This window comes from Marmota monax, unplaced genomic scaffold, assembly GCF_021218885.2.
Source record: "Marmota monax isolate L192 unplaced genomic scaffold, Marmota_monax_Labrador192_F-V1.1 WCK01_AAM20220418_F8-fsc00011, whole genome shotgun sequence".
Taxonomy (NCBI): Eukaryota; Metazoa; Chordata; class Mammalia; order Rodentia; family Sciuridae; genus Marmota; species Marmota monax.
The window spans coordinates 9,076,526-9,148,614 of NW_026693082.1; the positions used below are offsets into that span (position 1 = coordinate 9,076,526).

At 38.3% G+C, this 72,089-nt stretch overlaps 1 long non-coding RNA gene and 1 other non-coding gene across 2 annotated transcripts; both read right to left on the minus strand.

The window, feature by feature from the left end:
* Positions 1-17,597: 17,597 nt before the first annotated feature.
* On the minus strand, positions 17,598-17,670 carry Trnaa-ugc (transfer RNA alanine (anticodon UGC)). Its single transcript has one exon. It is a non-coding gene; the product is annotated as a tRNA-Ala (tRNA).
* Positions 17,671-24,783: 7,113 nt separating this feature from the next.
* LOC131424539 (uncharacterized) lies at positions 24,784-45,356 on the minus strand. The gene is made up of 3 exons (XR_009227789.1): positions 45,187-45,356; positions 39,806-39,968; positions 24,784-24,869 (listed from the first exon to the last, which is right to left on the minus strand). It is a non-coding gene; the product is annotated as an uncharacterized LOC131424539 (long non-coding RNA).
* Between the last annotated feature and the right edge of the window lie 26,733 nt (positions 45,357-72,089).

Genomic DNA, 72,089 nt, shown 5'->3' on the forward strand with positions numbered 1-72,089 from the left:
CAAATTACTAACATACGGGATGAAAAAGGCAACATCAGAACAGATACTACAGAAATACAGAAGATAATTAGGAATTATTTTGAAAACCTATATTCCAATAAAATAGAAGATAGTGAAGACATCAATAATTTCGTAAGTCAAATGATTTGCCCAGACTGAGTCACGAGGATACACACAATTTGAATAGACCAATATCAATGGATGAAATAGAAGAAGCAATCAAAAGACTACCAACCAAGAAAAGCCCAGGACCGGATGGGTATACAGCGGAGTTTTACAAAACCTTTAAAGAATAATTAATACCAATACTTTTCAAGTTATTTCAGGAAATAGAAAAAGAGGGAGCTCTTCCAAATTCATTCTATGAGGCCAACATCACCCTGATTCCGAAACCAGACAAAGACACCTCAAAGAAAGAAAACACAGACCAATATCCCTAATGAACCTAGATGCAAAAATCCTCAATAAAATTCTGGCGAATCGGATACACAAACACATCAAAAAAATTGTGCACCATGATCAAGTAGGATTCATCCCTGGGATGCAAGGATGGTTCAATATACGGCAATCAATAAATGTTATTCACCACATCAATAGACTTAAAGATAAGAACCATATGATCATCTCGATAGATGCTGAAAAAGCATTCGACAAAGTACAGCATCCCTTTATGTTCAAAACATTAGAAAAACTAGGGATAACAGGAACTTACCTCAACATTGTAAAAGCTATCTATGCTAAGCCTCAGGCTAGCATCATTCTGAATGGAGAAAAATTGAAGGCATTCCCTCTAAAATATGGAACAAGACAGGGATGCCCTCTATCACCACTTCTATTCAATATAGTTCTCGAAACACCGGCCAGAGCAATTAGACAGATGAAAGAAATTAAAGGCATAAAAATAGGAAAAGAAGAACTTAAATTATCACTCTTTGTGGTCGACATGATTCTATACCTAGAAGACCCAAAAGGGTCTACAAAAAAACTACTAGAACTAATAAATTAACTCAGCAAAGTGGCAGGATATAAAATCAACACGCATAAATCAAAGGCATTTCTGTATATCAGCGACAAAACTTCTGAAACGGAAATGAGGAAAAACACTTCATTCACAATATCCTCAAAAAAAATAAAATAAAATACTTGGGAATCAACCTAACAAAAGAGGTGAAAGATTTATACAATGAAAACTACAGAACCCTAAAGAGAGAAATAGAAGAAGATCTTAGAAGATGGAAAAATATACCCTGTTCTTGGATAGGCAGAACTAACATCATCAAAATGGCGATATTACCAAAAGTTCTCTATAGGTTTAATGCAATGCCAATCAAATTCCCAATGGCATTTCTTGTAGAAATAGATAAAGCAATCATGAAATTCATATGGAAAAATAAAAGACCCAGAATAGCAAAAGCAACTCTAAGCAGGAAGTGTGAATCAGGCAGTATAGCGATACCAGATTTCAAACTATATTACAGAGCAATAGTAACAAAAACAGCATGGTACTGGTACCAAAGCAGGCAGGTGGACCAATGGTATAGAATAGAGGACACAGAGACTAATCCACAAAGTTACAACTATCTTATATTTGATAAAGGGGCTAAAAGCATGCAATGGAAGAAGGATAGCATCTTCAACAAATTTTGTTGGGAAAACTGGAAATCCATATGCAACAAAATGAAACTGAATCCCCTTCTCTCGCCATGCACAAAAGTTAACTCAAAATGGATCAAGGAGCTTGATATCAAATCAGAGACTCTGCATCTGATAGAAGAAAAAGTTGGCTCCGATCTACATATTGTGGGGTCGGGCTCCAAATTCCTTAATAGGACACCCATAGCACAAGAGTTAATAACAAGAATCAACAAATGGGACTTACTTAAACTGAAAAGTTTTTTCTCAGCAAGAGAAACAATAAGGGAGGTAAATCGGGAGCCTACAGCATGGGAACAAATTTTTACTCCTCACACTTCAGATAGAGCCCTAATATCCAGAGTATACAAAGAACTCAAAAAATTAAGCAATAAGATAACAAATAACCCAATCAACAAATGGGCCAAGGACCTGAACAGACACTTCTCAGAGGAGGACATACAATCAATCAACAAGTACATGAAAAAATGCTCACCATCTCTAGCAGTCAGAGAAATGCAAATCAAAACCACCCTAAGATACCATTTCACTCCAGTATGATTGGCAGCCATTCTGAAGTCAAACAACAACAAATGCTGGCGAGGATGTGGGGAAAAGGGTACTCTTGTACATTGCTGGTGGGACTGCAAATTGGTGCGGCCAATTTGGAAAGCAGTATGGAGATTACTGGGAAAGCTGGGAGTGGAACCACCATTTGACCCAGCTATTGCCCTTCTCGGACTATTCCCTGAAGACCTTAAAAGAGCACACTACAGGGATACTGCCACATCAGTGTTCATAGCAGCACAATTCACAATAGCTAGATTGTGGAACCAACCCAGATGCCCTTCAATAGATGAATGGATAAAAAAATGTGGCATTTATACACCATGGAGTATTATGCTGCACTAAAAAATGACAAAATCATGGAATTTGCAGGGAAATGGATGGCGCTAGAGCAGATTATTCTAAGTGAAGCTAGCCAATCCCTAAAAAACAAATGCCAAATGTCTTCTTTGATATAATGAGAGCAACTAAGAACAGAGGAGGGAGGAAGAGCAGGAGGAAAAGATTAACATTAAACAGAGACATGAGGTGAGAGGGAAAGGGAGAGAAAAGGGAAATTGCATGGAAATGGAAGGAGACTCTCATTGTTATACAAAATTACATATAAAAGGTTGTGAGGGGAATGGGAAAAAAACAAGGAGAGAAATGAATTACAGTAGATGGGGTAGAGAGAGAAGATGGGAGGGGACTGGAGGGGGGATAGTAGAGGATAGGAAAGGTAGCAGAATACAACAGTTACTAGTATGGCATTATGTAAAAATGTGGATGTGTAACCGATGTGATTCTGCAATCTGTATTTGGGGTAAAATTGGGAGTTCATAACCCACTTGAATCTAATGTATGAAATACGATATGTCAAGTGCTTTGTAATGTTTTGAACAACCAATAAAAAAAACACAATACCTTTTAACTGGAACACTTTATTTGGTGGGCTTTTGCATTCTCTTTTTCTGTTTTACTTTTTTTTTTCTTTTTTTTTTTTTCTGATACCATAGAGTGGCCCCAGAAAGCACTTAACCACTGAGTTGCATCTTCAACTCTTTATATTTCTTTTTTTTTTTTTAAATTTGAGACAGGGCCTCACTAAGTTGCTTTGAACTTGGGATCCTCCTGCCTCAGCCTCCTGAATCTTTGGGATTGCAGGCATGTATCAACATGCCCACCTACTTGGATTCTATTATCATATTTTCCATATGACCAATCATCTATGGATGGTTGAGAACTCTGGCTTTGGTTATCATTTTGAATCACTCTGAAGACTGGCATAAATCAAATCTTTTGATTTCTTTCTATTTAGGACAATTGATACACTTTTCATTAAAATTTTAGATTTTTTTAAATGAAAGTCATATATGTAGATCTTAGGTCAGGTGCTGTCATACTTGAGCATGAAAATCTTACCAAACCTTTCTAGGCAAAATTTTACTTTAAGTATTATACTATTTTGTCATAAAACAAAAACCACATAAATATTCCTAGTTTCTCTTTCTCCTTCCCCCAGCTTCTTGAGTGTATGTGTGCAGTAAGGTGGGGGGGTCCTTCTGTTCATCTTGGTTTTCTGGGACAGACGGGCTCAAGAGATGTCCCTCCAGAGCTCTCTTCCTGCACTTTATCCCCCAGGGACACAGCAATGCACTGAAGAGGATACACTGTGACATGGGCTTCTACTGCTAAGAGAGAAGGGAAGGCACTGGCTGGATTACAGCACTTGATTCCCAAAGAAATCAACTCTGAGTATATCCAGGGTCACCAACTCAGGATTCTTGGCCACTGCCCAGAGCAATGAAAGATGAGTCCAAGAGCCCCTGTCTCTTACTTAACCAATACTTGATGACATCTGCATTACTCTTTAACCCTCTGAAACCATGGTAAAGTGTTTGAGCCATATTAGATGCCAAATACAAGCCTTTGTAAAAGATTTTTTAAAAAGTGTTTTTTTTTTCATATTTGAGCCCCTAAGCCTAAATTGTAATGCTTGGTCATTTTCACTAAACAAGCTATGCATAATTGTGTAAAGTCTATGTTTTTTTCATGAAGTATAGGTATAGACTAAAATTACATACACACATAACACACACTTTATATCATATATATGTATATATATATTTCATTCATATATATAAAATGTACACATTATATGTACATTATTTATATACATATTATACATGTCATATGCTATATTTTCCCTGGCAAGCTCATTGTGTATTGAATAATTTTAAAAAAGATAATTCTATCAGGTGTTGAATTTTTTTTTTTTCGGGGTGGTTTGTGTGTGTGTGTGTGTTTGTGTATTTGGTATTGGGGATTAAACCCAGGAACGCTTTACCACTGAGCTACATACCCAGTCCTTTTTATTTTTTATTTTAAGACAAGGTCTCGCCACATTGCAGAGGCTGGTCTTGAACTTGTAGTCCTCTTTCCTCAGCCTCCCAAGTTGCTGGGATTACTCTCAATGTAGCTTTTTGAATTAAGTACTGTAATAAAGATAAATTATCACAATATTCATCAAAGTGTACACATTGAACAAATATTTGCTGAATTTTAATTAGTACAAATACAGGTATTTATAATCTAAAATACATCCTGTGTGTGGGCTGGGGGTGCTGAGTATCAAACTCAGGGCCTCGCTCATGCAAAGCAATGCTCTGCCACGGAGCTACACCCCCAGCCTTTATAATCTAAAATACACCTAAAACATAATGTCCTTTAACATAAGGAACATCAAAGGTCTGCAAAGAGAAAAAGAAAACTGTTTACATGCTTTGATAATGTCCATGAATCATTTTTGCTTTATAGTTTATGCCATGAACATGTCAAATATGTATTTTAAAAAAAATTCAGTGGTTGTTTGTTCAAAGCTGTGAAAAATAAAATTGTAGACTCTTTACCGAATTTACTTTGGTTTGTCAGTTGATGCTGGGACTCAGAAGAAGAGGAAAACCTTATGAACTGTAAAGAAATAATTTTATTTGAACATAAAATATCAAAGTTGGTCACATGGAGGAGAAAATTGTGTTTTGTGAGGATTCTATGATTTATTTTAGTGACTCTTCTGGTTCCTAAATATGACCATAGCTCTTTTTCCTTTTTTATGTGTGGGGAGAGAGGAGTGGGTACTGGGGATTGAACCCAGGGGCGCTTTGCCACTGATTACATCCTCGGCCCTTTTTATTTTTTCATTTTGAGACAGGAACTTGCTAAATTAAGTTCTAAGTTGCTACACCTGGCCTCAAACTTGCTATCCTCCTGCCTCAGTTTCCACAGTTGCTGGGATTGCAGTGTACACCACTGTGCTGGTCAACCTTTGCTTTGTTTTCAGTATTTGTGTAAAATAAAACTACTGAATTTCTCAATAGGTTTAAGAAAATGTTCAGTAGCTTCTGTTAAATAAGAGTTAGAGGTAAAATAAAGGGTTTCCTTGCTATGAAGGCCAATATTGTACATTTCAGGGGGTGGGTTGGTGTCACTGTAATAGGTCATGCCAGAGATAAGCTGTGATGCCATCCTATCCACAAACGAAATCCCTGATGCTGTTGTTGCAGGTAGAATATTAGCCTCTGTCCAGGCGTGGTGGCTCACGCTTGTAATCCCAGCAGATTGGAAGGCTCAGGCAGGTGGATCCCCAGTTCAAAGCTAGCCTCAGCAATCAAGTGAGGCCCTAGGCAACTTAGTGAGACCCTATCTTTAAACAAAATACCAAAAAAAAAAAAAAGGTTGGTGATGTGAGCTCAGTGGTTAAGCCCCGTTGGGTTCAATCCCTGGTATTATATTAGCCTAGATTGCTCAATGTGTGATTGCCTTAAGTTTATCTTCTGCATACCTGATAAACATGGGTTTTGATCTCATTTCTGTCAGTTTATAGCCTGATACTTTAGGCAGGTGGTTTAATCTTGCTCAGATTCATTTTTCTAATCTGTAAAATGGGCATAATACTTGTATCACAGGTCTTTGTGAGAAGCAAATGAAAAGGCTCAAAGATTCCCTTGTGAAAGTGTATCTTAGTCCACTCAGGCTGCTGTAACAAAGCACCATAACTAGGAGGATCATAGACAAATACAAATCAATTTCTTACCATTCTAGAGGCTGAGAAGTCCAAGATCAAGGTATTAGCAGGGTAGTTATCTGGTGAGGGCTCTCTTCCTGCTACACAGACAGTGACTTCTTGCTGTGTTCTTAAATGACAGAAAGGGCAAGGAAGCTCTCTCAGGCACCTATTGCCCAGTTATGAGGGCTTCCCCCTCATGACCTGTTAGGATTCCAACATACGAATTCGGGGAGGATGCATTCATTCATCCATTGCAGAATGGCATCTTTAGGGAAGGGTTACAGGTATATCCCTGTGCTTTGGTATTAGGTTCAGGGGTAGCTTCTCTGCAACGAGAGAGTTAGAGGAGTGGGCTCAGTACTCAGTACTTAGGAAGTAGCAGGAGAGAGGACAGACTAGGCAAGAAGGGATGAGAACGAGACGTGTCTGCTGGATACTCTTCCTTAAGCCCCAGATAAATTCACTTAGCAGCAATTATTGGATCTTCCTGTGCAAAAAGGTTCCAAATAGGATCTTCTTACCATCTGTACCTATCCCACCAAAGTCAGGTAGCAATACAAATATTAGAGATTAAGAATTAGAGTAGCTATGTCTCAAACATGGCCCTACAGCAAAAGCAAAAATACTTCTCTATAAGGAGACAAATGCCAGAATTGCTTTGGGGCCACTGTGAGGACACTTAACTATAATTTATAGTTATATCTTGAATGGTGATGACTACTGCTCTAATTCTCTGTGCTGCCTGGCTGAATAACTTCAGAGAGAGCCTCGTTTCCTCCTTATTTGATGTTATTTCTATAGAATGTATCTCTACCTGGTGAGAGGTAATAACTTGATGGTACCTATGTTCTTTGCAACATGAAAGATCCCAGTGAGTACATGGCTATTGGATCCCTCCTCCAGGGCCTTTTTGCAATATAAGTTGTATTTAAATTCCCTAATAGGGAGCCAAGAAAAGGTGAGCAAAATGCACACAATCCTTCAGGTATGCCCATAATGCATTGATGCCCATAATCCAGCCACTCCTTCACTAAAAGAAGACCTGCAAGTATGCATACAAGGTTCCTCTGCACTTTGCTAAACTGGATAAAATCATCTTGCAGGTGGTTATTTTGCTTTGCTGTTTTGTTTTTGCATGGAGTTGCCTATCAGTCCACAGGAAGTCAACCTCAAGTGAGCCTGTGTCTTCCTCCTCTTCACCGTTTCAGCCTCTACCTTCCTCTCCCAGCCCTAAATATCTTCTAGTGCCTTCTTCTGAGATTCCCCAATGCACTGGGTGGTAGGGGGTGGGGGCTCTTTGGGGCTCCTCAGGTCCTAGGAGTCTTGGAGCCCAACTTTAGGTCCTCCAGGTTCTTCCCAAGGAAACCCACCAAGCAGGACTACTCTTCCCCACAGATACTGGTCACTTCTTGCATGTTATTAAGCTAGATCCCTTTGGCCCTGTTTGAGACATGACAGAGAGGACTAGAAAAGAAGGAGATTTTTTGCTACACGTGTATGAGAAGACATTACCATGGTTGTATTTTTCTAGGTCACAGTTAATATTCACCAACGAATTTCCTGTGAGCGGTTTATTCCTGTTATGCTGAGAGATGAACATTGTGTTTTAGTGTTTCCCTTTTTAATGTTTGGGGGAGCCTTTTTAATGTTTTCAATGTTTCATCCCATAAAGAAAAGAAGATGGAGACTCTGTGGCTTAGTGTTGCAGTTCCTCTAATGGCTTAACTCTGTAGATTTTAGCAGTCTTTGCTTTCTGCACCCTTGCCAGACACCCACAGAGGGACTGTCTGATTTGCAACATCTATAATGAACATGAATGGCAACTAGCAGCAGGCAGGCTAGTTGAGATTCCAGCACCACAATTAAAGTAAAAGGGCTTCACCGATATTCGTCATCACTCTGACAAGCAATCACTTCCGAGAAAGAACAAAACACCCAACCCATCGTCCTGATCACCCACAGCAATGGAGGTTCTGCGAGGCTGTTTGGCTCCTTGTCTAAGTTCTCCCAGTTCATAAGGGTCTAGTTTGCTCTCCCTGCTTTCCTTTCAAGGGCAGAGGATACAATTGGTAGCTTTGTGTAGTGCCCTACAAAACCAGGGAGCAGTGACCTACAGCCCCTGGGCTGGAACTGGAGCTTTTTAAACCGTAGGTAATAAGCCTTCTTAAGAAGGTAAGGAGAGAGAGGATTGAACTTTAGTTGTGATTCTCCCAGAGTATGTTTGTAAAAGCTCTCAGAGGCCACCATGTGAGGGTTTTATAGCAGCTAGAATTCACTGACTCAGAAAGTAAAATCCTTAGAACATTTTTTGTTGCTCCGAGGAGGCCACACAAGATGCAGGCCAGTTATGCTGCCCTTTTCTGAGAAATTCAGAGGACCTCAGCAAATCACCCTTCCTCACAAGCTGCAGGACGCTTCTCTTAGAAGTCCTTATGGGTCATGCGACTTGGTGGTGTGTGACTCTGCCAAAGAAATGAGCGAGACTACAGCTAGATCCTTCACCCTGAAACAAAATGAAAATGTCGGCCAGTGGCCTGAATGTCATGACATGAACCCTACGGGGGCATTTCTTGCTAGATGGTGGCTGGCCAACCCAATTATATTCTCTCCCTTAAGGAATCAGAATGTAGAACTGTAAATAAAGCAATACAGAAAGCAGATAGACAGCAAGAGGCACAGGAGGTGTAGTGTAGCAGGAGCCAGATGTCTCTGACACGTTGTTCAGTGGCCACTGTGAAATGACCTTCGGTCATCTCTTACAACTTTAAATGGTTTGCTTCATGATTCAAGGGGCCCAGGTTCATGCACTGACCCTATATTAAATGTTCACTTCTTGGTTAGTCAGGTAGGGGATGGGCCAGGCTGCCCCCAGGATTCTCTGCAATGGGAGTTGGCCCAGAGCTCCATTCATCATCACACACAAAGGAAGGGTACTCCAAAAGGAGATGGAGGAGCCATTGAAAGAGGGGATTGGGGCACCAGCAACTAGAAACATGACAGATGCTGGCTGCAGTTAACTCCCATCATGATCACTTACACTCTTGTCCCCAAACTTACATGAAATTTTTTTTAAAAAAATGCATTATCTCTATGATGCCACTGTCCTCACATTTCAGTAAACTGCTTACCCCTTCCTTATTCATTTAGATTCTTATGAATTCCTCAGCTCAGCACTGGCTGAGGGTCTCTGGCCACTCATTGACTCTTCATAGTTCACTCATTCAACCCCATCACAATATTCACCTGCCATTTCCGATGTTCAGTAGAAAGACAGATGAAAAGGAAAGATGAAGCAAGTCAGTTCAAAATACATAAATACATTTATTTACCATTAAGGAAGGGAGTATAGGTAGCAGATATAGTCCTTGTTTCTGAAATTATCATGAGTTAAATTCAGGACTTCTATCCTCCCTTGCTTTAGTCCTTACATTTGGCAAGAACCCCAGTTGGAAAGGTTCATTGATAATTAAAACATCAATTGAATTTCTAATGGAAGTTGGCTCCAGGTACCCAAGCAGTATTCTCAGCTTCCTAACTTGGTCGTATCCATTCTGTGATTCCTGGGAAAAGCATTCCTTGCTTAGGTACTAAAACACCAGACCAAGGGGTCCCAGATGTGCATGCTGACTAAAATACAGAAGGAGTCAGGAACCAAGACAGGTAAGCCAGCTCTGAGTCTGATAGAGTCATCAAACATGCCAGAAAGTAAGGAGTTAAAAAATGGACCTTTCTTCAAGGCTTTGTAGGTAGCATATTCATCTAGAGACAGGAGGTTAAGGAGTCAGCTCAGCCTTCTGAGACTATGCGGTCAGCAGAAATACCAAGAAGCTAGAGCTAGACAAGGCAAGGTCACCAGAATCAGATCCACTGAAACAGGACAATAGTGTGCCCTGTTCTGAAAATAATATTAGGGAATTTTCCCCAAATGATAAGAAGCAAATTTCAGGCAGAGAGAGGCAACCACATTCATACAATAGTCACTAAAGTAACCTACATTTACCTTTGCCCCATGGACTTAGTACAAAAGCACACCCCTGGGTACAGACTTAAGATGGCAATGAGACACATGTCATGTGAAGTGGCATGATGAAGAAAAGAACAGACCCAACTAAAACAACTCCTCTGCAAGTGAAGGCATCAAGAGTCTGGGTCTCTAGGTACCCTGTATAAAAACTGGAGTCACCCTGGTACTCCTAATTTCCATTTGCAGCCCTGCCTTATGCTGGATAATAAAAAAAAATAGTCTTGTATTTTTCTTAGTTGTGCCATTATCTGATTCTTCTGACAGAAAGCGAAAGAACCCACTGAGCCAGTGCAGAACTGCTTGAAAGAATAGTACATGCTTGCAAAAGGGCATACTTTGTTCTAAAAATATGAGTCTTCTGAGATAACCCTATGGAGGCCTTCCATAGACTACCCACAGCACACACACTTCAGACAACATTGGATCCGCCCGGTAATACAAGTTGAATATCATAGACTAGACCTACTCAGAACTTCCTCTTGCTCTAGTCTCAAAACAAACAGAGGTTTTGTGGTGGTGGTTGTTTTTCCAGAAGATTTCTTAAGTTCCAAATACAAATACAGTTTATATTGTTTCCAAAATCCAACTAAGACCACATAGCTTAGTTGGAAGAGAAAAGATGATGCTGATGCTCTTGGAACGCCCAGTTCCACTAGGAAATTCATCTCTTACCTATTGCAAAGTCATTTACAGTATTGAAGATGCTTGTTTTCAAAGTCCTGTTCAGCATGGTGTCATCAAAACGTTAGACTGAGAGAGCCAAAGTTCCGATTGATTTAACTGAAGTACAGAATTAGAAGGTTGACATATCCCTGACTTAAACCTCTGTCAAATGAAAGCCAACTTTTTTTGTTCCTTGATAACTGAGAACAAAAGAAATAAAAAGTATAAACAAAGATTAAAAAATTGCATATCTGGGGGCTGGGGCTGAGGCTCAGCGGTAGCGCACTTGCCTGGCATGTGTGAGGCACTGGGTTTGATTCTCAGCACCGCATATAAATAAATAAAATAAAGGTCTATCAACAACTAAAAAAAATATTTTTTGAAAATTGTGTATCTGGTGTTCACCAAACATGACCACATCTGCCAGGTCAGATCCAGTTGGAGGTATACTGTGTTCAGTGGTCCTCCCTCACACTGTAAGGGAAACCTATTTTGTACTATCCAGATAGATAATTAAATGAAAATAGGTGAAGATTCTATACCTTTGTTTCTTTTCAGTATTTGATGATATTCCTAAGCTCTGTGAATTTCTCAGGGTGTTGAATTCTTTTTTTTAACTACTTCAATAAACAATGCTAGCACCAAAGGAATTCCATTGGCCATTCTGAAAAAAATGTCCTTAATCAGGATCAAAGAGCCAAAGAGCTTACATATAAATAATAAAAAGACAAAGAATAATATTTAAAAAGGTCTTAGAGACAAAAAGGATATACAAATGACTCATAAGTACATGAAAAGATGTTCACCATCATTATTTATCAAGGAAATGCAAATACAAATCATAATGAGATAACACTTCTCGCCCTCACCAACTAGAATAGCTTCAACAACAAAAAATAGTTGATAACAGGTATTAGTGAGAAAGTGGCAAAATACACAACTGGTAAAATAAAATAGTGCAGTCACCATTGAATAATAGTCTGGAAGTTTCTCAAAAAGTTAAACATACCATTTGACACAAATCTACTCCTAGGGATATACCCCCAAATAATGAAAATGTACATTCACTCAAAACTTTTGACATAAATGTTTTTAGCAGTTTCATTCATAATAGCACAAGGTAGAAATAAACCATATATCTCTCAACTGATGGATAAATAGAATATACATGCACTAGAGTAGTACTTGGCCACGAAAAGGGATGCATTTCTGAACTTTGAAAACATTACACTAAGTGAAAGAGGTTAGATACAAAAGACCACTATTATGGCTTCATTCATATGAAATGGTCAGAATGGGCAAATCCAAAGGCAGAAAATAGACTAGGAGATTCTTACAGCTGGGACAATGGAGGGATTTGATATAATAGATAAAGGTATGGGCTTCTCTTAGAAGTGATAAAATGTGCAAAATTGTTTATGGTGATGGCAGCAACACTCTGCAGATACATTAAGATCATCGAACTGTATAATTTTAGTTGGTATATTATATCTCGATAAAGCTGTTTTTTTAAAAAAAAGAACCAATAACTAATTTTTTCTTCTTTTGTTATTAAAGGTGAACATTTAATTTATACACTAAGTGGAGGAATAATCACTGAAATTCCACTATGCTTTTCACAAAGCAAATTTAGTCAAACATTACTTATCACCTGCCATATACACTATTATAGTTTGTTTTTTTTTCACTGTTGTGACTAAAAGACACTATCAGAACAACTGTAGAGGAGGAAAAGTTTTATTTGAGGGCTTACAGATTCCAGGGTCTCTGTCTATATACAGCCAGCTCATTCATGGGGCTCCAGGTGAGGTTGAACACCACCGCAGAAGAGTATGGCAGAGGGAAACAGCTCACGCTATGATCAAGAAGCAGAGAGAAAGAGACCCCACTCTCCAGATACAAAATGTAGACCCCATAGCCACATCCCCAATGAACCACTTTCTCCAGCCACACCCCACAAGCCTTCAGTCACCACTCATTTAATCTCATCAGGGATTAATTAGCTGATTAGGTTAAGGCTCTAACCCGATCATTTCCCTTCTTGCATTGTCTCACACGTGAGCTTTTGGGGGACACCATATCTAACCATAACATATGCTTGAATGGGTACCAAACAGTGATTTTCTGGATCCTTTGAAATCAGTATTTATTCATAAACAATGCCCAGAGTTCCATGTTGTTTTAAGGTTTATCCCATTCCCCAGTATACATACTCCTTGGTTAACAAGGACATGCCTCCCTTTAGGGAAATCTCCATGGGAAAAGTGAAATGGTGAAGTCTGTTGAAACCACCATTCTTTACCCACTGAATTCAGTGGGTACCCCAGAACCTTCATGAAGGTATAAATGCAGGCAACCACTTCAACATCCTCTCTCATTTTCTGTTAAGCAGGGCTAGAGGTTTATTGAGTTTCTTCAGGACCTATCAATGTATAGTTTTCAAAAATGGTGAATTCTTTTGGGATATTTTTCTTATTTCCTTTCCATCAGGGACTCAAAGTACATATCTATTTAGACCACTTGAAGCAATTTCATAGGTCGCTGATGCATTATTCAGGACTTTTTTCTCTTTCCTTCTGTATTTTGTCTTGGATGGTTTCTACTGCTGGGTCTTCAAGTTCACTAATCTTTGCTTCTCTGCCTTTTATCTTATCCACTGCATTTAAAAAAAATCTCACATTTTAGCTTATATTATCTAGGAGGTTAATTTAATTCTTCCTTAAATATCTTAAGTGTCACTTACCTTTTTGAATATAGAAAGTTATAATGCATGTTCTAGTCTCCTATCTGATAATTGAAACCCTCAGTTCTCTAACCGTTTGATAGGTTTTTTTTTTCTCTCCTATGGATCATTTTAATTCTTTTAATTCCCCCAATTTTTTAATGGATCCAGACATTGTGACTTTTTACCATGTTAGTTTCTGGTTGTTTTTAATTTCTGATAAATATCACTGAGCTTTGACCTAGGACAGATTAATTTATTTTGAAATTATTTGATGCTGTTGGGTTTAGTTTTATTTTTTTTTAAATATTTGATGGAATTTACCAGGAAAGACATCTGGGCCTATTGTTTTCTTTTTGGAAAGATTTTAAGTTATGGATTCAATTTACTTATTATATGTATAAATATATGTATGGTATTCCTGTTATACATTTCTTTCTTTGTTTTTTTTGCATTCAAAAATTTTTAGTAAAAATTCAAAATATTCAGCTAAGAATTTTTGTCCTTTTTTAATTTTAAAAATTTATATTTCTATCTACATGGGGACAGGTTTTCACTCTCTCATTTCAAATGTAATATGCTGGTTTTTTTCCTCTCTTTTTCTAATTTTTTTTAGACATACGTGTCAGTAGAGTGCATTTTGACATATTATACATACATGAGGTGCACCCCATTATAATTTTGATCCCTTTCTTATGGTTGAACAAGATGTGGAGTTACAATGGTCCTGTATTCACATATGAACATAGGAAAGTTGTGTCTAATTCATTCTACTGTCACTCCTATTCCCATCTCCCCTCCCTTCCCTTCATTCCCCTATGTCTAATCCAATGAACTTCTAGACTTCCCTTTCCTACCCTCCCTTATTATGGGTTAGCATCCACATAGCAGAACATTTGGTCTTTGTTTATGGGACTGGCTTATTTCACCTGGCATGATATTTTCCACTTTCATCCATTTACTGGCAAATTCCATAATATATTTTTTATAGCTGAGTAATAATCTATTGTGTATATATATATATATATATATATATATATATATATATATATTCTATATGTATATATATATATATATCACATGTTCTTCATCCATTAATTTGTTGAAGAGTACCTATGTTGGTTCCATAGCTTGGCTATTGTAAATTGAGCTGCTATAAACATTGATAAGGCTATATCTCTATAGTATGATGATTTTAAGTACTGTGGGTATAAGCTGAGGAGTGGGATAGCTGGGTCATATGGTGATTCCATTCCAAGTTTTCTTTTTTTAATTTATTTTATTTTTTTAAATACATGACAGTGGAATGCATTACAATTCTTATTACACATAAATACCACAGTTTTTTCATATCTCTTTGTATATAAAGAAGGTTGACACCCAATTTGTGTCTTCATACATATACTTTGGATAATGATGTCCATCACATTCCACCATCCTTGCTAATCCCCTGGTCCCTCCCTTTCCCTCCTGCCCCTCTTCCCTATCTAGAATCACATTTCCTAAGATATATTAACTCTATACCCTCTCATCTTCTCCCCTCAACATTTCGTCCATTCCAAGTTTTCTAAGTAATCTCCATACTGCTTTCCAGAGTGATTGTACCAATTTGCAGTCCTACCAGCAATGTATGTATGAGCCTTTTTCCTCACATCCTCACCAACATTTGTTGTTACACATATTGTTGATAATTGCCATTCTGACTGGAGATAAATGGAATCTCAATGTAGTTTTAATTTGCATTTCTCCAATTGCTAGAGATGTTGAACATTTTTTCATGTACTTTTTTTTAACATTTGTATTTCCTCTTTTGTGCCTGTTCAATTCATTAATGCATTTATTGATTGGGTTATTTGAGAGGTTTTTTTTTTTGGTGTTTTTTATGTTTTTTTGCATATTCAGCATGCATTCATGTTTAAAATACTAGAAAAATCTAGGGATAGTAGGAACATACCTCATCATTGTAAAGGCTATATATGCTAAACCCAAGGCCAACATCATTCTAAATGGAGAAAAATTGGAAGCATTCCCTTTAAAATCTGGAACAAGACAGGGATGTCCTCTTTTACCACTTCTACTTAACATAGTCCTTGAAATCCTAATCACAGCAGTTAGAAAAAGAAAAGAAATTACAAGGAAATGAATGGGAAAAGAAGAGCTCAAACTATCCCTATTTGCTGACAACATGACTCTATATTTAGAAGACTCAAAAACCTTCACCAAAAAGATTCTTGCACTCATAGAGGAATTCAGCAAAGTAGCAGGATATAAAATTAGCACTCATAAATCAATTGTGTTACTATACATCAATGGCAAATAAGCTGAAAGAGAAATCAGGAAAATTATTTCATTCACAATAACATCAAAAAATAAAATACTTGGGAATTAATATAACAAAAGAGGTGAAAGACCTCTACAATGAAAACTACAAAACACAGAAGAAATCAAAGAAGATCTTAGAGATGGAAAGACTCCCCATGTTCTTGAATAGACAGAATCAATATTGTCAAAATGTCCATACTACCAAAAGTGCTATACAGATTTAATGTGATTCCTATTGAAATTCCAATGATGTTTTTCATAGAAATAGAAAAAGCAATTATGAAGAAAATTATGAAGAAAATAAGAAGCACTGTATAGTCTAAGGAATCTTTAGGGAGAAAAGTAATGCAGGAAGCATCATAATACTAGACCTTAAATTATACTACAGAGCTATAGTAACAAAAACAGCATGATATTGGCATAAAAATAGAATAAAAGACCAATGGAACAGATTAGAAGACAGAGAGACACACCACAGATACAGTTATCTCATACTAGACAAAGGTGCCATAAACATACATCAGAGAAAAGATAGCCTCTTCAACAAATAGTGCTGGGAAAACTGGAAATCCATATGTAGTAGATTGAAATTAAACCTCTATATTTCACCTTGCACAAACTTAAAGTGGATCAAGGACCATGGCATGAGAATAGAGACCCTGTGCATCCTAGAAGAAAAAGTAGGCCCAAATTTCCATCATATTTGCTCAGGAACAGGCTTCCTCAATAAAACTCCTAAAGCATAAGAAGTAAAACCAAGAATCAATAAATGGGATGGCATCAAACTAAAAAGCTTCTTCTCAGCAAAGGAAACAATCAAGAACATGAATCTAGAGTTTAAAGAATGGGAGAAAATCTTTACCACTTGCATCTCACCAGAGCATTAATTCCTGGATATGTGTTTCTTCTTTAATGAACTTTGATGTTCATATCGTTCAAGGAATTTATTCATTTAATCTAAGTTGTGGAATTTGCCGTAAGTTTTTCAGAATATTCCTGTTTTCTATTTATTTATATTATTTGTATCTGTAACACCTATAGTGATGCTACTTCTTTCATTCCAGATATTTTCACTTTATATGTCCTCCCTATTTCTTAAAGATGTTATTGTCTATTTGTTTGTTTTTGCAGTGCTGGGGATCAAACCTAGGGCACGTGTTAGGCAAGCACTCTACCATGGAGTTAAAGGCTCAGCCCCCTCCCTATTTCTTTCTTCATATGGCTAGATATTTATCAATTTTTTATTTTTTTTATTTTTTTTAAAGAGAGAGTGAGAGACAGAGAGAGAGAGAGAATTTTTTTTAATATTAATTTTTTAGTTTTCGGCGGACACAACATCTTTGTATGTGGTGCTGAGGATCGAACCTGGGCCGCACACATGCCAGGCGAGCGCGCTACCGCTTGAGCCACATCCCCAGCCCCTATCAATTTTATTAATGTTTTCCAAATGCTAATTTTTATTTCATTGATTTTGCTATGTTTTTAATGTCCTATTGCTTTGCTTGCTGTTATTATCTACATTATATCCTTCTTTCTGCTTGCTTTGAGAATAATTTGTTCTGATTTTTATAGGAAAAGCTTAAATCAATGATTTTAGAGCTTCTCTTTTTCTTTTTGTTTTTTGGCAGTACTGGGGATTGAACCCAGGGCTTTGTGCATGCAAGGCAAGCACTCTACCAACTGAGCTATATCCCCAGCCCTTAAGAGCTATATTCTAATATAACAATTACATGCTATAAAATTTTGTTTAAACACAGCTACATTCTACAAATTTTGATATTTTGTATTTCTATTTTTGTTCAGTTAAAATATTTTCTAATTTCTCACTTTCAAAAATTTGAATCAAACTATTTACAAAATATTCTGTTTAATTGCAAAATATTTTGAGATTTTCCATTTATGTTGTTATTTTTATATCTACTTGGAAGATTTTGATTTTTAAAATGCATTAAAACTTGTTTTATGAGAACATTTTTTTATTTTAATGGTTATGGTATGTGTACATGAAGACTGTATATTCTATTGTTGGCATAATCTAGATTTATGATAAATTAAACTTGATAGCTAGATTATTTAAGTCTTCTCTGTCTGATATTTTGCTCATTTGTCTCCCCAATTACTACATAATGAGTATAGAAATATCCAAATCAAAACATAAATTCTTCACATTTAATTTATATCACTTTTTGCTTTACCAAATTTTAAAGCTCTGTTGCAAGGTGTCTATTCATTAAATATTATTGGCTCTTCTTAATAAATCAATTCATTTAAAAGTCCTTTATTTCTGTTACAATCTTTGATCTGAATTTGTCTTATGCTAATTTATAACTCTAGCACTAGTTTTTAAAAAAATGTTTAATTTGTTTTAAGTAGTCATACATGACAATAGAATGCATTTATGCCCTTTGATATATCATACATAATGGGGTATAATTTCTCATTTTTCTGACTGTACGTGTTGTAGAATCACGTCACTCATGCAGTCATATAAATACATAAGGTAATAATATCTGTTTCATTCTACTATCCTTTCTCTTCCCTCCCCTCCCCTCTCTTCACTTTGCTCTAACTAATCTAAGGTAACTCTATTCTTCCTGCTTATTGTAAATTAGCATCCACATATCAGAGAAAACACTAGGCTTTTGGGTTTTGGGGATTGGCTTATTTCACTTAGCATAATATTCTCCAACTCCATCCATTTACCAGTAAATGCCATAATTTTATTCTTTAAAGCTGAGTAACATTCCATTGAATATACTTCATTTTCTTTACCCATTCATCTATTGAAGGACACTTAGGTTGGTTCCATATTTTAGCTATTGTGATTTGAACTGCTATAAACATTGACCAGGCTGAGTCTCTATAGTATGCTGCTTTTAAGACCTTTGGGTATAAACTGAGGAGTAGGATAGCTAGGTCAAATGGTAGTTTCATTCCAAATTTTCTGAGGAATCTCCATACTGCTTTCCATTAATGTTTAAACAATATATCTTTTATCATATTCTAAACTACTAGTGACTTCTAATGAATTTCTTATAAATAACATATATCTTGTAAATAATATCTAGTTAGATCTTTTTAAATGAGGCCTAAACAATCTTTACATTTCAATTTAAATTTTTGGCTCCTTTACATGTAATGCAAATCAATATAAATGGATTTAAAGCTGCAGTTTTGCTATTTGCTTTCTTGTTTGTTCCATCTTTTGGGGGGCTTACTTTTTTTTTAGTGTCTTCTCTTAAAGATAATTCAAAAGCTCTCTTAACTTAAAAAATCATTCCGTTGTATGTCTACTAATGATTCATCTACATTTCTTTGTTTCGTTATTTAGAGGTTCCTGTGAGGTTTATAATATACATTTTAACTCATTAGAGTACATTCAAAAACTATTATACTGCATAGTGTATAATTCAAGAATCTTTTTAAGAGTAAGTGTTCATCCCACCTCTGTGCTCTGTTTAGTTGTTGCCCTTCATTTCTCATGAAGACTCAAACTTTTACCTGAGGACGATTTTCTTTCAGGCTAAAGCCTTTCCTTTAACATTTCTCATAATGTAAGTTTGCTGATGATAAATTCTCTCATCTTTTGTTAGTTTAGGGAGGACTTGATTTAGCATTTATTTTTCAAAGGTATTTCTATTGCAGATAGATTTCTTGGTTGATAATGTCTTCCAATACTCAAAAAAATGCTACTACATTTTCCTTTTGGATAACATACTTTCTGGTGAGAAATTTATGTAAATCCTATCTTCATTTATCTATATAGAATGTCCCATGTTTTCTGGTTGCTTTAAGTATTTTTATCACAGTTCCTCAACAATTTGTTATATTGTGTCTTACTGTGATTTTCTTAATGTTTGCTTTGTCTGGTATTTATAAAGTTTATTAGATGATGGGATTATAATTTTCACTAATTTTTCATAAGTTTAACTCTCTCTCTTTCTCTCTCTCTCATGTGTTAGAATGAAAACATCTCCCAACACACTGTCTGTTATTTCTTTAATCTTTTTTTCACTGTTACTTCATTTTGAATACTTTCTGCTGCCTTCAGGCTTACTGATCTTTTCTTTTTAGTGTGTAATCTATTAATTTCTTCTAGTATATTTTAGCTTCTATATTTTAGCTTTAATCTCTAGAATTTCAAAATGGGTCTTCTGAAAATCTTCAACTTTTCACATTATCACATTTTTTATGTTTTCCTTTACCTACTTAAACAATTTCTAATAGGATATTTTACAGACTGCTAATTCTAGTATGCCCCTTGTTTCTTTCTGCTAATTTTTCCTCCTGAATGTAGATCATATTTCTTTCTTTTGTGCCTGATATTTTATCTGTGCTAGATATTGTGAAATTTATTGAGCATTGTGATGAATTCATTGTGTTCCTTTCAACAGTGTTGAATTTCTTGAATATAGTTTAAGTTACCTGCAAGTCAATTTCATTCTATCAAGGCTTGTTTTTAAGCTTTATTATGATGTGCCCAGAGGAACCTTTTTTCTCACTATAATTTCACGCACAGATAAGCATTTTTGTAAATATTAAAGGATATCTCCTATAGATCTCTACAGCTTTCCCTCTACATAGCTTTCTCCTCTCCAGTACACTACCATATAAACTTTAAGAATTTATTCTCCTTTTTAGTTCGAACCTCAGCCTCAATTCAGTGACAACATTGGGTTATGTTTTAATTGCTCTTTTTGCACTGTTAGCATGGAAATTTGACTGAAGCAACAGAAATTGCTATTCCCTTTCTTCATTTAATAAACATTCATTGAACAATCACTGTATGCCAGGCACTGCATGAGGCACTAAGTACAGCAAAGCAGAAAAATTCCCAGCCCCGTAAAACTTACATTGTAATGTTTTACAAGAGAAGAGAATATACTGGAAAAATACCTCTAGGAGACACAGAGAAAATATGGGATATTTAGGAAATGCAAAGAGTCAAGAAAATAAGCAGGAGCCAAGGTCATGCACAGGCACAAAATATGCCAAACATGGAACTCTTACTGAGATCAATAGGCCTCTACCCATTTCATGTTCTTGTATTATTTTCTCAAGCTTTGAAATTTTAGAAGAAACCATTTTATCTGACAAAAATCTCAGTCAGTTCTCCCCCTGCACTCCTACTGTGTCCTCAAAGGCAGGGAGAGGAAGGATAAAGATCCCATCATTTCTGCAGCAGAAATGAAGCATTATTTTTACAAAGGTGTCACATGATCAGAAATAGGATCATAGAGATTAGGAAGGAGAGAGAGGATAAGATGCTGAACAATGAGAATAATGACAAAAGCCCCCTACAGTTGCATAGGAGATTTGAGGTACACAGAAATGGCAGCAGGAAGGAAGCAAAAGAAGGTAAAAGCTGCCTTCTAGAGTCAGGGAAAGAAGAATAAAGTTCAGTTATTCTTTAGCAGAGACAAAGTGAGCATCGGGAGAGGAGAGGTGAGTTCTGAGCCACTGGAGTGAATGTGGTGTCACTGGCGTGGCTGCAGGCTAACTAGACCTACTGCTGTGTTTTGGACATCGGTGACTCCCGTTCTCACTACCCAGGACTGGGTTCATGGCAGATATGACACTTTTCTCTCCTTTTTTCTTATTCCCATATGCATTTGCAATGAACCCATCCTTAAACAGAGAAACTGGAGTGTGTCTGTTACCTGACATGGGAAAGGGCTAAAGAAATCCTCCTCTGCTAAATAAGAGGAAATTAGTCTGAGATCAGAAATGCTGCAAGTTTTCCAAACTGCATGGATGGCTTAGTCCCAGTGACTAGGAGATCCCCGTTTAATCTTACTGGGAATTTCACATCTTCCCAGCTTGGGTTTACTCTCCTTGGATTTTGATTTCAGGGATGTAACAGAAGGTAGCAATGATTTGACTATTGTTTCTGCATTGAATTCCCATCAGGTATGGCGCACCCAAAATATGTCAATGGGCATGGGATTTGTTGCTCTAATATTTAGAGTAATTAAGTGTCTAATCTAATTAAGTGATTTTTCAAAATGCATACAATTTTTGCCATTTCACTAGGATGAGCAGTGGAATTTCTCTCCAAAAAACCAATTCCCCCTTTAAGCACAATCAGCTGTGAATCAGGAGTCATGAAGTAGTGAGGACAATTAAAATCAATGACAATATTTAGTTTCCTGCCAAGAGCATCTTGCCCAGTTAACAGACTGCACTCAGATGCCTGTGGTGCACCAAGAACACCCTGGGCTAGCCGGCTGCTCAGCTGGGGGACGCACTAATTGCTTTTATTAATGAGGAGAGCTCCCTTTCCTCCACTGGTATTCCTTGAACTTCCTCGGGCTTGGTTGGTGAAGCATGACTTCTACAAGCCAAACTCCACTTACAGGAGTTCTGTACTCATCAAAATCAGCAGAGCATATTTTGCAAGCAGAAACAGGAAAGAAAAAAAAATTAGGTTTGAATTCCTAATAATTCTTTCAATGTAAATGTCTCAAGTTAGAAATATGACATTTTGGAGTACAAAATCAAGTTTTTATTAAATGAATTTAATACCATGTCTCCTGCAAGTTCTAAATGTTAGAACATAGTAGTTAGATACTAGGTTTGAAGAATGGTGGATTTGGAGTCCAAAGACCAGGACTCCTGTGCACTTGCTGAGAGGCACCCATCATTTCACTTGGTATTACTGAACTTTAGTCTCTTCTTTTTGAAAAGTAGATGTTCCAGGGTTATACTGTCTCAGAGTTCTGCAACTAAGATTAAATAAGACACTGCATTTGAGTAATCTATTAGGCAGTTCTAAGAGAATTGACTCTGAAATAGAAGGTGCTTGCCTATGTTCTCTGTGTTTATGCTACCAGAAATTCTATTACCCATCAGTGGGTATTGAGTACCATATGCCCACATCACACTGGCCAAGGGCTGTCAATCCCTGTGTCTGCTCAAGTCAGTGGCTTGTTAAACAGAAAGGCTAACACCTTTGCTAATCGAGCCATGGAAAGTTCAAAGGAGGATACTCATCTGTTCTTATTTCTATGATCTGCCATCCAAATGGAATGAATTATTTCAAGGGGGATTTTTGCCCTCGTAATATGTTCCTTCAAAATAATCTCCTCCCTCCCAATTTGAATAATAATGCAGGAAAAGAAAGCACTGTGTCGGAAACAATATTGCAGATACGTGATAAAGTGGACAAGGAGAATATAAAATGATAGAATGAAGAGGAGATGTTGATAATGGTAGATATAGGCAAGAAAATTGTGGGAGATTGCGGAAGGAATAAGTAGCAACAAAGGAAGTAGCATTCTAAGAGAGAGGTGCTAATTTAGCAAGGAAGATCAACAGACTTAAAATCAACTAGAAAACCATCTTGCCAAGAGATGATTTTGGATGACAAACCAATACCTAGATCTATGTTGATCCCTATGTGTGGAAAGAGGGATGGTCTACATATGATACCTCTGTAAGTATATTTATCTGATACTTTCATAATGTATTATTTATTCTACCAAGATCATGTTTATTACAGACTGTCTCATCTTGGAGTTCTTTATGCCCCTGTCTGTCTCCTTTACTCCAGAGTGGATGGTCATGGTCCAGAGCCAGGTTTTATTCCATTCTGTATTATCAGCAGCAACTAGAACAGTGTTTATCACACTCTAAAGGTTTAACAAAATTTTAGAGTAAATTGAATTATTTGGGGACTTTATTATCTCTCATATGTGTTTGTATGTGTTTTTTTTCCCAGAAAATTTCATCCTGAGTAAATGTCTCAAGTTAGAAATATGACAGTAATCCTCCAAATACCAGGAAGACAATTCTGATAATCTGTTTTCAACAATCCCTGGGAATAATTACCTGTGTATTCTTGATGGGGGCTTATCTTTCAAACTAAGAGAATAAGGACAGAAAGTGTGGGGTGTTTTTTGTTTTTGTTTTTGTTTTGGTACTAGGGATTGAACCCACGGTACTCAACCAGATCCCCAGCCTTGTTTTGTATTTCACTTAGAGATAGGAGCTCACTGAGTTTCTTAGCACCTCATACTTGCTGAGGCTTGCTTTAAACTTGTGATTCTCCTGTCTCAGCCTCCCAAATCACTGGGATTACAGGTGTGCTCCACTGTGCCCGGCTAAGCATGGGTTTTAAATTCAGGTGGTAATTATCCTTGCTGGAGAGAAGAACAGGTAGATGCATAGTGTTGTATATATCAAAGAACTACAATGCAGGCCACAACTCTTGCCCCTTAAAAATTTTTAAATCTATCTGTAGAAGAAGAAAAGATAACTGAAACAATGAAATGACTAGGAATATAAGCAAGTCACACACTTTCTCACATGATGGAGATACAATGAATGATAGAAAGGTAAGATTTTTCTCCATCACCAAACCATTCCAGCTTATCACTACCTACTCTTGTTAAGTTATCCTGAGGGAAGACTTTTAGTCCAAAGTTCCCTGATTAGTTTTTCTCTCCCTGTTTGTTTAAAAGTGTCCTTTAGCTTTGAGGTAAGATGATGTGGCAGAAGTTGGTAGGATGGTTAGCCTGCGTCACTGGGCTCCATCCACTGAGACACCTTTCAAAGACATTGGAGAGGCAGCCTTTGGAAGCCCGGCATGGTCTGTCTTAATGGAGAATATCATAGTTTCCTCATACAAATGATAAAACTGATTTTCTTCTTCTTACTCATTTGTGACAGTTCTTCCCTCATATTGTGAATGTGTGTAAAGGTCAGAGAGTGACTGTGAAAATGGTGACTTCAGACAGATGGGCTGAAGGTTGAAGACTGAGCATGTCTGACGCACTTGGCATTTCCACACACGCTGTCTGCACTTACTCTGGCTCCTCGGCCTGGAGGAGGTGCCTCTCCTACGTACCACTTTCAGTTCTCTTTGTCTTCATGGTGCTTTCTGTTCTCCAGAGCTAGAAGATATCAGGAATCAGTTTTTATTAAGGGGGGCAATAGTAAAGAAGGAAAAAAAATGAATTTCTGATTCTGTGAGGACAGAAAGCTGTCTATAGGAGGCACTGAATACTTTTAATGTTTTCTTCATTTTTCTAAATCCAAGTAAGGAAAGTAAAACACCTGAGAACGAAGGTTCAGAAAGTCACATCAAGCAAGGACTTCACCTATTTCACAATTTTGTAAGTCAGTTGGCTGTGTTCACATTTGAAGTTGCTTGTAGATTGTGCTTATGCCAGATCAAGCGACTGTCATTAGAGAGGTTAATATTGAAAGCTCATGGGGTATTTTGAAACAGTGGGAAAACTTGGAAGGAAAAAAGGAAGGAGGAAAAGAAGAGAGGGGAAAAGAGAGGCAGGGTGGAGAAAAATTTCTGGGTTTTGAAACAAAAATTTTGAAATTCATGTACATTCTTTTTCATATTTTAATCTGGGAACATGAATTTTTTAGAAAAAGATCGACTAAATTAACATTGTCAATTAAATATGTACAAGAGAGATCTTTAATTACTAGGTTTGTCTCTTTCTCCTATTCCTGCCATCATGACAGTAAACATAAGACCTGCAAGACTATATAGATAGCCTGGAGTGGTGGCGCTTGCTATAATCCCAGCAGCTTGAGGCAGGAGGATTGTGAGTTCAAAGCTAGCCTCAGCAATGGCAAGGCAATAAGCAACTCAGTGAGACCCTGTCTCCAAATAAAATATAAAATAGGGCTGGGGGTGTGGCTCAGTGGATGAATGCCCCTGAGCTCAATTCCTGGTACCAATAATAATAATAATACGAAAAATACTATATAGATAGAGGCTAACACAGTAGTCTTTGGGAGTAGCTTCATGGGTTCCAGTTACAATCAATTTCTTACTTAATGAGTGACTCATCTTTGTCTGTTACTTTATGACTCTGTCCTTCAGTTTCCTCAGTTATAAATCTGGAATGTGACTATAATACTTTACTCAATAAGATTATTGTAGTGGTCAAGTGCAATAATACGCGCAAAGTACCCAGAGACTGGCACATAGCAAGTGCTCAATAGGTTAGACACCCACTCTCGGTTCATTTACCCCTCTGCACATCTCTCTTTTCCTTTTCAGCAACTTAATTCCTGACCCTTGGTCTTCTATTGCACACAGAATGATTATATTTTCCAACAATTAATCGTGGTATTCATGGATTCTATAACATCAATAATCCTTCCATCTTTCTTCCTCTGTAACCTTGTTCTTTAACAACAACTTGGGAATCTACAATTCACATTAAAAAAAAGTTAATAGATTGAAAGAAGATACCTATAACCTATATTAACAAAGGGACAGTGAACAGAAATATAAAGGCTTCCTACCAACTGCCCAAAGAAAAAAATTCAATAGGAAAGTGGACAAATTGAATAAAGAAACAACTAATAGAAAAGTAAAATGAACTATCAAAAAGATATATGAATGTAATCAAGAAGTTCAGCAATAGTGAAGCATTCCATACTCCAGAGATGGGCAATAGCTCAATGTCTAAATTGACCAAATGCTGGTGAGGATTTTGATAAGAATGCTCATATGGCTCTGGTGTAAATTTAAATTGGCACATATACTGGATATACATACTTTGCAAGAACTCTTTGACAATGCCCATTAAAGCTAAAGATGGAAGGATCTGAGCACTGGACACCACTGAGTGCCTATCACCATGCTTCTCCAAACCCTGGCCTATCTAACAGCAGCCTGATTTTCTTTGCCCAGCCATTCCTGCTTCAGTACTGCCATGTGTTACATCAGAAGAAAATGACCCCTCCAGTTCCAGAAATGGGCTTGATTTTTTTTCTAAAAGGAGTTACATAGTCATTAGCAGTGACCCAACTGCTAATAGATTCTAAAGGGAAGTCTTTGGGGCATGTTCTGGAAAAAAAGATTATAATTCTTAAGAGATCGCCTTAGGAGAAATAGCCATCCCTCTTCTGCACACAATTGTTTTTGGATGTCATGTTTGCAAATGATGTGACCATTTACTACCAGCCTGACAAGGAAGCCACATGCAGGATGGCAGGATGGAAGATGGAAAGGAATGGTTTCTAGATAACCTGATTGAGCTTTGAATAAAACAACCCTAAATCCCAACTCAAACCCAAACCACCTTTCAAGTAAAATAATAAATGTTTTTATTTCTTAGCCAGATTGAACTGAACATTTTGCTCTTTATTGAAAAAAAATTCAATCTATTTCTAGGTACAAAGCCTACAAAACACTGACTCAGGTATAGTACACATGGTTATATATACAAAGATGCATTTGCAGTGATCTTTATAAAATACACAAAATGGAAACAATCAAATTGTTTATCTTCATTTGAAGGTTAAATACATTGTAGTCTAATTATACCATGGAGAACCATAAAGCAATTAAAGTGTTAAAAGGAATATATTTGATATATTTTATAGATATGGATATATACCAAAATTATAGTATAGAATTCTAAAAGTTACTAACAATATGTACAATATAACATTTGTGTAAACTATACAAACACACAAAACAATACTATTTTGTGCCAACTGGCATAAGCATATGGAGTAAACATATAAAAAGTGATTAATAAGAGCACATAAACTCATAATAGAGGAAATGAACAGGAAATGCTAAAGTTATAAAGAGAATTTCAAGTGTACCTAATATTTTATTTCTTTTAACAGAGACGAAAACCACATCTGAAGAAATGTTAGCATTTGCTAGTTCGGCTTAATGACAACATGAGTGTGTCTAATTTTACTCTCTGATTTTCTCTATGCATAAATAATTTATAATAAATATGTTTTAAAATAAAATTTTAAATAAAGAAAATTAGGAAAAAAAGAAAAGAGATATAGAAGATGAAACTGGGGGCTGGTTATCTTTCACTATTCAATTTAAATAGTTCTTTATTCTTTCAGAACAGGATATACAGTCAATCAATAAATATGTGAAAAAATGTTCATCATCTCTAGCAATTAGAGAAATGCAAATCAAAACTACTCCAAGATATCATCCCACTTTAGTCAGAATGGCAGCTATTACGAAGACAAACAACAATAAGTGTTGGCAAGGATGTGGGGAAAAGGGTACACTTGTACATTGCTGGTGGGACTGCAAATTGGTGCAGCCAATATGGAAAGCCATATGGAGATTCCTTGGAAAACAGGGAATGGAACCACTATTTGACCCAGCTATCCCTCTCCTCAGCCTATACCCAAAGGACTTAAAAATAGCATATTACAGGGACACAGCCACATCAATGTTTATAGCAGCACAATTCACAAAAGCTAAACTGTGGGACCAACCCAAATGCCCTTCAGTAGAGGAATGGATTAAAAAAATGTGGCCTATATACACAATGGAATATTACTCAGCAATAAAAGAGAATAAAATCTTGGCATTTGCAGGTAAATGGATGGTGTTGGAGAAGATAATGCTAAGTGAAGTTAGAGAATCCCAAAAAGACAAATGCCAAATGTTTTCTCTGATATAAGGTGACTGACTCATAGTTGGGTAGGGAGGGGGAGCATGTGAAGAATAGATGAACTCTAGATAGGGCAGAGGGGTGGGAGGGGAAGAGGGGTGAATAGGGCGTTAGCAATGATGGTGGAATGTGATGGACATCATTATCCAAAGTACATGTATGAAGACATGAATTGGTGTCAATATACTTTATATACAAACAGAGATATGAAAAATTGTGCTCTATATATGTAATAAGAATTGTAATGCATTCCACTATCATGTATTTAAAAAATAAAATCAATTATAAAAAGAAAAGAAAAAGAAGCATTTTGTTGATAATACCTTTGAAAGAGAATTTTGAAGAGGAACAAATTCAGTCTCTTGTTCGGACCCCTTCTGTTTCAGACCTTCAACTTCCTGTTTGTGGGACCTTCTTCTCTAGGGAGACTGAACCATAAGTTGAATCACCTTAACTGTCTCCACAAAGGAATTCTCAGCTTCCTATGTGCCTTTGAGAAGTTGAGGATAGGTTGAAAATAAATACTGGCAAATGAAACTGCTTGAGAACAGACACTCCTTTTTATCCTCCCTGATGACATATATCTTCCCTCCCTAGCTCAAACCTACAATCCAACACCTCTTCCTAAACCCAGTTATGGAGAAAATAATTGCCACAGTACTCATTTACTGTGGGCCTTATCCATCCTTGACACATTTCCACATGTTTTGGGTGACAGCCTTCCCTGCTGAAGCTTTCATTCCTACCCATACACTTTGCCTCTCAAATATAACACTCTCGTTCCACCCACATCCTCTGCCCCACACCAGGCTCCACCTTTCCTATTGGACTTCCCTATTTGATTGCATCAAGCTGAACACATTGTTTCATCCACAAAAGGATTAGCCTGATGGGGTTGATACTAGTAATCTATAAATGGAAGCTATACAAGATGGAGGAAGCATGGCTAGGACTGATCATTACAGTTCCTTCAAAGAAGACCTTAAATTTTGGACTCTTTTCTCATTGGGCCTGAAACTTTTGACACTCTTCTCATTGAGAGCTGGAGTCCATAGCTTATCCTTATTTTAGATATGTATGGATTTTATGACTGTTTGACTTAGAAAACATGGCAAATGTTCAGACTGTGAGAAACCCTGAACTTAAAGCTTAAAATGACTGGTGACTTCCACTTCCTTACCTTTAGCTGTCTCTTCAAGTCCTACCACCACATAAATAATTCAACTGCCTCATGGCCACCATGCTGGGGAGGACATGAGGTAGTTGGGGGTCCAGTTGCCAGTCTCGGAATAAACGTCTACCAACCATCCCTGTCAGGTGCCAGACTTGTGACCATCTATGACCCTCTCAACTAGCTCACTCACCACAGAACCACTGAGTTGGTCATCATTATGTGGAACAGAAGAGATACACTGAGCCCTGCTCCAATATCTGGGCCACAAATTGTGAAATATAACAAGTTGTTTTAAAACACTTAAGTTTTGGGACTTACTATGTAAGAATAGATAATCATATAACTCCCTCCTCCCCAGAGCTATCTAAAAGGGCTCCTAGTCCCATGGTGCTCACCTGTGTAACATTTTCCCAGTTATTATAAATTACTAAAAAATAATTATGCACTCTCTTATATATTGCTGAAAACAATATATTACATAAATTTATCAAATAAAATTTTAAGATCTCACCTTTATCTCCTGTCTTCATTCTTTTCCTCATCTCAAAATTAAGCAATCTTCCTATTAATATTTTTAATATTTCTAATTTTTGCTAAATAAAATAGAATTATAGTAAACAGCCTTATACTTGTGTGAATATTCCCTATAAGTATTGGATTCATAGAAGTCATATTTATGAAATGAATGATATTAAGATTGCGATACATGATACCAAGTTGTTCTCCAAAAGAATTAAAAGTTTTGCTCCTTGATGTTGTCACCAATATTTTATTATGATGATATCTGGTTTTCTAAGTACTGGCCACCAGCGAACATTGTCAATCGTTTATATTTTGCCACTCTGAATGGGTAAAAAGTTATTTTAGTCAGCTTTTTCACTGCTATGACTAAAGGATATGACCAGAACAACTGTAAGGAGGAAGAGTTTATTTGAAGGCTCACAGTTTCAAAAGTCTTAGTCCCTAGAAGGCTGGCTCCATTTCTAGGAACTCGAGATGAGGCTGAACACTATGGTGGAGTGTGTGCCAGCGGGAAGCAGCTCACATGATTATCATAGAGAAAGACTCCACTCTCCAGATACAAATATATACCCCCAAACCATGCCCCAATTCCCACCTCCTCCGGCCACACCCTACCACTTCAGTTACCACTCATCTAATCCCTATCAGGAGATTAAATCACTGATTGGTTTAAGATTCTTATAACCCAATCATTTCTCCTCTGAACCTTCTTGCATTGTCTCACACTTGAACTTTTGGGGGACACCACAACCAAACAATAACAAAGGTGGTAGCCCATTATTTTAACTAGTATTTCTCTGATTACCACTGAAGTTTGTAGATTTTCCCATGTTCATTACCATTTATGGATATTCTTTGGTGCATTTACTATTTGTTATCTTTTTAAAAGAATTCTAGTATATTGGTCCTTTATTTTTATTGACTTGTGATAGTTCCTTGCATTCTGAGTATTAATTTGCACTTTGTTCTATATGCCCAAAATACTATTTTATAGTCTGCTGTGTGCTTTTACTTATTAATGTATTTATTCAAGAGAAATTTATTGGGCACTCTCTGCCAGATATTGTTCTAGATACTGGGAATATAGCTATAAAACAAAGTCCCACCTCTTAGATTTGAGAGTTTAGTAAGAAAGGTATACAATAAATAGATGTACACAGATTTAATATTATATAAATACTATAAAAATAATCAAGTGTTGTAAGAGATATAGTCAAGGAAGCATGCTTCTTTAGATACAGTGGTCAGGGAGGTTATTCAAGTAATAAGTGGTATCTAATAGAATAAAATAACATGTGAAAAGGCCCTCAGGTGGGACCATACATGTTATGTTCCATAACAACTAGGAGGCCAGTGTGGCTAGAGGACTCCAAGAGAAGGATAGTAAAACTTGAACCTGGAGAGAGAGTCAAGGACCAGAGAATGGAAGGTGTTGTGAACTATGGACAGTTGATTTTTTTTTCACTGAAGAATTAAAGCATTAGGGATATCATATAGGGGAGTGACAGAATCTGATTTCTCTTTGAAAGGGTGCAGACTAGTTACTATGCAGAATAAACTGCACGAGTGCATGAGCATGTAGAAGAATTTGAAGCAAATGGGAACAGGAGAGAATGGGAGCAAAAATATGTTATTGCAACATTTAGTGGGACTCAAGCAGGAGTTAACTGAACTGGGTTTTTGGCAATGGCGGTAGTAAGAAACCACCAGATTATGGATATAGTGTAAATGTAAAGCCAACCATAGCAGCTGATGGTATATGGGGAGAAAGAGAAAAGAAATTTCCAAGGTGTTCTACCTAAACATGAGGTAAATGGTGGCTCAATGAGATGAAGAGGAAAACAAGGAACCATCTTATACATGTTGACTTTGAGACACCTGTCAACTATCTCACTGTCGTGTAGGCAATGGTGTGGAGGAGTCTGCAGGTCAAATGGGAGGTGACTATAGTTAGTGGCAGTCATCTGTGAGTCATTAGCAGATAGCTAGTATTAAAAGACATGGAACTTGTAGAAGTCAGCATAGGCAGGAAAGTGGAGTTGTCCAAGACCAAGTCCTGGGGCATTCCAAAGTCCATAGGGGGAAGAACTGAAGGAAGATGCCTCGTTTAGGACTGAAGAAAAGTGATCTGTGGGATAGGAGTAAAATGCAGAAGCCAAGTGAACTACTTAGAACAGAGACTGGTATATAGAAAATGCTACAAAAAATTAATTGCTGTCATTATTACTCTTTTTGAAGCCCCATGGTCCCTAAGTAGTCTTATGTGCTATGACCTCAAATAGGTCTGGGTTCTACGAGAGCATGGGCCAGTAGAATATGGCAGGAGGTAAAGCAATGTCAGAGTCTAAGCTCAGAACTGAAGTAATGGAGTAAATTTGATCTACTTGAGAATTTAGAAGAAACTATTATATTTGGACATATGACGGTCATTTGGTTATGTTGAGAAAAAGAAGTTTTAGTGAAGGGAGACAAGATTCTAAATGAATTGGTCTCTAGGGAGAAAGGCAGATGAAAACATCAAGTGTGCTTTGGAGGAATTTTGCTCTAAAGAACAGAAAAATAGAGTAGCAGCCAGAGGAAGATACGGGATCAAGGGAAGATTTATTTTATTTTTGTAATATGAGCAATGTCCTTCTGAGATGTAGACCTGGTGATGGCAGTGAGCTATTGGAGAGCTGAAGTTAATGATGGAGGAGAGAGAGGAGTTTTATAAACAATGTTCTGGGTAGATAAAAGGAAATGTGATCCGGTGCACAAAGTGGAAACTGTGAGTGTGGATAAGGGCACAGATGGTTCATCCATTTGTAACTAGAAGCAACAAAGCAGATTGTGCAGGTGTAGAACTGGTGGATTGGGTGACATGTTGGTGGGAGGGCAAGGAAGTTCCTTCTAATTGATTGATTCTGTTTTTTTCAGTGAAATGAGAAGGTCATCAGTAGATAAGGAAGAAGAAGAAGAAGAAGGAATATTGGATATTTGTAAAGAAAGAAAGAAAGAAAGAAAGAAAGAAAGAAAGAAAGAAAGAAAGAAAGAAAGGAAGGAAGGAAGGAAGGAAGGAAGGAAGGAAGGAAGGAAGGAAGGAAGGAAGGAAGGAAGGAAGGAAGGAAGGAAGGAAGGAAGGAAGGAAGGAAGGAGAAAGAAATAAAAGGAATGAGTGGACTATTTGATTTAGTCAGTGTGATTTCAATAAGAACTTTCCAGGACACCACTCAGGGCCCCCTGGCCACATGTGCTCATGTTAGAGTTGGCCTGGTGTTTTCATACTCAGCCATGGCTGTGTCTCCAGCTGCATTGTTCATGTGGTTTGTGTGTCCTTAATCACATGCAGAATTTTCTTCCCCGAATTTGCTTATTTTTCTTTTATGAAATCTGCAACTTGCATGTTCTTAAGAAGGCTTCACTGCCATGTTGAAATGATATTTTATAAACACATTCTGCAACTTTCTTCTAGAATTTTTATAATAAATATTATGTGTTTAAAAAATTCCATGTGGAATTTTTTGTGTGTACAATTATCTGGCTTCATTTTTTCCTCAAAATGGCAGATAAAATGTTCTGATCTCATGTTTCAAAAGTCTAGCCATTCCCGTCTGAAATACCACCTTAATCAAGTGTTTGGACCTCCATGGTTGTCTCATTGTTCCTTTTATTTTCCAGTCCTGGGAATTGAACCCCTGTCCTCACACATGCTAGGCCAGCTCTCTACCACTGAGCTACATCCCCAGCCCCCTGGTTATTCCTTAATCTGCTCCTGTATTATTACCATGTGGCTTTAATTACTACGGCATTTTTTATTATCTGCTGGTAAATGTCACCATGCAGATCTCTTTTTCAAAAGTTTCATGATAAACCTTGGGAATTTTATCTTCCAGCTGAAAATTATTTTCCAGATGAGTCCAATTCAGTATAATAATCACCTTGTAAAGCATCATTTAAAATCCTGAAGGGGTTTTGATCTGGATTTAATTGAACTTATGGATTAATTGGGGGGAAAATTAGCATTTACAATCTGAAGATTTTTCATAGAGAATTCTGTTCATCTCAATATTTATTTGGGTCTTATTTTATATGTTTAATAGAGTTTTTATAGTTTTCTTTAATGAAAAAACCTCCATGGGAACTTAAAGGTATTTTCTGGTTCTGATACCATAAAACAAAACTCATCTATTATCTTCTACATGACATATTGAGTGCATTAATATCCTTTTTTGCCTATAGTTTCCTTGCCTATTATAAGAAGATGGTCATGAGTAATAAGAGTTAATACATGCAAACTCCTTAAAACATTATCTGGGAATGTCACTATTACTTTTCCTTTGAAGCCTCATAACCTCAAGTGGTTCTTTATGTTTTAGTTACATCTAACCGCTGCAGTTCCTTGAAGCAACACGTGCCTAAGTCGTTGCACACATTTTTCCAAAAATGTCTAAAAAATGTCTCCAGGCTTTCCTCTTCAGTTATGCAGGACAGAGCTTGATAGGGCAGGATGCCACTTATATTTTCAGAAAAATTAGAAAAATTGATCATATGATTATAAAAATATGTAAAAATTTACTTTGGAACTTCCCCATTCTTGGATGTTTATATTTGATATCCCCTTTTTGTTTTCTTTTAGCCGTTCTACATAATTGAAAATTCAGTAACTTTAAAAAAGTTTTTTAAAGGGATGGGGCTTTGAGTACAGAAGTTCCCTGAATTAGAAGTGTATATAGACAAGCGATAAAATAAATCTTTTGGAGAAGACATGTAAAAAACTGACATGTTTCATATTTAATGACTGGAATTTATATTACACTATATTTTGTTATTTTGCATATGTTTGCAATACCACAGGGATATATGTTAATCACCAAAAGAAAGAGGCCATGCCAAGCCTACTCTAGGTTGCTACATTTTTATGGCTAGATTTCCAGAATCAAAAGACCTATTACAGCCTTCTCCTGTTAAAATATATTTTTCTAGAAAATACTGAATCTTCTTAGTACCAAAACATTCTCACAGAAAACTTTACTAGACAGGATGTACTTAGGTTGCATGTAAAGACTTCCAATATGTTCTCCATGCCCTTCTTCTTTAAAAAGCAGAGATTTAAAGAAAAAATTCCAGAGTTTTCTAGGTTGGAGTTAGAGCTTCCACAGAAGCTATTGATCAAGAGTGGGATAAAACGATGGCAAAAAAAGAAAACAACTTATCTCTATCTGACTCTCTTTCTTTTCTTTTTTTTTTTTTTTTTTTTTTTTTTTTTTTTTTTGGTTACCTGGGATTGAACCCAGGGGCACTTGACTACTGAGCCACATCCCCGGCCCATTTTTATATTTTGAGACAGAGCCTTGCTAAGTTGCTTAGGGCCCCACTAAATTACTGAGGTTCCCTTTGGATTTGCAATCCTCCTGTCTCAGTCTCCTGAATCACTTGGATTATAGACATGTGCCACCACACCCGGCTCTTCCCCCCTCCCCCCGCCTCCTTCCTCTTTCTCTGTCTACATGCACCCATGCGTGTGCACACGCACACACACACACATATACACACTAAATTAGGGAATACACCAAGGTATAGAACATATTCTCCTTTGTCCATTATTAGTTTTGGCATAATAGTTTAAGGTAGGCAATACCAAGATATTTCAAACCACTGAGACTGAGAGTCCAGGGATCATTTTTATAGGCAAAAAGTTCAATTCAAGCTGCATGACTGAGTCAACCATTGGAAAAAAAGAGCCTATCTCGGGAGAATTAAAACATTCTCTAGAATGGGAACTGGGGTACTAGGTCACTGCAAAGCTACTTCTGAAACTAAGTAAAACAGGCAGAGGAGAAAATAGCCCATGGAATATTAATGCATATTGCAGTCAAGGAAGAAATATGCTCCATTGCAGAGTCCTTATGACCTGGTGCTCTAATTACACATACCTAGGGACTTCCACATTCCCAACCCATGAGCCTGTGGTCTCCGTCCCTCTCCGAATGTTTATTTCTCAAAGTGTTAAACTTTTACCCAGAGAGTAGAATTGTTCAGATCAAGTAAAATAGAGGAAAAAAAAAAAAAAAGCGGAGTTGAGTCTAGAGGATAGAGACAAGCCCATGGCAGCTGCCCTGAGGCCTGCAAATGCCTGACACCTCACTGAGGAGGGCAAGTGCACTCCCGGTAGGTTCTTCCTTCTGTGCTGGCCAAGGCCCTCCAGGCCTGGAGATGCCCATTCCGATGCACTGGCTGTGCAGCCCTCCCTACTCACTAGCAGTGAACCCATAGAGGAATCTTTGGAGGCCTCTTTGCAGCAGATCAGGAAAGATTCCAAAAACAGCATATATTTTCATCCCAATACAAATGCAGAGCCCAGGCACATTGTATAAATGTTTAGAACTTTTGCCACTATGCAAAATTAAACATGTTTGTCAAATCGAAACATTTTTACTGACTTAATCATTGTAACCAGCCAAGCACCAAGCTATGAATGAAGATTTAAGGTGAGCATACAGCAGAGAAGGCCCCCAAAATATAACACTTACCCTCACCAATAATGTAATAATCCTCAAAAGGCCAAACCACAAAATATGCTGTCACAGAAAACTGGTAAGGTTCTGCAAAATAACATTTGCCAGGAGAAAAGTTCCACTGAAACTTTTAATCAACTTTTGTAGTGTCTGCCATCGTCTTTTGGACTTTGTGATAGCCCTATAGTTTGGTTCCTTAGAGAACATTGCTCCACAAGTTTGACAACTGTTTTTGGTTTCTGTTTGGGTTTTTTTCAGGTGGGATAAAATGATGATAAAAGTCATGTTTCCATTGCTAGGTATTTTCATTAGGGGAGCCATGGTCTGTTAGGAAGAGAAAGCAGGACTTGAAAGAGCTCATTCTCGTGGAAATTTCTCTGGTTTTAGATTTATGTGTCCATGTAAATCCGTCAAATGTGGGTTACATAGCATTTTAGAATAATTTCACCATCGATTTTATAGGGAACAACCACCACCAAAATAAGCTAGATAATTCACCATATTCTTCTTATTTAATCCTTTCCTTCTATTTATATGTATATAAATATATTAAAAATATATTATACATATAATATATATACATATATATGCATATCTATATGCATATATATATACATATATATATATATAATTATAGATGGATGCAATATATTTATTTTGTTTATTTATTTTTATATAGTGCTGAGGATCAAATGCAGTGCCTCACATGTGCAAGACAAGTGCTCTATCACTGAGCTACAACCCCAGCCCTACTCCTTTCCTTTTAGTTGAGCTAATCAAGATGGACTTAAAATCAACATGCCTAAAGGTTGTTGGAGTCCCAGGCATTTAATGAATGGTTGATTGATTAAAAGAAATGAGAGATCTATAGAGAAACTATACATATATAATGAAAAGCATTGATTAAAACAATACACAGGTTGGTGTTTTAGTTTAATTAGATGGATGCACCATAAAATCAAATTTTACTTCCCTGTATGGAAAATTCAACTGAGAATAAACATCTGTGTGGTCACAGATTCAGCAATAGTTGGAGGGAAATTGAAAATTCAGTAAGGGAAACAGGAGATGATAAAGAGAATAGGTAAAGTATGATCCAGGAAGAGGCTCCAGGGATTATAGGGGGTTATGGTAGTGAAAACGTTCGGTGGGGAGAGCTAATACAGGCAAGAGTTTCCTAGTTTGTCTCTGGCCTTCCGGAGGGGTACCTTTTATCTCACGAAAGACTTCTTGAATGAATTGAGCTTTTAAATGAAGGATCTGGAGGAGATGGTGAGGCTGCCTGTCAGAGAGGAATGTCCCTGGTGAGCAGCAAGGAGAAAGGCCTGCATGCTAAATGGAGATGAAGGATGTTGAAAGGAGTCCCAGGCATCAGGCTAGAAGGGAAGTGGCCCAGGAGACAAGAGAGGATGCACTGTGGCAGCTAACATGCAGTCGCTTCCAGGGACATCAGGCCTAACAATAACCATGTCAAAACTCAATTCCATATCAAGAGGGAAAGATGTTGGAAGGAATTTAAATCAAATAAAACGAAAGGCCGTCAACACTATAGAGAGAATAGGATATGAAAATGACCATGATGCCCTATCTCTACCTCCTGAACTTCATTATCCTTAAACTTTCCTGCTGTAGATTCCAAAACCATCATGACCAAGAGGACCCCATCCCAACCTTTGTGTTTCCAGAAATAGCAGCCAGTAATGCAAAGTTTCCCATCAGCACTAGCAGTTTTCATCCTTCTGTTATCTTGAAAGAAATAATTAAAAATGATCATGTTCCATAAACAACAAGATGAACTTGTTGTTTTATCAAATGCTTCAGAATTGGCAGGCATATCTCTGAGCTCTAAATTCATGAACTTGTCTTATACTACATAAGAAAAACTCTGTGCTATCATTATACCCATTTCTCAATTGAGAAAAACAAGGCACAGAGGAATGAAACAACTCTCTTATAGAGCTGATAAGCAGAAAACCTGGACACAAAGCTTGGAAATTGCATTCCTGAGCCCATGTTTATGACCAGAACAAATTAGTGTCTCCCAAAAAGCAGCACCAACACCAAATTCCAAGACCCTTGTTTTCAGGATTCTTCCAGTACTCATAGATATTAAGCAAGTTGTTTTTCTTTTTGACAGATGCACATGCATGGAGACAGGTATACATGAGCATGGACCCGTGACCCAGAGAGAGTTTGGCACATTTATACTCTATACTCAATTTATTCATGAGAACACACTAGCCAGTTCTTAGAATGTAGAGAATTTTGGCCTCATCCATCTTTGCAAAGTTGAACACAGTAAGCTCTTTATAAATCCTGGTTTGCTGTCAGATTTTATCTTATTTTATTAATTAATTTATTTATTTATTTATTGGTACTGAGGATTGAACTCTGGGGCATTCAATCACTGAGGCACATCCCCAGCCCTATTTTGTATTTTATTTAGGAACAGGGTCTCACTGAGTTGTTTAGCATTTTGCCTTTTCTGGGGTTAGTTTTGGACTCCCAATCTTCCTGTCTCAGCTCCCCCCCCCCCCAGCTGCTGGGATTAGAGGCATGTGCCACTGCACTCTGCTATCAGATTTAATTTTTAAAGTGATAGATGCCTAATTTAGCTAATCAAGTACACAGTGTTTACATAATCTTGCCTGCCTAAATTAGAACTCAAACTCCTCTGGATTTGATAATCATTACCATTTATTTTCGGGAACCATGCTATAAGGTTTCTATATTTAATGTATAGAGCAAGTTCCTTTTGTGAGAAATACTATCCATTGTGGATTTTTTTTTTTTTTTGGTGGCACCAGGGATTGAACCCAGGGGCACTTAACCACTGAGTCACATCTACAGCCCTTTTTTATATTTTATCTGGAGACAGGGTCTCACTGAGTTGCTTAGGGGCTCGCTAAGTCGCTGAGACTGGCTTTGAACCCACAAACCTTCCTAGCTGCTGGGATTACAGGCATGCACCATCATGCCCAGCTTACATTGTGGATTTAAAAGAGTAACTTCACAGGAATGGCAGTGGAGTTGGCAAGGTGAAAGAGGGAGAATGGACTTGTGCTAACTGAATATATGTATAAATAAAATATCGAAATAGAGAAATATTATCTATGCAAAGTACTTATGAAAAGACCCTAATCTTTCATGAGAAAGAAAATGTTGAGAGGAATGCATTTTCTCTTAGGAACTTGTAGAAGTCTTCTTGTTGAGGGAGTACTCACCACTAAACAGCCTCTATTTTCCAGCGCCTTCTCCATCCTTGTCTTGGTAACTTTGGAGCGCAAGGTGGCATCTTATTTCTTAGCTCCAATAAATTGCAATGTTTTTGTTTTATAAAAAAGTGGGCATCTGGGTGTAATATGCACTCTAAGACCCCAAAGATATCTAGGGTTGAAGAAAGAGAGAGACTTACAAATGAGGCAATAAAAAATAAATTACACAACATTAAATTTACTAAGTAAGCAAGATAATAGAGTCTGAAAACCAAAGGTGCTGAGTGAGCAAGCTTCCAGCCCATTCAGAGCTGAGATTTGATGTGACCTGCATGCTAATCCTACTGTGTGTAAGAGGCATTGTTGAGATGACATTCATTATTGGCATTAGTTATTCAGTTTGTATGACATTTTTCATTACTAACCTTCTCTTTTCCAAAGCCTATAACTCAGTAGTAAAAATTTATATCTTCCGTTATTTTTAAAAGGGCTGGATTTGGCATACAAATTCTAGTGCTTAAAATGGAATTTTATTTCAGGGAAAAGTTGGGCTGCATTTGAGTCTCTATTAAATATTACAGAGGGTTACTAGCTTAACTGTTAAATCTAAGGATGAGAAGAACAGATGATATCATAGGGAATGATATTTTTATTTCTGTATATGCAATAAGAGATTCATAACCATATTAGAATACTAAACAGGAAAGTTTGAGGCTCTTAGATGATTGAATTCTCTTTTTGGGTATTCTGGGAAACCCTTGCAGTATAGCCTTCATATTTCAATGAAAGCTAGGAGACTTGTAAATGTGAAGAGCCTATAAGTGAAAACGGCTAATGGGCAAAGATTCAGGGCAAGGTGCAGGGGGCCTCCTACGCTTCCAGTGAAGGCCATTGTGCCTGTGTGGGGTGGCCTCTCCCTGGGAACTGAGATCTGTCATGCTACCCTCAGACATTGAGTCATTGGTGCAAGATGGCATTTCTCAACATTTTAAAACACACACTCTCTCTTCATAGCCTTGTCATTCCCACACTCCTTTGGTTTTCACACACTTGAGTCACATTAAAATGGAAATGTTAGGACCACCTCAACACTCGACTCCTCATTTCTCTTTATTTTATACAATAATGAGCTTTATTCCGTCCTCCTCTAAAAGTGAGTTTTAACTGGAGGGAGAGCAGTGTGAGAGAAAATGCCTTTTGAGGTACCTGGTACATAGCAGAGTCTCAAAAATGTCAGTCCTGTAGCCGGGCCTCTGCTGGCAAAGATGGAAAAGAAGACTAGTGTTTCCAGTGCTACTGGATTTTGTATCTTCTTGACAATTTTTACTCTGGGCCTGAATGTAGATCTCCCACTGAACTTGTGGTCTAAGAGAAGCTAAAGCAGTTAAAAGAAGAAAGGCCATCGGGAACACAGAGTTGGCAGAATTATTGGCACTAGTAGTTTGCCTGAGGTTATTATTATTTTTTTCAGCGTGCTATCATGAAACTTAATGTATCTTATTATTTTTTTGTATTTATTTTCCATTTGTGTTTCTCCATGGTTCGTCACATGCAATCTATTCAAAGTCTTATTTTGACCTTGGCCACTTAAGTATAAGTCTATTACAGAACAAGTTACGTTCTTGAGACCTTCCTACTTCTGAAAGCTTAAGACTGTCCATGTCTTAGTACCACACAGCTCCGAGTATGCTCAATCTATTACTTAGACTTTTTTTTTTAGTACTAGAGATTCCTACCTAATAAAATCATTTTATTTCTTTATCAGAGTCATTCAGAGTGAAAAAAAAATACTGGGTGGGTGTAAATGACAGTCACCACCTGTGTGTGGATCTGGTATATGCTCTCAGGCTTCCTCTCCACATCCTTCCAGGCTATGCCAACCTAGCCATCCAGCATGCTCATCTTAGTGGGTGGAAAATCTCAGTAAAATACTAATCTACCTTAGACCCAGAAAGCTAAGGTTTGACCCAAGTATACTGTCATTCTTTGTCATCTTGAGGAAGGCCTCACGGTCTCCAGAGAGGAAAATAACATGTGTTCAGGCTTCCGTATGCTGTTACACTGTACCTACAGCCAAACTCACATTAGTTTTCATCAAGGTTAACTAGGCCAGGTGCCATGGCTCATGCCTGTAATCCCAGCAGCTCTGGAGGCTGAGACAGGAGGATCACGAGTTCAAAGCCAGCCTCAGCAAAAGCAAGGCACTAAGCAACTCAGTGAGAACCTGTCTCTAAATAAAATACAAAATAAGGCTGGGGCTGGGGCTCAGTGGTCAAGTGCCCCTGAGTTCAAAGTTCAATCAATCCCCAGTATCAAAAAAAAAAGAAAAGAAAGAAAATATTAACCAGGAGACAGTAATAATGAGCAGGAACAAGATGAGGTCCCTATGAGTGTTCTAGAATACCAAAAACCCATTGAGCCATGTTGATGACATTATGGCATGAGTTTCCAGGACTTAACCTGCATTTGAATAAGGGATGTGGCAAAGATTGCATATGGTGAGACCTCTGGGGTCCTTCTCCTCAATCCTTTGTCTGTTTCATTATTCATGTTATCACACTTCAGTGTACCTTCTTTTCACAGAGAAAGGCAAACTCATGCATCCATTTATTCAATATGTATTTATTGAATACTTAATGTATGTTGGGTTCAAAATTAGTTCCTTACTGCAAGGAGCTTTTATTTTGCAGAGGAGATTGACATGAAAACCACTGATAGAACATCAATTGATGTACTAGAAGTTTGGTTAAAGTGTTGATGACATTTAGAAAAGAGTGAACAATGAAGCCTGAGATGGAGCTGGGGAGTCAAAAGAGAATAAGAAACAAAAGATATCATAGCAGATTTCAGAAAGAAGGACATTTTCACCAGGCTTGCAAGGAAGTATAGGAGTTTGCTAATTAGCTAATTTACACTGAGTGATATAATGTGGTTTTTTTGCGGGGGGGCGGGATACCCATTAGGAGTTTCAAACTAAGCCAACAACCTGGACCACACTGACCCACCTGCTCTCCCTATTAATTGCTCTATGTGTTTTTTGGTATTATTAAACAACCACACCTATTCCTGGAAACAGAATTAGCTTTAAGTCCTAACACTCACTGCACATTAAACGATCTCTAGCTGAATCTATTTTACTCAAGAAATGCTCATTTAATCTATTCTCCCATCTTCTTCACGATGCTTCTTGACAGCTTTCTTTTCACCAGCACTGTGGCTGTAGGTTTTGGAGAAGAAGAGCACAGAGAGAAAATATTTTTCCCATCATAACACATCAGGAATACATGCTATCCATATGACTTATCACTATGGGTGCAAACCTTGACAGACACCTGGATAGTTTTTCCAGGCTTATATACTAGAAAGTAATTTTTATGTTTCTTCTTTCCATACTATATTCTTTGGAAGGAAGTCACAGTGTGGAAGCCCACACTTAAGAAGTAAGAAGTTTGGTTCCACCTCTTGGAGGGCAGAAGACCTACAGAAATTATCTGGATTCTTTTGCATGGGGCATGTGTCTATTCTCAACTATTTATTTGTTGAATAATTTCTTTCTATTGATATTTGTTCATAAATGATTACTCTGTATTATGAGGTACAGTGTATCTGACAGAATATTTTTAAAACAACTCTAAGCTAGCCACTTTCTGCAGGTCTATTTGACCCAGAGGGAAACTCAACCATCTTTGCTTCAGCAAGTCCCAGAAATGTAGGCCATTCCTAGGTCAGCCTTGTGCCTTTGCTCAGGCCTCTCTAGCCAGTTCCATGCTTTTAGATTTCATAGACCTAAGTCAGAGAACCAGCTGCTACCTCCCACAAACTCCAGGACATACCTATCAAATGGATTGATGTGAGGAATCCTTCACATGGCTAATAATTCTCTTTGATGTGGTCTTCGCTGTGAGAACTCTTTCATCCATTCTCTAGGCTAAACTTAGACAAGCTTGAAGGGACTAGTGAGCTAAGAGTCTCAAAGCCAGAGTTGCATGCTCTTCCTCTTCGGCATGAGTTCTCTGCTATCAACTGTTTTTAGAATTTATGATCTCTGCCCCAGAAAATGTAGGGATAATCATGCTTACCATTCTGTTACATGGGCATAATTTGTGGTTCTCTGTGTCGGTAAGCATTTTATCTCAGTGACCAAAATATCTGACAAGAACAACTTACAAGAGGAAAAGTTTATTTTTTATTTTTGGTTTCAGAGGTTCATTCCGTGGTCTGACAACTCATTGCTCTGGGCTCAACGGGAGGCAGAGCATCATGCTGAAAGGGTACGGTGGAGGGAAACTGCTCATCCCATAGCAGCCGAGAATGAAGAGCCAAAGACAAAATGTAATCACCAAGGACATGCCCCCTCCACTTCCTCTAGCCAAGCCCCACATGCCTACAATAAACCATTCAAAGTATCAATCCATCAATAAATTGATCCATTGATTAGGTTACAGCTCTCAGAATCTAATCATTTCACCACTGAATATCATTTCCTTGCCTAATCTATGAGTTTTTCAGGTGACACTTCTTATCCAAACCATAGCATTCTCAACATGTGGCCTGGGATCAACAACATCAGGAACACCTGAAATACTTGGAAATGCAAATTATCAAGCCCCACCCCAGACCCACTGAATCAAAAACTCTGAGATAGGGCCCAGTACTCTGTGTTTCAACAGCTCTTTTACATATTTGTGAAGTAAGTTGAAGTCTGAGGGCCACTGCATACTTAGAAGCTTCTGTTCTCTCCCCATAGCTTAACTATAAGCTCTTTGAGAATCATTGAACAGCCTAACTTTATATGACTCAACACAGGGTAGGCACTCAGCAGTGTACTGAGACTGATTTCTGTATTATTCTTCACTATTGAAGTAGAACAGTTATTTTTCTAAGGGTAGTATTAGCCTCTTGCTGTTGCTAGGCCCTGGGTGCCACCCCGTCCCTTATGAGTTCCCTTGATTCTGCCCATTACTTTTATGATCTTTTATTAAAATCCCTCTAGTTAAAACTTTTTGAGCAATGCCATTTGTTTCCTGTCAGAACCCTGACGGATGCTATATCCCAAGAGTATATTTATTTCCATGAAGGACCACAAAAAGGAATGCTTATTCCAAAGGAGAAAATTATTAATAGTATACTTTTAGGGTTTGGTTGTTTGAGGGTAAAGAACTTCCTTCTATTGTTATAAAGAAATAGCTGTAATTATTATCTACATTCTGTGTCCTGGAACTTTGCTAATGTTATACATTTCACTCTCACAATAATTATCATGAGGTTTTAGTTATTTCATTTTTATTGGAAATCTAAGCTCAGAAAAGTGACTTGCATAAGATTACAGAGTCAGAAGGTGGGAGAATCAGGAATGGCACATCCATCTGGTGACAGATCAGTATCCTCACCTTCCTTGTGTGCCCAAAGCATTGTCCCTTTGCATGTAGAACGCTGCAAACTGTTATCCAGGAATACAGGTGCTGTCAGGCCAGTGAGGAGGTAGAGGAAGGCACAGTAAAGATACCTAATGCGACTTCCATGTCTACAGAGAAAGGCAGGGAACTTCATCAGGGCCTGACAGACTGCCAGAGGGAAGAGAAGACAAGAAAAGAGAGAAGAGGAGAAGTCAAGGTTATTGGCATGTCATAAAGAGCAAACATGTTTTTAAAACATACACTGGAAAGACAAAAGTAAATTCTACAATATTAATGGATAGAAAAGAGAACAAAAATAAATTTCACAAAAGAGGCAATTAGGAAAGAAAAATATAAGGATGGTACAGGTTAACAATTGGAGAGTGGATTTGATTAACCTAATTTGTCAATTCTACTTGCCAGGGACTTTTGCTGCCTTGCTACCCTGGACAGAGGGGGGCAGAGAATGGACAGAGAGCCTGTCCAGGGAAATAGCATCAGACAGAACTTTAGCCCTTATATCTCTGGGTAACCACACTTTTCATTGCCATAATGCATCTCAAACCTGATCTATACAGAATGCACCTTGCCTTCCATAAATAGTACCAATCTGCATCTGTGTGGAAAAATGTGTTTTTTTCATGGGTGATTTATATAGAACAGGTTGACTTTCTCTTATCCAAAATGCTCAGAACAAGAACCATTTCAGAATTTTTATTTTTTTCAGATTTTGGGATATTTTCATAGACATTACCAGTTGAACATTCCCTGTCCAAAAATCTGAAATCTGAAATGCTCTAAAATATGAAGTATTTTGGACATCCTTCATATTTAAAAGTTGTCATATTTCAGAGCATTTCAGATTTTGGATTTTTAAATAAATTTTTCCCAACTCATATAGCAAGTAAATAAGTAAATATTTGTTGAATAATTGAGAATGTGACTTTTAACTAAATTGAAATGTCTTCTCCTAAACAGAGGAATGAAGTAGTGACACCATCATCCCAACTGTGCTTTGTGCTAGGAACATCATAGTTGTAAGACTTCATGGAGTAGGAGAATCAGGTAATACCCAAGTAACCTTTAAAACCACATATATTCCATCACAGAAACAAACAAGCATGGATGGAGAATGATATGGTGGTCAAAGTCCTCTGTAAAAGAGACATTTGCACATAGACCTAAAGAGGTAAAAATAAAAATTGAAATACGGGAGCAAAGACTTTTGGATGGAGAGCTCATCCAGAGCAAAAGCCTCCAGGTAAGAAGGTTCATGGGACCTTTGATTATGTGCGTCCTGTGTAGAGTAAGAGGAGAAGGTAAGAGATGAAGCTGGAAAGTGGAATCCATTTGAGATCATGCACAAGCTGTGAAAAGTCCTCAGTCTCCCAGCTCCATGATTCTGTGACTCCATCCCAGACTTGGGTCCGTGTACAGAGGAAGGTGGAGGCACTTTCCTTTCTTTGCTAGGCATCCAATTCTTCTCCTGGCAAGTTGTCCAGGGAGCTCTCTCTTGGCAAGTATGGGCTCCCTTGACTTTATAAATGGGCAGCTTGTAGTCAAGCATTTCCAAATGTGATTAAAATGGAACTGCCATTGAAATCAGGTTTGGCTGCCCGTCTCTCTGGTACTCAGAGAGAAGAGCCCCTCCTGGACTTGGCGGGCAAACCCAGAGACACTGTTTGGACTAAATTTAGGAAGGGCTGCCAGGTAGAGAGGAGACTTCAATAACTGTGCAGCCAAATTAGTAATTAGAGAGCCTGGGTACTGGGGACGCACCATGAAAAGCCCTACGACCTCTGCATAGTTGAAGTCATTGAGATTAATGAGCTGTGAAGCCAGCGCTTCATTTTAGAAAACGCACATACTTTATGATTAACTCTAGATGTCCACACAGTGCCCGGAGACTGATCAAATGCTGTTCATTGAAATCAGAAAATGCTAACTGCTCCATAGTTTCTTTTGGCTGGTGCAGCCCTTGAACCTTTCAAAAAAGAGAAGGGATGTCCCCAAATGTCCTATATCTGCAGAGAAGTATGGATGAGATACATAAATACATTTTCCTGGATGGTTTGAGTTTGAATCCAAGGCCAGCAGACCAAATCTCTACAATTTCTTCTCAGTGGTTAGCTGCGCCTTGGAAGAGATGGTTCCAGAAGGATACACAAAGGTAATGCTTTACGTAAACGAACTGTACCTGTTCATGAGAGTAATATTGATGTGCAGCCAATGCGGCAGCAGCACGCTTCCTCTGTGGCTTGTTTTAATTGAAACTGATGGAGCTGAGGAACTGACTGGATTTTGCATAAATCATCATCGGTAATACTCTTTCAAGGGTAATCACAACATTAATATACCAAGCAGGAAGTGAAATAATTAAAATTTAGCACATTGAGGTATTGAAGTTTCCAAAATTAATCTAAGGCACTTTTCCTCGGTATAAATGAGCAATCACGTCAATCCATAGAAACGGACATTATACTCTTATTACATCCACCCTCAGCAACAAGAATATTCCATGTTTCTTTCTACATTGCAATATTGCTTATACTAAAATACTTTTCTTTATTCCTGTGTGGTGCTAGTTGGTTGTTTATTGTTTGTTTTTTTTTCTTTTAAATCCGTTCTACCTGTCTCTAAGCTAAATAGCTGTCATAAAGCCGTGTAAGGCAGAAATCCTATAAATCTGGGTACGTTGGAGAGAAAAATTGTTCCCATGTGACCCTTAGGAAGACAACTGCTGCCCAGAGAGTGAACATGGATGTGTACAATCAAGAGAAACCTGTGGTGATGATCATCTCATTTCAATATATCAACACAGAAGGTAATAAAATATCCAAGCTGGATCCTATGCTGAGCCACAGGGGTAAGATCTCAGTGGCACTCAACAGCTCACTTGCCCTAAGGAACTGTCTTTAATGCTTGATACCTTACAAAAGATAATAAGCGAAAGAGCTCTTTGAGTAATATAATCTCACAAGCAGACAGCTTGAAAACAGAAATATTTTTCAGAGCACTATACCCCAATGTTATAAAACTGGGAAGACCTTGACCTAGAAGCGTAAGTAAATAGCAGTAATGATGTTGCCTCTAAGACATTAAGAAGGGCCCCCTCCAATGGCCAAATTCTTGATACCCAGACAACACCACAGACAAAAGTTAACCCTACCCCAAACTGTAAAGTAGATAAGGTCACATTTAGTGTCTCCAGACTTTCCTCCATGTCACTTTTTTTGTCTTCAACATCATACTTTCTCTAGGGAGTTAGGAATCTCTCAGTGTCTGGAGAGCAATGGTGGTAATGAGTCCCTATCACCTTTGTAAGCAGGACTTGAATAGAGGAGTTCACCTAGATTTAATTGGATTGGAAAAAGAGATCCCAAAGAATGGGAGGTATCTCAGACCCTTGGGGAGGGAAATTAGCAGTGAGATACTAGATAGTGACACCAGTATTTCTTAAATTACATTATTCATCAAAAATTCCCAGGCAGCCTTATGAAAAGCCACTTTTGGGAATGCATCATATCCTGCACTGAGAAAACTTCTAATGGGTTTGATCACCCTTGAATGATGGAATATATGAGAATAAATGCAGAGTAAGGAGAGTTGTCAATTAAAATCAAGTTTCTGAGGATTACCTGGCCAATGAGAACTATTAGCAAACCATGACCTAGAAAACTGGTTCATTTGGGAAAAGACTAAGAACCTTCACCACATTATCTTGTGTCTTCTTAAAAGAAATTTGACTCTTGAATGTTTAAAATAAAACTCTTCCTGTTGATATCAGAGACTCAAATGTGAGCAAATTCCACTGAAACTTCATAGACACAGTATAAGCATAAGTTGATGCCAACATCCTTGATCAAATCATTGGTATCTTTAAACCTGACCTGGTACACCTAGAAAACCTATAACATACATCAAGTCAAGATGTGTTGAATGGATGTATATTAATAAGGAAAAAGAATGATGAGAAGCAGAGAAGAAAGAGGAGGAGAAAGAGAAGAGGGCAGAATAAAACAAAGATGAGGAGGAGTAGAGAAGGGAGGGGGAAATGGAAAAGGTGGAGGGAGAAGAAGGGGAAGGTGAAGAGGAAGAAGAAATCAGAGAAATGCAAACTTCCTTTGTTGTCACTAGCAACATTATCATGAATATCCCCCACACATCCTCGCCCTTAGGCACCTGCCTGCCACCAACCACAGTCCGCCTTTGTGGTGAGATACCTCCTTGACACATTCAATAATATATAGAGAACCTATAGTATTTCTGAAACTTTCACATTTCCTTCCAAAAGTAGCCTCCTAGGCAGAGTGGGTATACCCAAAGATCTGTTTACTTTCCCTTCTGGAGATGTGTGAAAGTGTCCCTTTTTCTAAGTTTCTCTGATGATAGAGCAAGGCACGTTTTGCTCCCAGACTTTATTTTGGTTTTGATGGTTGAATTTTGATAATTTTGTCATCAAGCATAATTAAGAAAATAAGGTAATTACAAAGTACATGCACAGGTGAAACATAATTATTTGGACTCCCAGGAAATGAGCTTTTACAAGCAAAGTAGCAACTTGAAGCTAGATTGTGTCATCCTTCTCTGAATTAGAGGTGCTGTCATCTGTACTGGGCTGAATTCAAGTGAGCAATCAGCCAGCTGGGGAACTAAATACAAGAACAAGGGGGGTGCAACCCCAAGAATCTATCCGGTCCCTTGAGTAACCAAGGAAACCCCATAAGTGTTTAGAGTTGATGGGCCTTCAGAGAAAACAAAAAAAAAAGGTGCTTTCAATATTTTCTTCTGCCAGCTAACTTCCCCTCCTTTGGCCCTACCTCACAAAATAAGGCATAGCCTAAAATAGTCATGAGGGAGGTCCAATTTTATGGTCAGCAATATATAGTCTGAGAGTATAAACTGCTACCACGTGTGGCACAAAGTTTCATCCTACATCAACCTGAGACTGGGCTGGGTGCTGACTCCAACCTAGACCTGACCAAGACTTTGTAGATTATTCTGGATTCGTCCTCCCCTAGGGCCAAGAAATATTGGAAATTGGTTCAGAGGATCGTCCCACTGAAAGTGAACAGGCAGTTAGGCTGTGTGGGTATCTGTATGTTTTTTGCCATCAGAAAAGATTAACAGTTGTGCCAAATTCTAAGTAGGAACTTGCTTCAGTTTACGCAAATAGCAGAAGTACAGGGATATGGAAAATGAACAAATGGTGGCAGGAATCTTTGGAGCATGTATTGAAGGATCTTCGTATTTGAGGCAAATAAGTTTTCCTTTGGGTTTTGATCTTAGTTTTACCTAGAAAGGAAAATGAATTTCTATTTGGCTTGTTTACAATTTTTAAACTTATTTGGTAAATAGTTTGTAATATTTGAAACAGTATATAATGAGAACATTATGCTTCTTGCAGCAAAAAATAATTAATAATACTTGGCACTTAATGACACTTTTCATCATTAAATCTCTTTGTAGACATTAATTAAGGGAAAGATACTTCATCTTTTTAAAGTCGCTGTTATGCCAGTGTCAGTGTGCTTCATGAATATCAGTTGCTATGGGAAGGGAAATATGTAGAATCCAAGACACAAATCTGCCAAAGAGTTGCTTGATAGGTAAACATAGGCTTGTATGTGATTTCCACTGTGCTTTATCCCTTAGGTTTGGTTTGGCAATAATTTCCATTCATGGCTTCATCTTAAATCTACTTTTCCTTGATTGCAGCTACTGTGTTATTGTATTTAAAAAATATTTTTTAAATTTTTTTAGCTGTCAATAGACCTTTATTTTACTTATTTATATGTGGTGCTGAGAATTGAACCCAGTGCCTCACATGTGCTAGGCAAGCACTCTACCACTGAACCACAACTCCAGACCCTAAAAAATATTTTATTAATTATTTTGAGTTGCTCAAATGTAAAATCTTTATGAATACAGGTAACAAAAGTACTGGTGTTTGTGGAGAAATAGTTCAGTCAGTAAATTCGACTGTGTTTTCCCTCCAAGAAAGTCAAGGTTCATTTGGAAAGAGTGGATCAGTTTGACCTTCCTCCTTCCTCAGTCAACAGGGGCAAAATCCTGTTCACCTCTAGGGACACATTAACCCTTACTTTAATGCCCCTGGTCCCCCAGAAGTCTGTCCATCTGGTTCTAATGTCTGAAATTCTTAGAGCAATTGTTCCCCACTTCCTGCTTCTCATACAAAGTAGCTGCCAGTGGTCCAGGAGCTTGGCATTCTCAATTGTTTCCATCTTCATGTGCATTTGCCTCCTCCCCTCCCACACACATGCATTCCTCCATCAATACTTGGTGCCTCACTGCCATTCCTCCAGCAATAACTTTTTTAAAAAATTTATCTTCAATTGTTCCCTTGCCTCTGACTCCTTCCTCATTGGAATTCTTCAAATGCAAAGTATGTTTGGGTGTGTATCCCTCCTAGGTATCATCTGGTCCTTCTCTTCATGTTGGACTTCTTACAAGAGGATCCTTCTAAAAGAGTAGCTGACATTTTTACCTGCATTTCCTCTCTTCCCACCCACTCTTTTTAGCAATAAATACCAACTGGTTTCTGCCCTCACAGCTTCATGAACTATGACCCTGCCACCCTGCAAAGGAAACCAAGGATCATCTCATTGTCAACTCCAATAGGTGCCTCCCCCTCAACATCTCCTCCCTGGGCTCCTTTAATATTCTTCTCTGCTGGATCTCCACAGGCCTGCTGAAAGCTTCATTTTAGACGTATTCAGGGCTCTGGTCTCCCTGAATGTTGTTGCTTCCAGTGATTCTGTCCTATGAGTTTTAATCACTGACTCCTTTCTCCCTGAGGCACTTCATCTATCTGAGGCTTTAATCACCATCAGCGATCACAGGTTAGACTTATTATGCCCCATGTTGCTCCCTCTTTCCTCTGCTTAGGGTGCCCATTCATTGCTGGACAGCCTGAATAACTCCCTGTCTGCGAATCTTCAAATCCTCTGTTTAAAGAAATTTCACAAATGCCCTTTCTTCTTTTTTCTTTCCCATGCTCTGCTCTCACTAACCCTCTGTCCTCAGCACTCCGATGGCATCGTATATGTATTTATGTGTATGTGTGGATGAGTGTGTGTGTTTAATTTGTTGATGTCTCAAGATTTCTTAAGGAAATGGACTCAAGCTGGGTGATTTTTCATGCCCCAATAAGTCAGACCAAGTTGACCCTTTGGATTAGAGAATAGGAGAAAGTAACAATGTGAATTCAATCCAAGGCTACTTTTTTCTTTGCTTTACTCTCAAAGCAGCTGATGAGCAATGCAAAGGCTATATATCACACAATGATGCAGGAGCAGACCCCAGCTCCTCATTGCTTACCTTTGTTTCTTACAGAGGCATGCCCAGAGTTGGTGATATTGGCAGGCCACACAAAGTAAAATAGCTGCTATGTCAGAGAAGCTGAGAACTGGGGAGTTTCCTGCCTTTTATATCCACAGCCGTATCAGTACCCAGAAAAATGTTAAAACAATATATAAGGAAATAAGCTTGCAATTTAACTGGGTGAGCCACAGCTGAATAGCCAGCCTCCTGGCCTCAAAAGCTAACTATTTCAACACTGAGTCAAACTTCCCTAGTCCATAGTTGTGGCTAGAGCCTAGTCCTTTTCTATTATGTCCACTAAGCAGTTTTTTTAATATGAAAAGGCCTTGTTTATAATAATTTCATAAATATTTAATAAATTAGTTAGCAAATGAGTGATGACAGCATGGTTGAAATAATGTGTTCATTGTGTTACCCATTGTCTCATCACTCATTGTCAAATGAAAAATTCAATACCACTGGGTAGGAATAGCCAAAGTTTTTGTTCATGGATTATTTTAGATAAACAGTTATCAAAGATAACTCAGAGACATTGGTCTAGGAAGACAGAGCAAATTGTAAAAATGGAGTCTGCATTTTCTATCTCCCACTATAATTTCAATATTACATTTGTTTCAGACTGCTTCTCATCCAGTTGAATAAGGCCAATTTAACTGTGGTGACATAAATGATGATTTATTGTGATTCCATTAACAAGCTCCTTTATGAAGGATTTAAAAGTAGAGCGGATTAATGTATGTGTGCATGTATGTTCATTTTGAGAGACTCAATATTCATTCTACTTAAACTGGACTTTGCATCCTAAGAGCCCTATTTTCTATAGTATTGCTTTGCATGCAAAATAGCAGCATAGCTACATATCCTACAGGAAGGATGTAATAACAACTTGGCCAAATGTCTCCAGAGACACAAAAGAAATATAGCTCCATAAATAATAAACATTTATGGAAAAACTTCTATGTGTTGTGGACTATGAAAGATTCATCTTTAGACTCAAGAAGCTTACAAATGTGTTGACAAAGCAAAACATATATACATGAAACATTTGGAAAGAGTATGCTGACTCACGGGTTAGATTATGCTGTACAATAAGAATGATGGTGAACACATTATTGGAGGAGCAGCAGGTTCTTAGATGTTGGTTCTGGGTTTAATGTCCCTCTGCTAGTTCACTTTGATCTTAGGCTGGACTGAACTCACTTCTCTCCACCTAAGTTTTCTTATTTTTATAGGTGACTTATCTATTCTATTGACTTGCCAATTCTGCACCATTGAGAGATTTCTTCAATGCAGTATTGACATTAGGTGGACTGGGTGATGCAATAAGAATATATATTTAATTTGCTTACAATGATTATGATCAGATCAGAGGAAGATGCACATCATCTCTTTCATAGAGGTTTTTGTGCACTCACTCAGGCTTAGCTCAATTCCTATAAAATTCAGAGTCCCTCCTTTTGAAGTCTGCTGTTTCATCTATCATTCAAATGCTTTCCCAAACCATCCTTTATTTTTTCCTCAATGGTGGAACAAACGTGATTGCATGTTGTTCTCATTGATTACTATTTATTTTGCACTTTCAGGTGCAAAATTATGATCATGATGCAGAGCCAATCATGTGGAGAATGGGGAAGTGTTTTGTAGGAAGGAGAAGCAGTTATGCAAAGCTCTGAGGAAGAAATAACTAGAACACTTTCAAGGGAGAGAAAAAAGGCTGATATAGGTGTGAGGGGGATGGTAATGGCAAAGGGGAAGTCTGGTGGGCAAGAATCAATCAGATTATACAGGCCAAGTTAGGATATATGGGTTTCTTGCAATAGCAATGCAAAGCCATAGTAGCTTAAGGCAGTGAGGTGACACGGTTAGATTCATGACTCTTATTATTGGATCTTTTAAGGGAAACAGAGTATAAGCATTTCAATCACTTAGGAGGCTATTTCCATATTCTGAGCTGCAGATGATGGTGCAAAGGCCAAGGTTATAGCACTGGTCTTGAAACAAAGTGAAAGCATTTGATGTACAGTAAATACAAACTTCGAACAAGCATGACACATTTAAAAACCAGAAAGCGGGTGTGGCTGGAGAGGTGAGTAAGGAGACGGCAGATGGGAAGGTGAGGTCTGAGAGCTAGGCAGGAGTCACATCAAAGAGACCAAATTAGGAAATTTGCTGTCACATTTGTAAGAATTTGTTGTAAAATTGGAGTTGGAGACAAGGGAAAAGAGTTGAACCCGAGATGTTTTGTTTCCAGGTTTGAGGTCAGAACAAATTAATAGCTGGCAGTAGCATTTCCTGAGATGGGGAAGTCTTGTGAGAAGAATAGCTGTTGGAAGGTAAAATACAGAGTTTTGTTTCAGACACGATAAGGTAGTAGTAATAGGTTCCTTGTGTGACTTTTGGGCCAAATGAATAATGAAATGTACATAAAGCATTTTCCTAACAAGTCTTGCACGTGCTCAGAACTCAAAAAAATATTTATGGCTACTATTTCTATCAATGTTATTTCTCTTAGGACTATTTTTATCAACAAAAAAGCTTACCAAAAGGGAGCCCTACTTTTTCATGACCTCACTATATCATCACTTATGAACAGCAACAGCATATAATACATTTTGGAAAAAAAAAATCCAATGGTTTCTCTCTCTTATGCACATGCAGCCAATTACTTTGTGAGTGGCGAGGAAGTAAAGCAGAGGTAAATGAAATTCACAAAGCCCCTATGCATCTGATTTTTTTTTCCCATAAAGATTAAAGGTTTTGTACAGATGTATTACATTCTTTCCATCATTAGTTAAGCCAGTCTAAGCAAAACAAATTCTCAAGAAAGTATCAGAAGGGCAGGTCAATTTGACTATGCAAAGAGCTTTACATCATAAAAAAATCAGAGAATCTGTTTGAAAGGAATTGCATAAAAGAGGAGAGCTGGAAAGTTCCCTCCTTCCTCGCTCAGTCCCCATATCTGCCCCCATCACCACTTCATGATGATAAACATTCAGTCTCTTGACACATTCATAAGCTGAGAAAGGAGCAGCAACATAGAAAATAATTGCCACACACAACATATAACTTCCACTTGCCCTCAGGATATAAAATGCAACAGGACACCTTCTGTGAGCTGGCTGAGGGGAAGCAATTATTTAGATCCACATTCTTGATCAACATCCCTGAAGCAGAAAGCAAAATGAATAACCAGTAAATGGATGTCACTTCCAGACAATGTGCCTCTAAAAATAAAAGCAAAAGAGCACAAACATCTATCTTGAATTTGGTCCTGGATTTTTCTGGACAGTGCATAAACAGATGTGGATGTAGCTGGCAGGTCCTACAAAGAGCTAGCAAAGAAGTATAAATTGGGGAAATGTTGCTTCAACTTTCTAAAGGCCAACAGTTCCTTAAAACACAGGAGTGCCATGTCTGACCTCTCAGATAATGCTCCCAGATGCTGATCTTCTCACAGAGTCCACCACATACATATTTCAGGATAATTCCAATGCATCTGAAATCTTAGGTCTTCATGTGGTTGAGACAAGCTGATCATTCATTTGCCCAGCAAGAAGCCAAATTTATCATTTTTAATTGACAAGAAAACTCAGAATTCAGTCAAAGCCAAATGTGAGAAGGACTGAAGAGTCACTGAAAATGCTACTAGGGAAGGTTTGTTTCTCAAAAGGGCATTTTGCTGTTGAGGGCAGCCTATTTTGGAATGTGTGTTTCTTTACGCAAATGTGCCGTTTCCCACATCACCTGTGCATCATGTGAAGTGACATTTCCTCTGGTAATTGTGCATTTTCTCTCAGTGGCTGACGAAATGATGGTGTGAGAGGCACATGATTGTCAGCCGTGAGGTAGTGCTTTTCAGAAGGCTTGATTCAGGACCCCCAGAGCCCAAATTTCTTTCCCGAGAGTCATGTTTTTCCTCTTCCAATGGTAACACGTATTTCAAGCACGATATTCCATAAAAGAAAGAGCCATACTAACGAGTAATCCTAACATTTAAAATTGGGTATCAAAGTAACCGTCAGCAAAAGGAAAACAGCCCCAGGCTGCCATCCAGCCACAGATACACAATAACACTCTGCACACCATGGCAACAATAGGACAATAGGAAGGCAGGACAATTTGCGTATGTAATATACATGATTAAATATATATGCATGTAAACAGACAAAGCTGTAGGTTTGAGCACAGCTAGACAAAGTGGCAAAGTGGCATATAAGCTATATAATATATATATATATATATATATATATATATATATATATATATATATATGTATGTATAACATTAAGAAATCACTGTTCCTCTCTCTTTTGAATTAGAGAAAAAGTTATTCATATTAAAGTGTTAACCTGGGTCAAGATTTTTTTCCAGGGGCTTACTATGCCAATCCTCTTAATAATAATCACACCAATCTGGAAAATAAAATCTCCAGAATGCCTACTTATGCATTGTTCAGTTGAGAAGAATGTATTATGTATGCTTCAGTGTACTGAACTGGAGGTTTATTTAAAGCTATAAATAGTTTCATGCTCAGATTATCATTTTTGAGCAAGACAAGAAAGAGACCAAATAGGCCCTTGCCTCTAACCTCCTGTGGGGTTCCTCTCCCAAAGTTTTGTGAACACAACTCGGTTTTTATGTTTCAAAACTTTATCACAGGGATCTATAATAGCATTTGAGAGAGATAAAGAATGATCATGACACATACTGTAGGCTGTCCCTGGCCAATGAAGGCCATGCATGGTTCAGCCTTCAATTTAGAACCTGTGTGCATGGGAGGAAATCACACAATTCTAGAATCTCACAGTTTTCTCAAAATATTTTAGTCCACAGAGCCTGTTAGACCAGGTTAGATAGAGGCAAAGGATGTGTGGCCTCCATGAATATTTATACGCTCCTGGGCACACTCATTGTGAACTATGACCCAACTGGGAAAACTATAAATAAGGGACCCCACACCCTGACCCTGTAGTCCTACGTGAGGTCTCTGAGGAGAAGGAGCAGAAAGCTGCTCTGTGTTTGGATAACTCAAGCCACTTGTCTCTCTGCCATATGCTTGCTCTGTCTTTTTTATTAACAGCAAAAGGTCCTGTCAAAAGCATTTAGTACAAATGGATTAGAAAACTAGAGCTGACATTCACAGTGCTGGACCCAGAGGGACTCTGTAGAATCCTCTAGCCCACCCATCTGCCCTAGGAAGGGCTGTGGGGATGTCACCTGCACTGTTGTCTTAAAATAGGTAAAAAGCACTTCTAGGATGTGTCCTTGGCTGTTATTCCATGTGCTCACTGTTTCCTGTGGTCAAAATTCATTGTGCACAAAGTCATGCTCCATGGTGGTGAAGGTGACCAGGACCTGAATGGTCCTTCTGTGAAGTCCTTTGTTAATGTATTTGTATTAAATCCCCAAGATCTTGAGTAACTGGTTTCAGGGAAGAGTAAATACGTAAAGTTAGTTCATGCACATTTGTTTGGGGTGTTGTAAGAGAAACTGAAGGGAATTGTGTGTTACACTGGGCAGTTTTGACCTGCTCAACTTCCTAGATCAAATAGAGGGAACTGGCTGACATTAGTCACCTGACACCAGCAGGCGTTCTGTTCAGCACAAGTGGGAAATCTTAAAGAAACTGATCTTTAAGAGACTGAATTTGAAAGACTGAACTAAGGTGCACTTTCAAGATTGAATGTTTAAACCCCTGCGGCTTTTGTGGGTTAAACCAGGGTCACACTTGCAGACCAAGAGGGGGCAGATGGGAGCCAGAGTCAGCCTGTTTGGCAGTTGGAGTGATGACAGGAGGCAAACGGCCCTGACAGATTCTATTTCTAGGCACACAGACGGGCCACTTCTGTGTGGTGCCACTACACTTCATTTCATCTAGCCCAGATCCCCAGGATGAATCTGAAACTCTACCAGAGAAAACTCCAGACTCTCCCAAGAAGCCTTAGGGGACCAGTGATGCACAACATGCTCTGTTCTAGGGTCCCTGTTGCTGTGTCTATGGCAGGTGTGGAGAGGTGGAGGTGGAGACTGTGTCTGAAATGGTGTGATAGGTCACTGTCATGAAACAGCTGGAGGTGATCAGATGTCAGTGCCTAGTCTGAAAGAGACAAAGCCAGGAGACATCTATATATAAACATACAAACCATTTGATCTAGATTTGGAACCCTTCTGTAAAGAGGGCACCAAACTCTGCAGAACATGCTATCAATCCAGAGGCTCCCTTATGCCAAAATTATATTTTCCTATTCTCTATTGCTCTACTTTCTACTCCATAAGAAAAAAAAAAACAAGAATATTGAAAATGTTCCTTCCCTTTTTTTATATCTATTATTCCCTAATCCTAGGCTATATACAGTTTTTCCTGCTCAGTTCAAACCTGTGATTGCCTGTAGCCAGTGAGGTATTGTATTAGCCCTTTTGATGTTGCTATAATAGAATATCAGAGACTGGATAATTTATTTTAAAAAAATAAATTTATTTGGCTCATGTTTCTGAAGACTGGGAAGTTTAAGATGAAAGGCTGCATGATCCCATGCCTTCTTGCTGCATCACCCCATAGTGGCAGATGGAAGAGTAAAATAACATGTGTGAGAGAGAGAAGCATGAGAGAGTTGTCTCTATGTCTCTCCCTCTCTCTCTGGTACCAGGTATTGAACCTAGGAGTGCTTAGCCACTGAGCCACATCCCCAACCCTTTTTAAATTTTTTTTTTTTCATTTTGAGACAGGGTCTCTCTAAGTTGCTCAGGGTCACTAAGTTATGGAGGCTAGTCTTGAACTTGCAATCCTCTTGCCTCAGTCTCCCAAGCTGCTGGGATTATAGGTATGCGCCACTGAGCCCAGCCCAAACTCTCTTTAATAGCAAATTCATTCTTGCAACAACAGCATTAATTGTTGTTATTAGCCTAATCACCTCCTTGAAAGACCCATTCCTCAATAGTGTTGCATTGAGAATTAAGTTCCCAACATGTGAACTTTTGGGAGACTCATACATATCACAGGAGACATACCTGGGAGTTTGGATCTTTCTTGCAGGAATGGATCTAGACTTGGAGTATGTGACAAGCCACAAGACAACTCTATAAAAAATCTGGGAATAAATTAAGGAATAACAACCTAATTCTTACTTACAAATTTGTGCACCCAGATCCCCCTGAACCTCCCTAGGCAAGCCCTGAAGAAGCGCCCGCAGTGGGCACATGTATGCTACAGTGCCATGAATGCAGGTGGTGAGGACTACATGAGTTGTTTTAAGTTAACAGCAGAACAGGCTATGCCCTGGAATGCCTGGGAAAGTTCCTCCTTGAGTTTAATCAGGACCTATAGTGCCAAAGTGAACTGTTCTCTCCAAAATCAAATGTGGTTTTATTGCACTCAGTGATTTTCAGTGTGACTCATTTGTCTGAGACACTGGACATCTGTGTCCACAAATTGGAGGGCCCCCAGCCAAGTGTGGGCATGTTCCGACAAAGTTTGGAATTTGCGCAACAAATTTTTCGTGCTTGGCTGAATTATTGGTAGAAACCAAGATGCTGCCTAATGAAAAATATCCTCCAAAGCACAGGATACATTTTCCTGGGATTGCTAGTGACTAAGCAGTTTACTTTTGCCTATCACTAAGGCTGAAAAGATAAAGGGATTACATTGCATAAGTTGTAGTAGCATCTTATTTTTGAATTGATTTTATCCTAAGCCTTCCAGAGCCTCTTACTCTACTTCCTCATCTTGCCCTTTCAACTTCCTTATGAACAGGAAGGACTGGCCCATGACTTTCCATGAAGTAAAATCACACACAAATAAGTTCAAAGGCTTGCTTTATGGATCCATAACTCCCATCTATCAGTGTATCAGAGGGACTCTGGTGAGAAATTGCGATAATTTAAAGTGAGTTTAACAAGTTGAATTATTATGAAGGCATAACTGAAGGGTGAGGAAATCACTGGGGATTGAACAAGAGTCTGGAGCTGGAAACGGTAGTTTGTTGTTGTTGTTGTTGTTGTTGCTTTTTTGTTTTTTTGTTTTTTAACCATGCTTAGGCCTAAATGGGCAAGAACAGGTAGCAGATACCTAAAGAGCCTAGGAGTGTGAGCTTAGTCAAGGGTGGCAGTCAGCTCAAAGCAACCCTGTATAGAAGAACCCTGAGGGAAGAAATATCCAACCTAACTCTTTTCCACACCCAGGCCAGCCTGTAGCATTTGTCCCCGTCCCTTCAATGCTAGGTCCACCATCACTACCACCATTGACCAACCCCATCTGGAATCCAGGCAGCAAGAAAGTCTACTAGTGGAGTTCAAAGGATAAAGCAGACTTCTGGTGAGTATTTCCAGGATGGTAAACTCTACAAAAGACCGCATGCTTGCAGGGTCAGCTTCATCAAGTCAAGCCTTGTCGTGCTAATTAATTGCTATTCACTGTGGTTTCCTAGATAACTAAAAATAGACACATGGTGAAGAATCCACCCCATCTTTGCTTTTAATGGATCCATAGTATTCCTTGGCATAAGCCTCGTAATTGTGGGCTTCTGCTTTTGGTGCAATGCAATTCGGAAAGCATGCTTGAGTTCCGTAATGTGAGCTACGGACTGTGTAATGTGTTGTGAAATGTGTTAATTAAAACAATGCAGTCCTTTCTATTTATTCTCCAGAATATTTCCTTTGTCTAGTCTCATGCCCAACACACATACAAACACACAGGCACGCACACAGGTACACAGAAGTAACATGTACCCAGGCACACACATGAACAGCTCACATGGGAAGACAGGGATGAAGCACAGCTTGTGCTTCTAGCTCAGATGCCACAAAGTTAATTTTAGTCGGAAAACTCCTTGAGAGACTTCCAGGAAAATACCACCCGGAATGGCAGAGCTCCTATTAACATCTGTTTTCTGCTTTTTTCAGTGATGCTCCATGCCAATCCCTAAGTTTCAGATCCTCAAAGTTTCTCCTGGAATTAGTCACCTTGATGAGGCTCATGACGACACAAAAACAACTGATATTGAAATAAATAGATACATTTTTGGTTGGTGGTGGTGGTTGGGGAAGAAATGAATATTATACACGTATGCACCTATATATGGAAGGATGGCTGGATGGTGTTAGATGGCAGATGAATCTTTAAGAATTATGAGGGGAAAGGATCTACCTAACCCTTCCCTTACAGTTCCTGATGCAAACAAGTCTGAATTCCTTCTAAATACTGAAGAAAATAAATCTGAGTCTGGAACCACTGAATTCAGAGAGGGGATATATCATAGAAGTTAAGAACATGGGTTCTGAAGTCAGTCTTGGATTTGATTCCTGGGCCTATAACCAATTGTTAGGACTTCATTTGTGGCTTCACAATCTTAGAGACCTCTCTGTTTCATTCTGTTGCACAAGTGACCCTTCTGCTGATTGTAAAGCAATACAGTGGAAGTGACAGTTATCTTAGGACATTACAGGGACGAACATTGCCCCTATTACATCCAAATCATAGTTCTCCGTGAAAATTAATTTTTTTCACTAGAAATAAGGGGTAAAAAAAGCCAGCCTAAATTTCTAAAAAAAAAAAAAAAAATCAAAAATATTGAAGTAGTAATTGGGGACTTGGTAGAGTGCTTACTTGGCATGTGAAAGGCCCTTGTATTAGATCACAAGCACTGCAAAATAATAAATTAAATAATTATATTACTTATAAATGACGCATGTAAGAGGTGCAAGCATTTGCTCATTGCATGATCTTGGGCAATTGATTTAAATTTTCCAAGTGCATTATGTGATATAAACTGGTTTTGCTGTGTCCAAAACCGTCCAGCAGATTTGGTTTCTTTGGATCACATGTGAGCCAAGATTTTGAAGTTGTAAAGTTATACCATAATATGTCTTTCCTAATTTCCTTTGAAAAGGAAAAGGTCTGGCATTATCGGGCCCATATTCCTGCATCTCACCCGCTCTGGGGAGCAGAGTCAGGGCTGCACCTTTAGACAGGCATGTTTCCTCTGGGTCTCCATAGCCTCTTCCACTGCCTGTAGGCTACTAGACACCTTCTTGTCAATGTTACCCATTGGCTACCAAAGTCCTTTAAGCTGTAATTTCTGCCCTCAACTGTAAAATGAGAAATGATAACTAAGCTAGGGTTGCTTTGAAAAATAAAATTAAGTAATTGAATGACCACATTTATTTGACATATCACAGCAGTGGGATATAAGCCATCTCCTTTCTGTTCACTGATGATGTAACTCAACAAATGCTAGGAATTCACTCTATGGCAGAAAATGAGCTAAGGGCTAGAGCTATAAAGCCGGCCCTCAAAAGGCTTGCATTCCTATAGAGGGGGGTTGAATTTTTTAAAGTATAATAACTATCTGAGGAGACTATTCCATGTTTCCAACCCACAATGCTTTCTTGAGTGAGTCCAAAGAATAAAAAATAAAAATTCAGCATAGTAAATAAATAATCTTTCAAAAATCCTGCTTAAGGTAGCAAAGGATGCTCCAAGTTTGGAGAAAGTGATCTCCTTAGCTGGTTCTCCACTGCTAATTTTATCAGGTTTGACAGGTTCTCATGAGTTTGTCTACCATTTTATATTGGAATGGGCAATTACAGGCCTCATATGTCAAGATCAGGGCACGCTGATGGAACACTTCATTCCTACTTCACTCACTGAATGAAATTCAAATGAAACTTTGTTACCTAAGTCAAATGGAGGTCATAAATAGAAAATGGAATCTTAAAAGCCTGGAATACTAATTGCACCTCAATCTATTTTAATATCAACCTGGATTTGCGTTTGCAGAACTTTGCATTGCTATGCCACATAAGTTAGAATCTCCCAGGGAGCCATAGCCCATCATGGAGCACATTAAGGAGACACATGACAAAATACATTGTACAACGTCAATGTCGAAATCCTAATATGCCCTGTGCGTCCTCTCTTTCTCTGTCCCAGAGGAGGCTTTCTTCTGCATACCCATCATCTTGGCCATGTTTTTGTTCTTCTCAAAATCTGCTTCTCAAAACCTAGCTTAGCTTTTTATTTCTTTTCTGTAAGCCTGAGAGAACCAGTTTTTTCATATGTACATTTTGCTCCAATAACAAAGCCATACTTATCTGATTTCCAGAACATAAACGTTAGGCCTTAGTCCTTATGCTTATAAAATATATTCTTCCTTTTAAAAAAATTCAGTGTAGAGGAAAAAAATATAGTGTTTTGAAGTCAAATAGATACAATTCCAAATTCATGCATTCCCAATGATTATGTCAGTGACTTTGGATAAAGACCCAACAATTCTGAGAAAAGTTTATCTAAACATTATATATTTATAATTCTATGACATCACCAGAAGGCCAGCACATAACAGGCACTCTAAGGGTACCTGTCTATCATTAACAAATCAAGTGTGATTATTCATTATATATCACAATAGCAATAGCTAATAATAGCTAACACAGTTATTAGGTACAGGCAACATAGCTAGGTGATATCATTGATATACACAAAAAACTATTTACTATTTGAAAAATTTTTGCTTAGAGATATTTGTGCAAATTAGCCCGTTTGATCCTCATGATAGCCTATTGTTATTCTTCTTTGATAAATGAAGAAACTAAAGCACAGAGAGATCAGGAAATTTGCCTCAGTCATAGTCAGTGAATAGAAATGGCATTCAGTCCCACAACTGTTGTATAGGTGAGTGAGAGCTTGACTCTACAGTAACAGGCAAGGGAGCAAACAGCCAGTCAGGGCCACCACACCCCCAGCACACCCACATTCTTATACATCCATACACTCAACACACACACACACACACACACACACACACACACATTTCCCCAGCGCTTTATGACAAATCTGGGTAAAATTCAACCCAAGAAATTCCATATTGGGTGAATCTGGGAACACTACTGCCTAGGACCCTGTAGACAGTCCTACCATGACTATTACATAAGTCTCTCCTAGACTTTTTTCAGAATTAATTCAAATCCTGGAGGACATCTAGAATTAAGCAGTTGTTACAGATCCTGAAACCTGAAGTGAAAGACATATGTGATATACACACCTATTTTTTCTCTCCCTCTTTCCAGTATGCTTTATATTCATCTACAGACATCTTGGAGGAGTAAGCATCAAAATGGAAAACTCAACCTTAAAAATCGTGTTACCATCCTATCAACTGTTGGTAACTCACCACATGTTGGCAAGGAGTCCCAAGAAGGCACTGGGAGTCCTGTAGTTCCACTGGAATTTCAGGTGATTCAGAGCTTGGAAGATGGTCTTCCCTGGGACAAGCAGAAGGACCCATGTGTCACAGAATTCTGAGAAAGCAGGACACATGGGAAAGGAGGGAGATGTGGGAAGGAACTAGAACAGGGAAGTAGAAAACACCTCTTCTCATTGGTGATCCTTTATTTCAGTAGCATTTTAACCTAAACACACTATCTATCCTCTGATATAAACAGAACAGAGTTATTTTCATCAGGTGATTTGGGGAATTATCAATAACATATATCAGCCACTTCACCCCCACCATTCCAAAAGAACGTTCTCATTGGTGTTGGAATGTACCCTCAGTAATTCATCTTGCTTGTCTCTCTTCTTTTGCAAAAGAATCACCATTTTCATCAAGGAGATGGCAGTTGGAAAGATTATTATCTATGTCTAATTAAAAGTCAGAACAGAGGCAAACAAGAGTCACAGAGGGAAACAGGAATAGAAGAGGTTGCATCTGAAGGGTTAAAGGATCTCAAAGTTGCACCCTCAACAGAACTCCCTCCAACCCCCACCACATCCCAACCCCAGCCTCTTCTCATCTCACCAGCAGTTGTTTCCCCACCCTCTTATTTCACATGGATTGACTCCCTTTTAAAGAAAAGCTTGTTACTCACAAGAGAATCCTGTAATCTCAGAACCTGTACCTTGGATAGGTATGTCTGATGCAGTGTTTTTGTTATTTGGGAACACTGAGAGTTTTAAAAGAGTGGGAGGAAGTGCCTTGTAATGAGGAAGTTTATAACTGAAGCATTTCATGTTCTTCTAAGATGAAAGAGAAGGGGAGAGAGAGAGAGAGAGAGAGAGAGAGAGAGAGAGAGAGAGAGAGAACATGAATGAATGAATGAATGAATGAATGAATGAATGAATGAATGAATTTGAGCCTAGGGATGCCTTCTAGGACCCTAGACACACATATCTCACATGCCTACCACCCTCCCTGCACCTATGCTAGACCTATATCTCCTGGTCCCTCTAGAGTTTTCTTTCATCATTTGGGCAATTATTTAAAGTAGGCAGCAATTCTGTGAATCAAGTAGGGGGGGAATAAAGCCTACCCTCCTCACCTATTGTCCCCTCTATCAGGTCCCAGCCCTTGCAAGGATAAAACTACCCTAGAATTATCTGTTCAAGAGTATATGGAGGACATGTTGAGCTACTGTTCTCACTAAAACATTATTGCAAATTTGTTAGTCAGATTTGCTTCAGAAATGGGAGGGGAGGGGAGGGGGGATAGTAGAGGATAGGAAAGGCAGCAGAATACAACAGTTACTAATATGGCATTATGTAAAAATGTGGATGTGTAACCGATGTGATTCTGCAATCTGAATTTGGGGTAAAGATGGGAGTTCATAACCCACTTGAATCTAATGTATGAAATATGATATGTCAAGAGCTTTGTAAGGTTTTGAACAACCAATAAAAAAAAAAGAAATTGCTCTGGGATAGTAGGGTAAGCAAAATTCAGGAGAATAGAATTACTTCTGCCAGCCTGGCTTGGGCATGGATAGGAAGCTGAGCACCTTGACTCAACATAGGGAGCACAGTAAAAAGGGGGCAAAGAGTAGGTAGTAAGCCAACAGGGGCCCTGGGGACACCTCTGCCCTGCCATCCAAGGAGCAAAAGGCTCCACCCACCTTGGGCAGACTATGGGTAGCCGCCTGAAACCTCCTGACAAATGCTTGCTGATTGCCTCAGATTAAATTGATCTGTGTTAAGATTCTAGGCAACCCCTCTATCCCAGAAATTACCTCAGTTTTTTTTTTTAATTTTAATCTTTTTTTTTTTTAATTTTTTATTGTTGGTTGTTCAAAACATTACAAATTTCTTGACATATCATATTCCACACTTTGATTCAAGTGGGTTTTGTTTTGTTTTTGTTTTAGAAAATGAACTCTCTGAAGTATGAGACCATATTGCTTTTTCTGCTTTCTGTTCGGTAATCTCAGAGATGTCACCCAGGTCTGGAAGCCACACATCATGGGACCAGCTGGCTCTCTGGTGCTGGGGTAGGCTCCTCTCAAGCAGGGCTGTTGTAGGCTGGCTTGGTGCCTGGGCACAGACACAAGGTCTTGGGAATGTGATTAATGATCAACAGACAGTCTGTAATTCTCTGTTCATCCTGAGAAGGGGCTGAGGAGAGAGGTGTTAGAGCTGCCCAGGGAGGAGGTGTGAGCAGGGCCTGAGCTCCTCCAATGACAGTGGTGCTGGCTCTCAGAGCCCTGAGCTACATCAGCACGGGGAACCAGAGTCTTGCATGAGCTCACCAATGTGCCATCCAGGCTGATTCTAATCACTCCCCACCTCCACACTCACCCTGACCTGCTTTTCTGACTCAGGGGGGAGCATATACAAGGACTAAGTAGTGGGGCTCAAAATCTCCTTAGGGAGACCCTGCAGGCAAGTGAAGCCAGCAGAATGTTCTTTATCTAAAGTTCAAGCTACCATAGGAGTCTGCCCTTCCCCTTCTCACCCCAAGCCTTCTTTACCAAGTTTTCTTAATCTTTGACATCTCCATAGATCAACATCTTCAAGTTCACCTGAGAGCTTGATAAAAATACAGAAGCTCAGGCCCCAACCAGACTTTTTGAATTATACTGTGCATTTCGCACCTCCCCAAGTGATTCACATGCTGGTTACATTCAAGAAGCACAGCTCTAAATGATCCTCTGATGTAAGCAAGGTAGTCATCCTTGTCACTGCATTTGAAGAACACCAGAAACACAAACCCACCCCCCAGCCCACCCCAAATTATCTTCCTCATTAGTGTCAAAATATCATATTTAGATATTCATCCTTTTAGATTCTCTTCTTTTGCTAAGCCATGCCATTTTTTATTAAAATTCAAATGTTTCCTAGGAGGGAGAACATAGGAGATGTCTCATTTCTTAGTCAAAACTAAGAATTTTTTGTTGAGCTCATATGGTGTGTCACACGGGGTAAAGGATTCTAGGGGTAAATGAGTTACTTTTCCCTGGAGAACAGCAGTCTTCTTTCTGGTGGGAAGGATTATTCAAGGGGAAAGAAGAGAGAACTCCCAAGGCAGGCAAGTGGAACCCCACCCCTCCATTGTGACTTAACTGAATTTGCCTCTCAGAGCTTACAAGCTGTTGAGTTGATGCTTCCATTTTCATTCAAAATCATCCTTTGTCATTTCAACTTAATGGAAAAACCCAATGGCATTTTGAAGACAAGATTTCCAGATGCATATTTATTTTTAGAAAAAACAAAACAAACCATAACACATTCATTCTGCAGAAAAAAATAAGCCATGGCTCTGCCTACAGAAGCGGTGAGCAATACCTCCAAGGTGAAAGATCAAGCTCTCCAAAAAATGGGCAGTGATCTCAGCTTATTTATTTTCTCCCAGGAAGCAACACAGCACTAGGTGTACTAGAAATGCAGAACTCATGCCAACATTAAATACACTGGAAGGAAAAATAAAATCTCTTTTAAGATATCTTTTTTTTTGGGGGGGGGAGGGGGTTTGGCCCATGCAAGGAAATGCATCTGTTTCCATTTCCACAACATATATATGATGATTTGTTTGCAACTTAGCAGTTACAAGATAGAATTATCTTTGTGAGTTAATCATAGTTATAATCTCAATTACTGCCTCCTAACTTTGTGCCAGGTGCTATTATAAATGCTTTACAGATTGGGAGATAGTTCCCCATGAATTACTCACATCAGTGCATGTCATACCCTCAGAAGGACTGACAGCCTTTGTTCTGGGTTATTTTTGAGTATATCTGTGTATCAAACAGCTTTGCAAGGTTAATATGGTGGCTTCTTCCAGAGCAAAGAGCATGCGTGCTTATTGTCCAGTATAGGAAACATACCATGTCACTCTGGAGCAAGAGGCAAGCATATCCACTGCCCACTGTAAAAGATTCAGCTTGCATGAGCCTTGGGTTGTTCTTCTATAACACAATCACTATGTGTACTAGTGTTAACTATCCCTCTTTGTGTCATCTTGTGGGAATTGGGGCTTAGGAAACCAGCATAAGAGAATGTTTATAGTCTGGCTGTTGCTTTTTCTCTGAGTGATAAAGTCTTTTGTCTCTCAATCAGGAGACTTATGCCTTCTGCCAGCATCCAAGAAACTGTGGCAAGCTAACTCATTAGATTGCAAACAGGTTTAACATCTTGGACCCTTCCCAGTTCATAACCTGATAATAGCTCATTTAATCCTTTGAACAACTTTGGGAAAGTGTTACTATTTTCACCATATGTAACCACAGTTGTTAACACTCAATTATATTGACATGTTCACAGTGGATCTCATGATTGAGATTCGTCCTGAGAGAGAACTTACTTTATAGATATGATTTTTATTTTAAAAAAAGCATTTTTTAAAATTATTTTTAGTTGTATTTGGACCAATGCATTTATTTATTTATTTATTTATGGTGCGCAGGATAGAACTCAGGGCCTCGCACGTGCTAGGTGAGCATTCTACCATTGAGCCACAACCCCAACCCCTGATTTTTTTATACCTCCTTTTCAGTGCAAATTGTGCTGAAAAGGATAGTTTACTGAGTTAGTCTTTGCTCCCAGTATTTTAATATAGATTTGACATAGAAGGTGGATCTGAAAAATAGGATGTTGAAAGTGGGCAGAATAATACAAAAAAAAATGGATGGAATATATAATTTTTCTTCCTTACATTTTACCTGGGCTTGTCAATTAAATAGCCAGTTCTCTCAAACAAGGAGAGAAGGAAGTGATTCATAAGTTCATAGAAAAAGTTATAGAGCTGAATGGGAAGCTGTAGAGATAGCCCTGCTCCTCCTGGTCATTCCCCTGACATGCTCCATGTGCACATGATGATGGATCACTCCATCTGTGACACTTAAACCCAAAATCCAGAGACAGTGACACAAATCGGAGGGAGTCTTCCAGTAAGAAATACAATTGGACACTATGATTTATTGTTGGAAAGAATGATTAGTGTAATGCAAGTGATGGGCACCCATTTGGAGGGAAAGGAAGTCAAACTGACTGATGCATAAACTATAGGAAGGTGATCAGTGAGAAATGAGGGTGAAAAGCAGGCTGGAATCAGATGGAGGAAAATCACGCATATCACACAAAGTAGTCAGGGATTTTTCCAGGGGAAGGCAAGAACCATTGACTGTAGGTTGGCTGGGATCAGGGGTGGGGGCAGTGCACATAATCAGATGCTATAGAAACAGAGGGCACTTAAGAAGTAAATGCTCTTACCAAAAATCAACAAAGCATAGAATCACTATTTGCTAAACAGATAAAAGAAGAACTAATTTTTTGAAGAAGGAGTGAGGGTAACTTGAGTTTTTTACCTCATTGCCTTATACACTGCCCATTCTCTTAGTGTCTACTTTCAAATGACATTAACCAGGCATCTGTTATATTCTATGTGGATTTTGGCCTCTTCACAGGAGAATTAGTATCACTCTAATTACTCACTAAGTAACATGATGTGTCAGGCACATAGTAGGTGCTTGTCACCACATGGGTGCTCAATAAATATTTGCTTAATAATTTATATTGAATGAAGCATAAAAATAAATTACATCTCTAGTAAGTCAAGACAGGATGGTGTCTAATATCCGCAAGAGTTATAAAAATTTAGAAAAACCATTCACTCTCTCTGATTGAATGTCTTTATATGTAACTTTTTTTATTATGGCATTTAATATTAGAAATCTCAGGACAACTAACACTTCTGTGTGCCTGAGACATCAATGTCAGACATATGACCTCATTGAAAGAGACAGTAATTAACCTAGTCACCCAAATTGTGATAACTAGAAATAAATTTAAATGATCTGATAATTTCCCCCTCCCTACTTTTATGGATCTTAGCTTATATTTTTCTCTTTATGTAGGTCCTATTTTATCTGTGTGTGCACAGATATCCAGAAATAGAAATGCTATACTGTTGTAAAGAAATCAAAGGAAATTATTATGTCGTAAACACGACTGTGAAGCTATAGAATTCTTCATCACAGTGATTAATTCAGAAGCATCCAGGGTTACATGCCTTTGAATGCTGAACCTTTTGTCAATAAAATAGTGAAACCGTTAAGTCTTGGCAGACAGGTAGAAAACATAGTTCCTTAGGTTGTGTCTGTTGAAATTTTAAATAGTTTAATGAACTTAAAGGAGAGCAAAGATTCATTCTCAAGAGCATAGAAGCTATTTCAACTGCTATAGAAATTTAATTAACAACATTTTTGATTTCCCCAAACTTTTAGAATTAGTGTTTCTCTATTGCCTCGAGTAACCAGCTGACCTTATCACCTGTGGCAGGTGGGTTCCCCAGGGGTGTCCCAGAAAGCCAGGCCCTGCTCATTCAAGTGCTCAGAACCAGGTTGGCAACAACAGGAGGAAACAAAAGACATCTCCTGAACTTTGGATGGGGCAAAGGGGAGGAGAGGAAGGGGCATGGGGGCAGGAAGGATGGTGGAATGAGATGGACATCATTACCCTAGGTACATGTATGATTGCACAAATTGTGTGACCCTATTTTGAGTACAAACAGAGAAGTCAAAATTGTGCTCCATCTGTGTACAATGAATCAAAGAGCATTCTGCTGTCCTGTATAACTGATTAGAACAAGTAAATAATTTTTTTAAAAAAAGACATTTCCTGGAGTCATATATAGTCTGGGATAGGGGGACATCCTCAGTAGACTGCCTTTATTCATAGATGACTCTTCTCTAAGAGGCAGAGAGGAAGGGGAAAGGAAGATCCCTAGTTATTAATTGGCAAGAATCCTCCTTGCACCAGAAGTTGGGAGACAGGATTTTTAAGCCAGAAGAAAACCTGTATTTGAATGTTGCTTACTAATGCTGAGTCTGTGAGCATATGACCTCCTTGAACCTCCATTGTTGTCTGTGAAATGGAGAGAAGGCAAAGGTAGGTATGTTTGGAGAGTCTTGCTCTGGGATCCAAACACCCTAAGATCTGAAGAAAACAGAATTTGAACCGGGATGTTTGTCACAGGAAGTGCCACAAGTTCTGGCAAGCCGGGAAGTTATCGCCATAACATGAATCATGCTGGAAGAATTTAAACTGGCCAAAGCAGAGATTCTGGAACTCTGTGGTCAGCATTAACTGTATCCATAACTCTATTTGCTGCCTTCTAAAAATATTTGATAGTGGAAGGAGGTTAAGGAAAGATGGGGAAAGAAGAAGAAGGAGGCTGTATGAAGGAAAGATGTAAAGCATCAACACCTGCTTCTCTTTCTACATGAGCTTCATTTCCTCTTTCAAAGAATTTTTATCATGGGTACATGAGTTACATGGATTGGAAATGTCA